The sequence below is a fragment of the Silene latifolia genome, chromosome X (assembly GCF_048544455.1).
Source record: "Silene latifolia isolate original U9 population chromosome X, ASM4854445v1, whole genome shotgun sequence".
NCBI lineage: Eukaryota > Viridiplantae > Streptophyta > Magnoliopsida > Caryophyllales > Caryophyllaceae > Silene > Silene latifolia.
This window is the reverse complement of record NC_133537.1, coordinates 89730960-89803048: the sequence shown is the minus strand read 5'-3', so window position 1 is coordinate 89803048 and position 72089 is coordinate 89730960. Positions and strand designations below refer to the sequence as shown.

The 72089-nt window shown below is 39.8% G+C and overlaps 1 protein-coding gene and 2 non-coding genes across 3 annotated transcripts; 2 read left to right on the top strand and 1 right to left on the bottom strand.

Moving 5' to 3' along the window:
• Positions 1-18842: 18842 nt before the first annotated feature.
• Positions 18843-18949, bottom strand: LOC141624782 (small nucleolar RNA R71). The gene has a single exon (XR_012534586.1). It is a non-coding gene; the product is annotated as a small nucleolar RNA R71 (small nucleolar RNA).
• An 11211-nt stretch (positions 18950-30160) lies between these two features.
• Positions 30161-30266, top strand: LOC141624784 (small nucleolar RNA R71). Its single transcript, XR_012534588.1, has one exon. It is a non-coding gene; the product is annotated as a small nucleolar RNA R71 (small nucleolar RNA).
• An 18097-nt stretch (positions 30267-48363) lies between these two features.
• On the top strand, positions 48364-51852 carry LOC141617815 (uncharacterized). Its single transcript, XM_074434956.1, has 2 exons — positions 48364-49520; positions 51405-51852. The coding sequence occupies exons 1-2, from the start codon at positions 48364-48366 to the stop codon at positions 51850-51852; spliced, it is 1605 nt and encodes a 534-aa protein (XP_074291057.1).
• Positions 51853-72089: the final 20237 nt, after the last annotated feature.

Below are 72089 nucleotides of genomic sequence, written 5' to 3'. Positions count from 1 at the left end.
TGACATGAACACCAAGAACTCATTACCCTTAGCATTCTATGTCTAGAATGACTCTCGTGGATGACAATGAACACGGATGTACACAGAGATCTAGAGTAAGGGATGAGGGTACGTATTAGGAGGCTCTTTAATCGAACACCTAATCCCGCCCGCCTCGATAGCGGCCTCTACTAATGATTAGCGAAGTTATTCATACTCGATATGTTGTCAATTATATGCATGCAATGCAACATCCATTAGATTAATCCTATCATATGAGAATTAACTAAGTCGGTTAACATGTAATTTAACACTCATTAGGTCGAAACGTGATTTAGAATTAATTACATGTGAAAACAAGTAATAAATCATACAATATGATAAATAGATAAATGCAATAATTAAAATTACAATAATTACAATTGATTAATTGATTTACGTCGAAAATACATCTAAAATGGATAATTTGAGAAAATAAAAGAGAAAACAAATTAACGAACAAATTATTAGTGATAGTACGAATAATAGTTAATTAATACGTAATTAATAAACTAGGTCAAGGCAGAAACGGGAGTTCAGAGATAGAACTCAACCCGGAACAGGCGCAGCAGAGTTCCATCCTTTGGAAGAGGCGCAGCAATTGCTGCATCTATTCCTGAGTTCAGTTCTGGCTGTGAAGCCGGAATTGCGAATTGTTAATGTTAATTGGTAATTTTAATGATTGATTATGGACATTTGACTCGGATAGAAGTGATTTAACATATTATTTACATATGATTGGGTAAAAAAACAATAAAACATGGATAAAATTAATTAAGACAAAAGTCGTGTCCTGCTGCGTCCTTTCCTGAGTGTGGCTTCGTCTGGGTAAAAACCCGATAAAAGTCGTGTTTTATTCATAATTTCGAAACATAATTCCGTCTAATACTCTCTCAAATTCCGACCATTTCTCGCAAAAAATTGATCAAAAGCTTGTATTTGCCATGACTAATCGAGGTATGTGTATTATCTTTGCATTAATCGTCCATATTTGATCAATTTGGATTGACAAATTAGGGTTTCTAACCCTAACAATGTCGAAAATTTGGGGCTTTTCCCCCAAATGATTTTGCCTTGCAAAATTGACTTGGTGGATGGATAATTGGCAATATAAGGATCATAACCATATGTTCATTTCGAATTTTCATTGAGTTTTGAGCATTCGAGTGAAATTGAGACGGTCTCACAGCTGAACCGTAAATTGCTTCGAAAATAGCCTTAGGATTGCACATTTGTGATGAAACTTGCTATTTAGAATCCTTGTACGGTGGGTAAACTTCCTACCATTTCGGAATTTTGATTTGTGACGGCTTTTTCAGGACACTTTTCTAGGGCATAATCATCGTTATAATGGAATGCTGTCGAAATTCCGACTCGAACCCATGACTAGGCTTCAATTTAGACTTGACCTTGTTAGTTATTTAGACCATATTAATACTCATCTTATGATATTAAAATAACAAATTAATTAATTTTGGTCTAAATCTACATGCATGCAAAAGAATGTATAAAAGAGATGGTCTAAAACCATCTTAAGACAAAAGTTCCTTACATTGCTATAAGGCAAATATGGGCACTACAAAGGTCTCCTACCTTTATAGTTCTTGAGCTTTTCTATTTTAGATGATCCTCCAAGAACACCAACTACCAATATAGGTAATCTCCTTTGGTGGCACCCAAGATTAACCCAAAAGATTACTAGAATTATTAACTAGGTAATAAAAGTAATAAACCTTGTATAAATGTAAATTTGATGTACTAATTAATATTATTACCTTGATAATATTATTAGTTAGTTTTTATATGTGGTTTTGGTGAAAAAATGATGAACAAAAAATGAAGAAAAGTTAGTCACTTTGTGAAGTGAATGATACGACCAAAGCAAGGATCAAGGACCAATCTTTTCTTCAATTTTTTTCCACTCATGTATTAGGTGAATTGTAGGGTATATATAGCCAATTATGGGGACAAAAAGAATGATAAAAAAATCACAAAGATGACACTTGTTGTGTACTCATAAAAATCGGTCCAAGTGGACAATTATGTGTCCAATTCGATTTTCGACATTTGCCCCACAAATGCTTATAAGTCTTATATTTAATTATCTTACATAATTAAATATTAATTTAATTATTTAACACTTAAATAATACAAATTAACTACTAATAACTACTTAACCATTAAGTAATCATAAGACCATTTTATCAACATACAATGTGTCAATATTAACCCATTTAGCTAATTTTACAACCTCTTGTAAAATTTAATAGCTAATTGATTCTACCTCAAAACATATACACATATCGTATAAAATTAATTAACTAACAATTAATTAATAAATTATAATCATTTATTATTTAAATATCTCATAATTAAATAATAAATCTCTTTATCCCGAGTTCGTAACCCGTCATCAAATAATACATTTATGTGACTAACTAAGAGTCAAATAATACAAGGAATTAATTATTTCGTATCTCATACAAACAATTAATTTATTCTATTTGGGTGTTATCCTATAGGTGTGACCTAAAGGGATCAGCTGATCACCGCCGTCATACGACAGTAATGTCAAACTCTAGTCAGCCAATCATTACCGATTAACGATGACCAGCTGACAAATAAATAAATAAATCCCTGATATTCCTTTTACGAGATTTAATATGTAAACGCACTCATTGTGGAGGACACTACTCCAACAATCTCCCACTTGTCCGACACAAGTGTGCGTTACCAATTCTCTTGTCCAATAATATCTCCCACTCAATGCAAGATGTCTTTCAGGTCGTTCTTGCACGTGATCATATCATAAAGTGGTTTCCTCGATCAGGAGAATGATTGTCTGACCGGATAATCTACTATAGATATCATCCGAGCGTGGCCACGCATTCACAATCATCTCTCCTCGAGTGGCCTTGAGATAAAATATGACTTATAAGGACAATCCTGTTGACCTATTTTCTTCATTCGATCTGAATCACAATGACCCAGAAAATGCTCATCGGCCTCCTTTTACGGTGCGACCTAGAACAAAAACCAAAGCCACCGGAAAACCGTACCAACTCAGACAAATAGTCACCAGTCTAAAGAATTGACTCGAAGGAATAAATAGAAGTCCTCGCCACGACCTAGCAACAAAAGGACTCTATAAACGGTCACTGTCCGACAAATTGTCTCACAATATGCCTATGTAATCGACCAGTCATCACTATGACCATATGACAGTCGAACCTGTCATCTATCGCCTTACAATCTAGTCACTCTGAGAGGTCACCTCATAAAGTAACTAGGGACAAAATACATTGTTAATCCAGTTCACTTAATAGGGTTCGACATTGTCTTTACAACCTATTTGGAGAAAACAAAGTATATAAATTCAGACATAAAACTGAATATATCGATAAATGCAACTTATCACATATGAAATAATAAATACAATATTTGATTATTACATATCAAATAATTTACAACAGTTCTGGCATTCGTCTCAACCCCATCGAAACTACATGACTATCATGTTTAGCTTGAGACAATGGCTTGGTTAAAGGATCAGCGATGTTGTCAGCTGTCCCAACCTTACAAACTGTAATTTCTTTCCTTTCGATTAAATCTCTAATTACATGAAATTTCCTAAGTACATGTCTAGACTTGTTACTAGACTTGGGCTCTTTTGCTTGAAAAATAGCCCCACTGTTATCACAATACAAAGTGATAGGATCCTCGGCGGTAGGAACTACCTTCAGTCCCTCTAAAAATTGCCTAATCCAAACAGCTTCCTTTGCGGCTTCGAGGCTGCAATGTACTGTACTCGACTTCCGTTGTAGAATCAATCAGCGATCACGAGACTCTTTGAAACTTCTCCGAAGAAACCGCTCCTCCGTTCAACAAAAAGACAAAACCAGCCTGGGATTTCAAATCATCCCTATCGGTTTGAAACGCATCCGTATAACCTCTTATACGTAATTCAGATTCTCCTACAAACACTAAGAATGAATCTTTAGTCATTCTCAAGTACTTGAGAATATTCTTGACGGCTATCCAGTGACTCTCACCGAAGTTTTCAAAACGACTCGTCATACTTAAAGCATACGAGACGTCGGGACGAGAACACATCATAGCATACATGATCGATCCAACAGCGGAAGCATAGGGAATCGAGTTCATGCGTTCAATATCCTTAGGCTCGAGAGGACACCGTGACTTACTCAAAGTGATCCCACTACCTATAGGTAGAAAACCTCTCTTGGAGTTTTTCATATTGAATCGGTCAAGAATCTTATCGATATATGCTTCTTGACTCAATGCTAATATCCTTTTGGGTCTATCTCTATAGATCCGGATACCCAAGATGCGCTGAGCTTCTCCCAAATCTTTCATTTGGAAGTGATTTCCCAACCACTTCTTAACAGAAGCAAGCATATCAACATCATTCCCAATGAGTAATATGTCGTCCACATAAAGAAGTAAGAAAACAACTTTACTCCCACTAAACTTCATGTATAAACATGGTTCCTCAACACTTCGAGAAAAACCATTCTGTTTAATAACATGATCAAAACGATGATTCCAACTCCTTGACGCTTGCTTAAGACCATAAATGGATCTCTTAAGTTTGCATACTTTGTTAGGATTATTAGGATCCACAAAACCCTCGGGTTGTGTCATGAACACTTCCTCTTCCAAAACCCGTTCGAAAGCGGTTTTGACATCCATTTGCCATATCTCATAATCATGAAATGCGTGAATCGCTAACATTATCCGAACAGATCTAAGCATAGCAACTGGTGCAAAAGTTTCATCATAGTGTAAATCATGAACCTGAGTGAAACCTTTTGCAACCAATCTAGCTTTTAGACATCTTTATGTCCATCCATGCCGATTTTAATCTTGAATATCCACTTACACTGAAGAGGTTGAACATCTTTAGGTAAGTCAACCAGGTCCCATACCTGATTATCGTACATGGAATCCATTTCGGATTGCATGGCTTCAAGCCATAGCTTAGAGTCAGAACTCATAATAGCTGCTTTATAGGTCTTGGGTTCATCACTTTCTAAAAGTAAAACCTCATAGTCACCATCTTCCTCAATAATACCAAGGTATCTATCAGGCTGGCGACTAACCCTTTCTGACCTCCTAGGTTCAGAAAGAACAATAACCGATTCAGACGTGGAAGGAACATCTTCCTGTATTGTCATATCAGTTTGTGGCTCTTGAACTTCGTCAAGTTCAAATTTTCTCCCACTCTGTCTTCTAGAAATAAACTCTTTTTCTAGAAAGACAGCTTCACGAGCCACAAACACTTTGTTCTCGTTACTATTGTAGAAGTAATATCCACAAGTTTCTTTAGGGTAGCCTACAAAAATACACTTTTCAGAACGAGGTGCAAGCTTATCGTCAGACTTGCTCTTGACATAAGCATCACAACCCCATACTTTCATGTATCGCAGATTCGGGACTTTCCCTTTCCATATCTCATATGGAGTTTTGTCGATTGCTTTAGTGGGACTTTTATTAAGTATTGTACAGAGATAAAATGGCAAAACCCGAGAATGACTTAGGTAACTCTGTTTGACTCATCATCGATCGAACCATATCTAATAAAGTTCGATTCCTCCTTTCAGCCACACCATTTAATTGTGGTGTGCCGGGAGGAGTTAACTCGAGATACAATACCGCAGTTTATAAGGTGATCTTTAAAGTCATTGCTTAAATATTCCCCACCACGATCCGATCGTAATGCTTTAATCTTCTTATTTAATTGGTTTTCTACTTCATTCTGAAACTCTTTGAACTTATCAAAAGCTTCACTTTTATACCTCATTAAGTAGATATACCCATATCTACTCATGTCATCGGTAAAAGTAATGAAATATTCATAATTACCTCTAGCGGATGGTTGTCATTGGGCCACACACATCGGTGTGTATTAAACCCAATAACTCACTAGCTCGAGATCCTTTTCCTAGAAAAGGTGAACGAGTCATCTTGCCAAGAAGACAAGATTCGCATGTACCAAATGATTCGAAATCAAAAGGTTTAATTATACCAGTCGACACTAGTCTTTTAATGCGTTTCTCGTTGATGTGTCCTAATCGACAATGCCATAAATAAGATAGATCAGGATCACCTGTTTTTGAGTCTTTTATTATCTAAATGATAAACATCGTTGCAAGTATCTAGAATATAAATACCATTGATTGAAATAGCTTGACTATATACAATCCCATTAAGGGAAAAAGTACAACACTTGCCTTTAATTACAAAGGAAAACCCTTCTGTGTCTAACACAGATACAGATATTATCTTTCTAGATAGCGTTGGTACAAAATAACAATTATTAAGATGCAACTCCAACCCCGAAGCTAAACTAAGTACATAAGTTCCTACAGAGACGACAGCTACTTTAGACCCGTTTCCCATTCGGAGATCGACATCACCCTTGTTTAGCTTTCTTATGCTTTTTAGGCCCTGCAAATGATTGCACAAGTGAGAACCACAACCAGTATCTAATACCCAAGTTGTATTTGAAGCATAATTTATGTCTATCATAAAAGATTCAGTTAAGAAATTACATGTCGGCTTCACAATGCCAGCTTTTATGTCATCCAGGTACTTTGTGCAATTACGTCTCCAATGTCCCTTGTTATTACAATAATTACAAGTATCTTTAAGAGGATTACCCTTTATGGATTTTTGCTTGGTAGAGCAATTCGCAATTGCTTTACCTTTGCCCTCCACCTGAACGGGCTTCTTACCTGCATTCCTCTTAAACTGCTTCCTCCCCTTCACGTTAATCGCAAGCACATCCTTCCTTGTACTCCCACTCAATCCCATGTCCTTCTCTGCTTGCACAAGCAGAGAATGGAGCTCATGTAAACTCTTTCTCATGTTTGTCATGTTGTAATTTACCATAATTGGGTAAATCCCTTGACGTTCGAGAGAGAGAGTGGAGTACTCGGTCCACCACAAGTTCGTCGGGGATTTTGCATCCCAACCCCTCTAAAGTTTCCACGTACTCAATCAATTTAAGTACGTGTGAACTTACAGGTTGACCATCTTTGAGGTTAGCCTCAAAGAAACGAACAAATGGTGTCATCTCAATTATTCTCGGGGCTTGAGAAAACATAGTTGAAAGCCTCGAGAATACTTCATGTGCATCACGAAACTTGACACATTGCCTTTGTAAAGCAGGATCCATTGAAAAAATCAAAACATTTTTAATAGCAGCGGATTCCTTTTGATAATTTGTAAAAGTCTCCCTTACATCGGCAGTAGCCCTAGTACTAGGCGAAGGGGGAGAGGGATCGACAAGGTAGCGTAATTTGCCATCACCTGCGGCAGCTAATCGAAGTTGTTCTTCCCAATCTTTAAAATTACTACCGTCGGCTTTTAATACATATTTGTCCATAAAAGAACGTAGCCATGAATCTCTAGCTATTGTGGCGGTTTCACTAGTAGAAGTCATCGTGATTACTACAAAGGAAATAAAGGAAAGATTAACATTTATCGTCTAGAAATATTTAACTTGTGAAACTATTTAACAAGTTCCCATTTATATAATGATCTCCCACTGAATTATATAAATGATTCCAAGATCCAATTTTATATGAACACGGGCACGGTGGACCGATTCAACCCATATTTATATAAATTTGGTGAGTCAACAACTTTGACTGATTCTACTACTAGAACTCTTGGTTGACGGATTTTCTTAAAATCTATCTTTTAGCCCCAGAATAAACATGGGCACGGTGGACCGATTCAACCCATATTTATCCCGTTGAGTCCAACCAATTTTCACGCGTAATAACCTTTATTACCCTACTTACCCAACGTAAAAAGAGTGTACCTCGGTGATCCGAACCTACCTTTAATGAAGAAGGGATTCATAGGTGCTATTATTTGGTAAGGCTTAATCTCAATTTTAAACAAATGTGAAGATCTTATCAATTTAATTGTCTATCACTTTTAAGTGAACAAAATTAGTGAATGCTAGACGATTAAATCGATAAGAACAAAAATAAAACATGTAGTGACGATTTGGCATGAATGCATAAAAGAATTAAAGCAAATAAGTCCTAATATGGCCACCTAGTTAATCTAATTAACTAAAATTATTACACTTCGGAAACCAACTCCTTGGTCCCTTGAGTCTTCATAAATTGGCCTCCTTCTTTAGGATTTCGGAACGCCTTTCCGAAAACACCGTCATCATGAAAACTCCGTCTTTAGAAGCTTGATCTAATTACTAATAATTAAATTACATAACAATACCCTATTATACAATTTGTAATAAAATTAAGATAAAACTATTAATTAATTACAAATTAGGCGATACGAAATCGCAATTAATTACAAAACAAGTCGATATTCCCTTACATTTCGGAAAATACCAACTTCTACCTATGGCCATATTAGGAAAAATTACATAATTATAATTCTAAAAACCATTCATCTAAATAAATAAAAAAATGCATTATGGAAAATGACATGCCAAATCGTCTAACTTACCAACAACGATCATTTGAGCTTGCATTGACGGAATTTTTACCAATAAAAATTCATAATCAATTCTTAAAACAATTTTAAGACTTACTCATCATACTAATCTGGTCTAATATCAAAATAATCATTCTCAACAATTATCTTGAATTTATATGGGAATTAAAACACAATTGTGACAAAAATGATATAATAATTCACAATTATCATATAATATTCCATTTAATATAAAATTTTATGGAAAAATAAATTTCAAAACTATGAACATTCTGGTCTTACACCAAAAATGCCATGTAAGTGAAAAATTTTGTTTTTAAAATTTATTTAAATCGATTTCACAATTTAATCGGTAAAGCGGTAATTTTTACGATTTAATTCTAAATCAAACCAAAAAAATTGAAATGACTTAAAATAAAATTTTATACATTTTAGAACATATTCCAGGAGCTAAAAATTCAGAAATTTCGAGCCCTAAAGTTAAATCAATATTTATTTACAAAATAACCATTATTTACCCATTTTTATCAAATAAAAATCAATAAACTACCTAAATTAATCACATTAATCTAAAGTATCTACTTATCTCATAAATAGAACATGCATGTGGTTATTTCTAAATAAATATGCATAAAATTAACATGCAACCCAATTTAATTAACTCTTAATTAATTTTAATGCATTTTTACTCAATTTTATGCCAATTTAAGTTATAAAAAGTGGAAAAATTTAACAAAAATCAAATTTTCGTCCCATATCATCCTAAGACCAGATTATTTACATGCAAGACTATATTATGTGATAAAACGAATTTTAGTAACATAATATCAATTTTATTAATTTATCTCATAAATTACTAAAATCGTCTTAAGACAACATGCATGTATTTAACAATGCTCTGATACAACTTGTTAGTTATTTAGACCATATTAATACTCATCTTATGATATTAAAATAACAAATTAATTAATTTTGGTCTAAATCTACATGCATGCAAAAGAATGTATAAAAGAGATGGTCTAAAACCATCTTAAGACAAAAGTTTCTTACATTGCTATAAGGCAAATATGGGCACTACAAAGGTCTCCTACCTTTATAGTTCTTGAGCTTTTCTATTTTAGATGATCCTCCAAGAACACCAACTACCAATATAGGTAATCTCCTTTGGTGGCACCCAAGATTAACCCAAAAGATTACTAGAATTATTAACTAGGTAATAAAAGTAATAACCTTGTATAAATGTAAATTTGATGTACTAATTAATATTATTACCTTGATAATATTATTAGTTAGTTTTTATATGTGGTTTTGGTGAAAAAATGATGAACAAAAAATGAAGAAAAGTTAGTCACTTTGTGAAGTGAATGATACGACCAAAGCAAGTATCAAGGACCAATTTTTTCTTCAATTTTTTTCCACTCATGTATTAGGTGAATTGTAGGGTATATATAGCCAATTATGGGGACAAAAATAATGATAAAAAAATCACAAAGAGGACACTTGTTGTGTACTCATAAAAATCGGTCCAAGTGGACAATTATGTGTCCAATTCGATTTTCGACATTTGCCCCACAAATGCTTATAAGTCTTATATTTAATTATCTTACATAATTAAATATTAATTTAATTATTTAACACTTAAATAATACAAATTAACTACTAATAACTACTTAACCATTAAGTAATCATAAGACCATTTTATCAACATACAATGTGTCAATATTAACCCATTTAGCTAATTTTACAACCTATTGTAAAATTTAATAGCTAATTGATTCTACCTCAAAACATATACACATATCGTATAAAATTAATTAATTAACAATTAATTAATAAATTATAATCATTTATTATTTAAATATCTCATAATTAAATAATAAATCTCTTTATCCCGAGTTCGTAACCCGTCATCAAATAATACATTTATGTGACTAACTAAGAGTCAAATAATACAAGGAATTAATTATTTCGTATCTCATACAAACAATTAATTTATTCTATTTGGGTGTTATCCTATAGGTGTGACCTAAAGGGATCAGCTGATCACCGCCCTCACACGACAGTAATGTCAAACTCTAGTCAGCCAATCATTACCGATTAACGATGACCAGCTGACAAATAAATAAATAAATCCCTGATATTCCTTTTACGAGATTTAATATGTAAACGCACTCATTGTGGAGGAAACTACTCCAACAGACCTGACCCATATTACCACATGAGCGGTTGGGTTTTTGGGAAAATGGCCATAGATGGCGAGAAAAGAGCGATTTCGGAGCTTTGAAAGCTCGCTCGAAAATCCCTTAACTAAGGCTTGTCGTCATTTGACGCAGCCTAAATTCACTTTAATTTTACAGGTGACGAGGCTTCTCCGTCAGGGAGGGGTCCCATGGTCGTGGACACGGCTCCTAACCCTTCTCGTACGCTTGAGGAGGCGTTAGAGCAAGCTTTTACTACTACAGTGGCAGCTGTTGAGGACGAGGTTGTCGAGGAGGAGGTTATCGAGGAGGAGGAGGTCCCGAGGCGGGCCAACGTCGGACGAGGTGGTCATCAGCTAAGGGGAGCACCCGAGTGGGCTGAGAATTAGGACAACAGACACCTCATCTGGGCTGCGGAGGGTCACTTGTCCTACAGGACGGTGAAGAGCTTGATAATTTGAACTCATCACTCTTTCATTTATCTTCTTTTATTCTTATTCGCTATTCCTTTTCTCTTTCATTCGAGCTAAAGATAGCTCTTGCTTCAAATCAAAATAGGAGGACGGGAACATCAGGTCTTTCTCGGGCTACACGACGATGATGGAGTTTTACGGGAGGTTATCACCGGAGGAGCAGACTATCATCGAGCGGGGAGCATTTGGTGCCTTGGTACGAGCTTGGAGGGACATCAAGGGAAGGAAGATTCGGGCTAACCTTAGCCTGGTTCGAGATTTCCTTGATCAGTTTTGGGACACGACCTCTACCTTTCACATGCCTTTTGGCGAGGTTGGGGTCACGTTGGAGGATTAAAGCATGATTTCTGGCTTGCCGTACGGGATTAAGGCTGTGGTGTGGCCGGAGACAGCCATGAGGGTGGACTCGGCTGAGGCTAGGAGCTTGATCGGTTGGAACCTGATGCCGAAGGCTGCTGCGGTTCCCGGGCTGGTGCCTTGTTCCTACGTCCGGGACTACTTTGCTAGGAAGAGACCGACGATGGTGGTGATCGATGGGAGGGCAATGGCTCCTCCTCCTTGCACCGCAGAGCAGAGTGCTCGTTTGTGGCTCTGGTGGTTCTTGTCTTCGATCTACCTCGGAGACAAGGGAGAGAGGCTATCGACGAAGCTTCTTCCCTTCCTTTCTGACCTGAGTGGCCTAGGCCATTAGGACGGGGTCACTGCTGGTTTTGTGGTCCTCATTCGCTATATGAGGGCCATAGTTCGTCCGGAGCTGATAGAGAAGGGGACTTCTCCTGCCACCGTTGGCCCTGGACTGTTGCTGAAGGTATGAACCTTCATCTCGTATTATAAAATATCATTTCCTTTTCTTATCGAATCACGAAAGATCGTTATTGATTATCTTGTCTTGCAGGCGTGGGTGTACTCTTACTTCCCGAGTCTCGCGCCCAAGAGGACGGAGCCAGTGGAGAGAGCCTATCCTATTGTGAGGGATTGGGTGATGTGTCGCACGAAGAGGCATTGTTCGTTTCACGACGTCTGTCGACGGGACGTGAATGCTCTGCAGTTGGAGGGCGTGAGTACCTTCGACTCACCCTTCTTTGTTTGCTTCTTCATTACTTTCTTTTAGAACTGATCGTAAGAATGACCTCATGTTTGCTTTTTATAGTGGGTGCCCAGGCCTTGGGCGGACTACACGGGCGTCCCTCCTTTTGTGGCTGAGGTCCTTCGACCCAGGAGCTCGAGCCGGCTGCTGCTGAGGACGTCGATGGGTCCCGTGTGGTACTTAGGCGAGCGTTTGACTCGTCAGTGCTCTCTTGATGTCTTGACGGTCACCATCGATCGTCCTCGGATGATGTTCAGGGAGCCTTCCGATGCTGAGAGGGAGGCAGACTTGGTAGACGTCGGTGGCGACGCCCTTCTTCTTCCTGGTGAGGACTAATCGACGTTCCTTTACCGGAGGTTGGCGTACTGGCCAGTTGTGTTAAGTGCTTTATTCTTCTTTCGATTGTCTTGAAAACATGATGAATGATCATCAATTAATGGAAACCATTTGAATTTTGCAGGAGGTTTAGGTGGCAGGGCATCGAGCCCTCAGTGTACCCCGAGACCCTCGAGTACACCGATGCGATGGGAATGACGATGATCTCTGAGCTTCGCGACTTTGACGCGGCGGTGAGAGATGCTGGCCTAGACGAGTGGCAGCATCTGATTCGGAGGGTATGTTCCCCAATTTGTTTAATTTTTTTATAAGAACACATTTAATTAAACTTATCCAATCATTGAGTATCTATGTTTATTAAAATGTAGGTTGTGCCATCCCGGTTCATGGCTTTCTGGAGGGTAACCAACCAGCTACGGGCTACTGCCATCGAGGCACTTGCTGGCGGTCGAGGACGTCAGGTATGAACCTTCCGTTTACTTCATTTTTTAATTTTATAACTTTCTTTATGTTTGAAATGATTGACATGAGCCAATTCTTGTCGTTTGCAGAGAGAGCGTGACTTGGAGCGAGAGCTAGCCCAGTCCCGAGAGGAGATACCTCGCCTGCTGAGGGAGCTAGAGGTCCGCGACGCCGAGATCGCTGCTCTCGAGGCGAGAGTTACCGAGTTGGGCAGCGACCAGCAGTAGTTTGTTGCTTTTTGTTGTTTTTGTTGTTTGCTGTACTTCACACACTTTTGTACATTTTGGGACCTTCATTTTTCACTTTATACACTTTGTTTCAGGCTCGAGCCCCCAGTTTGGTGTACATATTCCTTTTGGTTGTATATATGATGGCCTGAGTGCCTTTGCTGTTGGGTTGTATGTTTGTACCTGCAGGTTAGCTTTGAACAGGTTTGGTAGACAACGGTTTAAGCCGTCATACTGTCGACATTTACACAGAAATTGCACATAAAGCACATATTTGTACACATGGCCTAAATTAGCGCAAGACAAAAACTCGAGAAAATGCAAAAAATTTATCGAACATGACCGGACGGTAGGGAGAGTTACCCCCTAAAAAAAGATGAAAACAGAAACATATAAGTTTGAAATGAAACGGGAGTGAAATGATTCCCCAAAAAAGGAAAAAAAATTAAAAGAAATGGCTAAGTTTGAAAATGTGTGCTGAAATGACGAGAATGCCGATGTCGCCTCGAAATACGTGCCCGTAAGATTAGGAAACTCGAATAGGAAATTATGGTTTAAGGAATTAGGATATATCTAATGCGAAAAATCACAGAAATACAGCTGTGGAAGAAGTGCAGCAGGATCTGCGTCTCTTTGAAGAGGAGCAACAAGTGTTGCCCCCTTTCCTGAGTGTGTCCGTCCTGACAGATTTTAGGAAACAGCTTTTAGTATAAATATAGACGTCGATGGGGGGTTTTATTCACATAATTCTTCCGTCTTACTCCGTCTTATTACATAAAACTCTCTAATTAATCATACATCATGAATACTTTAGAAATCCGTCTCAAATAATGGACAAACGAGTTCTCAAATGTAGAGAAACATGATATGGGTCCCTACAACTTTGGATCAATTTTGACCTTGAAGCTAATCAAGGTTGTCAAACCATTCTTGGATGCTTGTCTTAAGTATTGGGACCCGAACTATCACGTATTTTCCTTTCCTGGAGGCGATATCTGCCCATTCCCTAAAGAAATTCCTGCAATTCGTGGTTGGGACCCGGAACATTTACCTGCTATACCCTCTACTTCTCAAGGGTATAAAAACAAATTTAGGGATTTGCTTGGATTGACAAGAGCTGAGGTTGACCGTCTTATGACCTCAAAAGGAGTCCGAATGTTGGGTTTCATTGATCGATTCATAAATAGGGCAGATCCTACTATCTCCTATGTTGCGAGGCGGAGGGCATTCGGGTTTTGCCTATTGCATATTTATGACCTTCAAGGGCATGTTGATGAGGATATGAGAGGTGACCCTCGCTATTTGAGCCAAGTTGAGCAGATGGAGCTGCGCAGGAGCCCAGGTTGCCTATGTTTAGGAGAGATCCTGTTGGGGTTAGATAACAGGAACGCCAACCGCGACCTTCCTTATTTGGGAAGTCCCATCATTTTGCAGGTAAAAGAACACAACTTTTCTTTCTCTTTTTTTTCGTTTTTTTTTTCGTTTTTTTTCGTTTCGTTGTTTTTTCGGATACTAATACCTGATTTTGGTAGGTTTGGCTTATAGAGCGCTTACGATTGATCGACCCCCCCAGTTAATGTTCCTGCTTATCATGCAATAAGGACTAGGCTTTACATGGTGGACTTTACTTGAGTCTGCAACTAGTTGGAGAACAAGCTGAAGAGCGAGGATGGTCCCTTGATTTTATGGATCGTACCATGGTGGCATCTCAAGTCTGTTACTGAAGTATCGTCCTTGGATCCTACCCGATCGGTGCGCATTCCTGGCTTGGAATTCATGATATGCATCTTCCCAGAGAGGCTGATGAGGCAGGTTGGATTGAAGCAGACGATTCCGAAGCTTGATACTGTTCCTCAGAGTGCCATGGCGCTTACTACTGAGAGCCGAAGAGAGTGGGCCATCAAATGGGCTTAAAGAAACATGTGGTTCCTGAACTCTTCTGTTAGTGCACTATGGGTATCAGATTCCTACTTGCAGTGGAGGAAAGATACTACTCCTGAGGAGCGTGAGAGACTAAGGAAACGCGAGCCTGTTAACTACAAGGTTCGTGATGTAGAGAAGGAGAAAGAGAAGCACTTGACCGAGGGAAAGGAAGAAGCCGGATTTCGAGTTGTTCATCCATCGAAGAAACTGAAGACTTCTCCTGCCGTGGAAAAGGTGGTAGATAAGAATGGCAAGGCTAGACCATGAGAGAGACCGTTGGTGATTAGATCTGAGATAGCGCAGGAGCGTCCGACTCGTGGTCGAGACAAGAAATATGATAAGAATGACAAAGGCAAAGGGAAAATGGAAGAATAGCCTAAGTCTTTGATATTATTTGTTATTATTATTATTATTATTTGCAATATGGTGGGGTTTTTAGAATCCTAGCATATTTATTTATTTTATTATGTAGTGTATTATTATTATTATGGAAAGAAATGAAAATAAAAAAGGTTAATTGGTTATGAAACCGTTGTGATATTTCTTTTATTATTCTTGTCGAATTCCAAATGCATATGCAAATGTCCTTCTATTTACATTTAAAAAATAATGGGTTGTATCCTGTGAAGGACTACCTACGTATTCATTTTAAAAATTAAATCAAACCCTTGCGCGTAGTTCAAGTAAATGTAAAAGAATAATTGTTCTAAGCAAGAGCTTATAATGAACTAGAAAATAAGCATGAGCTTTACTTACTCTTAAAGCACAATTCAGTTTATTTGATGATATGAGGATGACGATTTGTCAAAATGCAAAAGCAAGGTGACATTAGCTTATTTCAGCTGGCCAGGTGCCGTTTATATTTCGTGCCACAGGAGCGACACGTGAGGTTACGCGAGGCGCATTTTGTTCCTATTCTAGGCATAGTAACGTTTTAGTTGGTCGAGGTTTGTTGGGTTGGCAAATTCATTCCCATCTAAGTGTGTGATCCTAACTGCACCCCCCCGGGAGTATGGATTTGACCAGAAACGTTCCGGCCCAGTTGGGTTTAAACTTTCCTCGCGGATCGACAGGTAAAAGAGCTCTAACTGATTTGAGAACCAAGTCTCCTTCTTTGATGTTCCTTGGCTTAACCCTTTTGTTGAAGGCTCGTTTGATACGTGCCTGATACGTTTGCACATTATGCAACGCGCGCAATCTACGTTCATCTAGGAGGATGAGTTCTTCATACCTATCCCTCTTCCAATCGACTTCTAGGATTTGACTTTCGAGTAAAATACGCATGGTATTTCGAGCTAGACTGGTTGCACGGCTTCCATACCGTAGGTCAAATAGAAAGGGGTGGCCCCATTGGGCATCCTAATAGATATGAGATATCCCCATAAGGCAAATGGTATCTTGCTTGGCCAATCTCGATAGTTGTCAATCATTTTCTTGAGGATTGTGACAACGTTCTTGTTTGCTGCCTCTACTGCACCATTAGTTTGCGGTCTATATGGCGAGGAATGGTGATGCTTGATCTTGTACTTGGCTAGCAATTGCTCGGTCTCAGCTTGGAAATTGGATCCATTGTCGCTGATGATATCATGTGGGCAACCGTATCGACAAATGATATTGGTTTGTACATAATATATTAGATGTGTAATGATGAAGAAGATCCTTGCATCTCCGACAAAATCCCGAAGGATTATTGGAAGAAGAAAAGAAGAAAAGAAGAAATGACACGCTGGACTAGGATCTGAGCGTCTCACCTATCGAGACGCTCGTCCAGAAGCCCCAGAATCCAAGCATCCAAGCTGCCAGGCCGCTCGTCCACCGCCTACACAATCCGCTCGTCCCGACCTTTTGGACGCTCGGATTGTCCTCCTGTGCAACACGTCCTCTTCTTTCTCCATTCGAGATGCGCATATTTTTGAAAGACTAGCTAAAAGGAGACCCGCATCTTTTCTTGAGAGAAGCGATTCATCAAGGACTTAATCGTCATTTAAGCTCTTAGTAACCCTAATTTGTGCACCTAATCCCCATTATAAATACCCCATTAGTCTAATTATATTATCATGTTCTTCTTATCAATCTTTAGTATAGTCTATATAATTCTAATCTCTCTTTAATCTTGTAATCAACTTTTAATCAAGCATTAATACAAATCTCATTTCCTTAATTTCTCTATTGTTCATCTTTCATTTTGGGTAATTGAAGATTATTTGGGTTTATTGGGAAATTGACAACCTTCCATCAATCATCAAGTACTTCTATTATTCATTGCATTATTATTTTGGAATCATCATTAGGTATAATTCTCTTAATCCCTTTTTAATTATTGTTAATCATCTTCATTTATTCATCATGTTTTGCTTTGTTAATATGATTGACAACCTTGTTAACATGTTAAACTTGATAATGAGTGAGTAGTTTCCTTAACTAGGATTAATGGGGAATTAGGGGAAACCAACATGGGGGATGATTCATGCTTAATCTAATATGTTCACATAATTTATTTGCTTTCTTGTTGTGATCTCAACTCATGCACATATTATGTTTGATGAAATGCGAGCCTATGAATCCTTGCATTTTTTACCAATCACTTACCTTTTCAATAAGACTTGTAAGATATAAACCAACTCGAGTCTCATTAGACCATGCATATAGTTGAGTAGGGAGGATTAAGTCGACTTGTAGGTGTTGTACAATCTAATCGATTCGGCTCCGGGACCCAAACCTTCCTAGGATTGTAAGATATAAACCAACTCGATCCTATCACAACAATAATTGCTTGCTTATAATTTGAGAATATGTTTGTATGATCAATTCCAATGAATCCCCTATGACCCCATGACACCCTAGTGCTTTTAATCAATTGTTTACATCCCTTTTTAATCATCTTGCTTGTTTACTTTTATTGCTAATTAGTTTAGTGATCTTCTACTTCAAACCCCAAATTATGACACCCCTAGACACTGTTACTTGCAATCGAAAATCTTACTTCAATACCCATCCCTTGGGATCCGACCTTTACTTGCCTCTTTACTAGTAGTAGAGTTGTTTGTGAAGTTATAAATATTGTTTTGGTCTAGGTCTCATAACGACAAGTAACCGAAATCTAAGCTCAAAGCGGACCGACCAAAAATGGCGCCGTTACCGGGGACGGTGTTAACTTGATTTGATTTTCTTTGATTGTTATTAGTTGTGTCTTTCTTTGCCTTGGGGAAGTAAAACTCCTCAAGGTTTGTTCTAATTATTTTCGAGTTGTTTGATATTTTGCATGTCTAGAAGATCACAAGATAACTTAGGCATTGTGGGATGATTACACAACACTTAACCGGAAATTTCATTGCAAAATCCGCATTTATCCAATTAGTCGAATGAAGCCAATTTGGGGGGATGCCTAGTGAAGACCCTCATTCTCACATGGAGACTTTTTGTGACTATTGTGATGCGATTTCACAAACCGGAGTGACTCAAGACCAAATTCGATGGGTCTTATTTCCTTTTTCTCTAATTGGTATCGTGAAACAATGGTTGAAGAGCCTTGATAAGGCTACTCTTGGAATTGACTCTTGGAAGAAGTTGGCTCTAGCTTTCTACAAAAAGTTCCTACCCTCCGGAAAAGACTAACATGCTAAGAGCCCAAATCACGGGTTTTAAGCAAAGGGACGAAGAATCTTTGTATGAAGCTTGGGAGCGATTCAAAGGAACTTGTCGCTCATGTCCTCATAATGGACTTAGCGTGTGGTTCTTGGTACAACAATTTTGGAATGGTCTTTCTGAATACTCAAGAAACATTCTCAACATGGGATCAAATGGTATGTTCACCGAAGTTGACGATAATCAAACTTGGAACAAGATTTGTGTCCTGATGAATGCCCCAAGCCACATAGATATAGACAATGGAAAATTTGCTGCCAAAAGCTTTAATCCTTTGAGGAATAAGCTTATTGAGCTGGGATACTCGGTCAGCAAAGTTAAGCCACAAGGGGGGCCATGGGGATTCAAAGGGAGTCTACTCATTCGATTTGGAACATCACCGCACATGCGAGAATCGCATTTAAGCTTGACATGATGTTTCAACTCAGAGGCCATGGCAGGAACGACTTGAATGCTCTGAATAGATCAACACTCGAACCATACCTCTGGGTAGCCACAGAATCGGATGCTGAGCTTCTGAAGAATGCCGTGGACTATGTCCAAGTGTCGTATGCGACCATTATTGATAGGTAGCAGTCGGCCAGGTCAGAAAGCGTCGATGCCTATAACCAGGTTATGGCTGTTTTCCCAGCAATGTACCCCTAAAACCCCTACAAAATGTGTCCGTGTCTGTGGCTGAAACTTCTAAGCAACGTCGTGTGTTATTTGTTGAGTGTCAAACTGTGTGTGTCTGTATCCGCCTATCATAAGCAGTGTCGTGGGACTGTATAAAAAGGCAAGTTAAATAAAGATAATGTGTAACCCTGTGGTCTTGTAAGATTTCCAGTATGTTTGTATTAAATATGCAGTTCCTTCTACTAATCTGTTCAGTGGAGATAGTTATTTAAAAAATAAAAAAAATTAAAAGGAAGATATATATATTTAAAAAATAAAAATAAAAATAAAAGATAATAACTTACATTATAGACCATCTAAGGATCGGGGACGTTTCTTGGATGTCATAGTTTCTTCGTTAACCCAAATACCTTCACCATGGTCATCATGCATATAGATGCTTTCAGTGTCCTCATGATCAGTGTCAACATCGTCGAAATAAGATACAGTGGTAGAGTGATCCATTCCCTCAAAAACGACATCCTGATCATCATCACCATTATCGGATGGACTACTCCTTCTACTCCTTATAGACAGTACAACAGACCACTTCTTATCCATAGGATCGGTGACATAGAACACTTGTTCAGCTTGGGATGCCATTATGAAAGGATCATCCTTATTATTGACAACCTTACCCAGATTGACCAACGTAAATCCCATCTTATCCTTTCAGACACAATGGATGTTGTTATCAACCCAGTTACATCGAAACAAAGGCATTGTGAAATCAATGTAATCTAGTACCAATATTTCTTGAATAACACCATAATAAAGGCATTTTCCCCAAATAGGCTTTTTATCTTTTGAAGTAGCAATGTGCATTGCCTCAAATTCAGAACTCACACCACTATTTTCCATTGTGCTCAACTCATCTTGCTCGCGGGTGTAAAAAGTATATCCATTAGTGGCAAAACTGCTGTAAAAGGAGACCCTAGCATTTGGACCTAAACCAAGACGTAGTAACCTATGAGAGATGCCATCACCAGTTTGATTCATACACTCTAAGACAATATTCCTAAACAAATATGCAAACGTCTTCGTATGCTCGTTATCCACTTCTCGGTCTTGTTTGGGTGATCGTATTTGAGCTCATCTTTGTGTTGTTGAATATAAGGTTGCACCTCATCTTCGTTGGTTAGCACATACGTATGTGCTAAATGCAACATTTCACGTGTCACAATTTTTTTAACCCGGCCTCTAATAGCTTTTCCTGTCATCCAGTCACCATGACGATTCTTAGGAACGCTAATCAACTCCTCAGGGGAGAGATGAGCATAACAATATGAAAGAACTTCATCTAAAATAGCGTGTTCAGCAATACAACCTTCCGGACGATACCGATTAGATGTATAGTCCTTGTAGACTTTCATCAATCTTTCGAAAGGATACTGGTATCTAAAGTACACAGGCCCAAGGTACAAAATCTCCCTAACCAAGTGAATGGTCAGATGAATCATGATAGTGAAGAAAGAGGGTGGAAAATACATTTCCAACTGACAATGAGAGGTTACAACGAGTTCTTGCAATGAATCTGCGTCATCGGAATCGATGACTTTCTCGCATATGGACTGGAAGAAAAGACAGAATCTAGTTATAGCATATCTTAGCTTTTCAGGTAAAATGGAACGAATAGCCACAGGTAGTAATTGTTGCATCAAAGTGTGACAATTATGTGACTTTAACCCGGTGAGTTTTAGGTCTTGCATCGACACTAGGCTTTTGATGTTCGACGAATAACCATGTGGCACTTTAATTCCATTCAAGCATGCACATAACTCTTTTTTCTCATTCCGTGATAGGGTATAAGCTGCTGGCGGTAAAAATGTACGATTACCTCTCTTTTGTGGTGCCAACTCTAGCCTAATACCCATCATTTTCATAACTTCTCTAGCTGCGGCGTTATCCTTTGTTTTACCGGGAACATTCAGAAGGGTATTGATAATATTATCACATACATTTTTCTCCATGTGCATGAAATCGAGGCAATGCCTGACCTCCAGGTCAGGCCAATATGGAAGTTTATCAAAAAACATGGATCTTTTTTATCGGTCCGTTTCGTGTTCACAATTGAATAGATGTTGTCGTTGGGTCATGTCCGAATCAAAACACAATTTATAACTTCACAAACAACTCTGCAATTAGTAAAGAGGCAAGTAAAGGTCGGATCCCAAGAGACGGGAATTGAGATGAGATTTCTATTGAAACTAGTGGTGTCTTAGGGGTGTCACAATTTGGGTTGATGTAGAAGGTCACTAACTAAATAGCAATGAAAATAAATAAGCAAGATGAATTAAAAGGGTTGTAAACAATTGATAAGAAGCACTAGGGTATCATGGGGTCATAGGGGAATCATGGGAATTGATCATACAAACATGTTCTTAAATTATAAGCAAGCAATTATTGTTGTGATGGATTGAGTTGGGTTATATCTTACAATCCTAGGAAAGTTTGGGTCCCGGAGCCGAATCGATTAGATTGTACAACACCTATAAGTCGATTTAGTCTTCCCTACTCAACAACATGCATGGTCTAATGAGACTCGAGTTGGTTTATGTCTTACAAGTCACATTGAAAAGATAGGTGATGGGTAAAAAATGCAAGGATTCATAGGCTCACATTTCATCAAACATAACATGTGCATGAGTTAAGATCAAAACAAGCAAGCAAATAAACCATGAAAGCATATTAATTTAAGCATGAATCATTCTCATGTTGGTTTCCCCTAATTACCCATTAACCCTAGCTAGGTCACTACTCACTCATTATCATGTTGTCATGCTAGCAAGGTTGTCAATCATACCAACAAAAGGAAACATGATGAATAAATGAAAGTAATTAACAATAATTAAAAAGGGATTAAGAGAATTATACCTACTAATGATTCCAATAATAAAGCAAAGAATAAAAGAAGTACTTGATGCTTGATTGAGAGGTTGTCAATCTCCCAATAATAACAAAAATAATCTTCAATTACCCAAAATAAAGGATGAACAAAAGAGAGATTAAGGAAATAAAACTTGTATTAAAACTTGATTAATTGTTGATTACAATACTAAAGAGAGATTTGATTGATATTAACTACTCTAATAATTGATAAGAAGAACATGCTCTTCTAATTAGACTAATGGGGTATTTATAGTGGAAATTAGGTGGATACATTAGGGTTAACTAAGGGCTAAACTAGTAATTACACTTTTTAGATTGAGCAGGGAGAAGCCGGTATTTTTCGAAGGAAGGGCTTCTTTCTTTGAAACTTGAAGAAGACGAAATTGTGCTGGACTGAAATCCGGGCGTATTGGTGTCGGGACGGGCGGATTGTAGCAGGGGAAGACGGACGTCTTCGGGAGAAGACGGGCGTCTTCGGGAGAAGACGGCCGGATTCTGGTGGCTGCTTACTCGGGCGTCTTTGGCAGAAGACGCACGGATTGTGCTGTGGAGGACGGGCGGATTCAGGGCAATCCGCACGGATTGCTGCTCAGCTTTGGTCCTTCTTCTTTTCTTCCCTTTTCTTCATAATATCCTTGGGGATTTCCTTGGGGATGCAAGGATCCTTTCTCGTCATTGCCCAACTACTATAATATGTACAAAGGCCTTCTAATCTTGTCTCTCCTTGATGCTTGGTCATTGAATTCAATCAATTTAGTCTCGTTTTGCCATGAAAATGCAAGATTTGCACTCCTTTCCTACCAAGGGATCAAAATCTCAAAGAATATGCAAAACAAAGAACTAATGACAATAAATGACCCAAATATGCACTAAAAAGCATGGGAACAAGGCTAATTCGGGGGCTAAATATGCGCTAATTATGGTCACATCAAATATCCCTAAACCGAACCATTGCTCGTCCCGAGTAAAGAGGTGACAAAGACTAGGACCATTATTTAAACTAACCTAATAACATAGCCGATATGAGATAATTAGCGGGTCTCACTCCGCCCCTTCAACTCACAACAAGACAACCATGAGGTAGGATGCCTTCTTGCAAGGCAAGGTGGGTCATGCCAAAATGGCGACACATCCAAACATTTAAGCACACAAAATCAAATAATGGATGCATCTACAAAAGGAATAGCCACTTCCTCATCAAGTGGCGGAGACACTAAAAGAGAACAAATTTAAGAGCATATAATCCTTCACAAATACTAGTTTCAACAAATTACTAAGGCTAAGAGGATGGCACTAAATCACCTCCAAATGGTGTTAAACTAGACTACTTTCGTCCTCAATTTCCAAATGCTTTCGTCAAGAGCGATCGGATGGTGGTGGAATGATGATCCCTATGATGCTAGTAGCATATGACATGACAAGTTTCGAATTCTCTACAAAAGTAAAGGTCATGGATCGTCCCAAGCTCGACAAAGTGGTTTGACAAAAGGCTTTTTGGGAATGAAATGCTCAAATCTTTATAAACAAAGGGTGTATATGACTAGTATTCAAAATTGACCTCATTTAACTTTCACATTTCAAAAATGTAAGATGGGGTTTGTCCCTTCCGGGCTAGTGTCCTTTGCTTTCGCCAATCGCTTATTAGGCAACCGGTTAACCTCTAGACAATAGCTTTTCGGGGTGATAGTCACTCTGTCTCTGGGCGGTTGAATTCAGAACCGTGTGGGGGCCCAATTCAATGGATCCCTCTCTAAAGCACATCGAAGTGGTACGCCTCCATCAAAACAACTAAATTTCTCAACATTTCAACATTTCATAACATTTGAGGTTTCCTTAGCAATAAATTACTTCCACATGACAAAATTTTCGAAATGAGCACTTCAAACTTATTGATAGAAAAGTATTTTTGGGTTGCCTTACCACAAGGTCAATCAAGGTCACCTAGGCAAGTTAACCAAGTCCATATCGCATCACGGGGTTGGATAGGTGACTCACATGCAAACCCTTGACTAGGCTTTGGGTCATGGGTCAAAAGACACTAGTATGACACAATCTAGGGTGTTTTACAATCATTCTAGTAGGCAAAGTCTTAAGTTGAAAAAGTATTTGTAATGGCTTAGTTGCTCTTGTCAAAGTTCTCAATTAGGCACTTTTCAAAATATTTTATCTAAATGAAACTACATGCCATGATGCAACTATTATATACATCCTAATGCAAGTGATTCTATCAACTAATATGACATATAAACTAAATGCAAGTCCTAAGTTCACATTGTTATACCGCATCAATCAAAATAAAGCCACATAGTCATTAACATAGAGAGGAAAAAGGAGATTGGAAAGATCATACCATGCGGTCTTCATGATCCTCATGTCTCGGATGTGGCGTAGTCAATCAATGTGAACACGGATAGAACAAACACAATATATACAACAATATATACATAACTACACTACCAAAGAAATAAACATGTTTTTGGGTTTTTCAATTTTCAAATTTTTATGGTTTTTCGAAATTTTTCAATTTTTTTGGATTTTTGAATAAAAGTTAAGTTAGAATTCTCCATCCCCACACTAATATGGGCATTGTCCTCAATGGCCAAAATGATGGGAAATTATGCAAACATGATGCATGATTTCTACACTAAATGCAAGCTACACTAATCTACACTATATGATGCATGGTTTTTGTTTATGACGGAGAGGATAATTTAGATTACCTCCCGTTGTGTATGCATTAACTTCCCCAAACCGATCTAGACATTATTGCTAATGTCCTAAGGATGGGTGTAGTTCATGCACACACTATGCAATGCATGAAACTAATTTGTCATTTTGGATTTTGAAAGGTGGGAACAATAAAATGAGAACACCTCAATGGGGCCGAGGTTTTAGTCCTCAATGGTGCTAGGACTACTCCAACAATGATCAAGATTAATAAATAGAACAAAGAGAGAAATAGACAAACCTCAAGAGGGTAGGAGCCTCTAAAGCTTGCTAATCTTCCAACATATCATCATTATCATCACCTTCCTCACTAGAAGCGGTGTCATCGCCACTTTCTTCTTCACTTTCTTGTTCACCTTTCTCATCATCCTCATCTCCTTCTTCACTAGCTTCTTTCATAAATGTTATCATCAACCTCTTCATTACCGACAACCTCATTGTCACCCGGAACAACCCTAGATGCATTCGGAAAGAGGACTTCCCTATCCGCCCAACTAGGCAAAGGACATGAAGGGTCAAGTAGTCCTTGCCTAGCTAAGTGTAGGAGGGGCGGATATTGGGCTAAGTAAGCATTTTTCCGATCCTCGAAAGTTTGCTTGTGCATCTCTTGCATGAGCAGAGTCAAATAATCATTTCTTGCTTCAACACCTTCCGGCTTGAATCTTGGTACTCGAAAGGGTAGGGTGGTGTGACAATGGAAGAGGAGGGCATTTCAATTTCACCCTTTTGTCGTCGGATAATGTACTCGGCCTCTTTTGAAAGAGGAAGTAGATAGTTGGTCCGGTGGACACTCAATCGACAAATCTTTGAAGGCAAAGTGAAAGATCTAGCCTCACTAGTGAGCCATCCATACTTGGTGTCAAGAGGGTTATGGGTAACCCACTTGTACTTGTATATCATAGTATTAATATCAATGAGATTACCACCCTCTTTCGCCTCATACTTGTTATCTTTGTTGAAGTTTGGATCAAAGTATTTATCTAGGATAGTGACTAGGCCTCCATTCACAATAACGGTGGTGCCTTTCTTCCCACAATCAATATTTAACCATCTATCCACCAAAAGCCTTAGAGAGTTAAAAGGCTTGGTGAATTCCCTTCCAACGTTCAAAGCCGACTCAAGAAGAACAAAATCTAGTTTGGTGAAATGGTTGGTGTCTTTTCTTGCAATGATGGTGTTCCCTATGACCTTATGCCACACTCTAATGCCCGGATGGTGGACTAATAGAGCACGACTAGCATGAAAGTCTTCAAATTTCCTTCCGGAAATCGCCTCCCAAAGAGGGTCGGGGTCATACTTGCCAACATTCTTAAAATAACTCGGTGATTCACTAAGACCCAAAGCTTTACCCATTTCCTCAAAGGCGATGCGCCTACTAACATTAGCTAGACGAAACTCGATGGTCTCCATGGTCTCAACCTTGTTAACTTTCAAAGAACTCAAAAATTCTAAGGTAAGGGAGGGGTATGTTAATTCTTTTGATTCAAACAATTTCTCCAACCCCATGGCTTTGAAGAAAGCTCTAGTTTGCTCAAGGACACCCAACTTATCTAAGGTATCTTCACAAATAAACTTGGTGGATAGAAATGATTTCCTAGCAAACTTAGCAAAAGTGTCCCTATGGGATTTGGAAATGAAAATTACCTCCGGATAATTCAAAAGTTGAGCAATTTCCGGAGTAGAGGATGTTGTTGCTTCCATGGGAGGTTGTTGTTGTTGCACTTCCAAGTTTGGGTTAGCTACCACCATAGCCAATGCTTTCTTTGCTCGAAGACTCTTTTGTCTTGATGAGTGTACCTTTGCCTTTGGTGCCTTTGCCTTTGTTGCTTTTGTTGCTCTTGCTGCTCCCTTAGTCCTTGCCATTGATGAATAAACCAAGAAAAGAGTGAAAAATCTTCAATTTCTAGTGCACCCAAATCGATTTAAAGATGAAAGGCTTTGCCTTTATGAATTCAAAAATCGGCTCAAAAGTTGAAGATTTTGTGCTTGGTTTTTATTTTTGTTGAAAGAGGAGTGATTGATTTGTTGTTAAAAGGATGTTTTGATTTGATTTTGGTGAATGTTGTTGAGGAATCTTGTTTTTGTAATGGAGAGGATGAGGGTTTTGAGGGTTATGAGTAGTGTTATGAATGAAGGAATGAAGAAATGAATGTGTGAGGGGGTTTATAAAACCCGAAAAATTTGAAATGCAGGGGCAAGACGGGCGGTTTCTGCTCGGGACGCCCGGATTCTGCCTTTTCTGGGTTGGGAAAAACTCGCCTAAAGACGGGCGTCTTTCAGTGAAGACGCTCGGATTTGAAAACACGGGACGGGCGTCTTTCAGTGAAGACGGGCGGATTTCTTTACAGGGATTTTTCTTGTTTTCCTCAGCTTAGAAGACGGGCGTCTTCCTTTCAGGACGGGCGGATTTTTGAAGACGGGCGGATTTGAATGCAGGACGCCCGGATTCGCTTACAGTAAAAAATATTTCAAAAGTTCAGCTCAGAGGGATGTGCGTCTTCTACCCAATATGCCCGGGTTGCCTGAAGACGGGCGGATTCTCCTGAATCCGCTCGGATTCGACCCCTTTGTACCCGGATTCAGTTCCATCCGTGTACTTTGCATATCCCTTGTCATTTTTCCATTCTTCTTCATCTCTCGTGTTCTTCATTGTGGGGGCACTACTAAGGCATGGATAGCCTAGGCAATTGTCATCCCCACACTAAGCTAAAGCACTACACATTAATTGAAATTATTAGTCCCTCCCTCACTTCTCTCAAACATGATAATTATCTTGATCAAAGTATAAAAATCCAAAAATAACAAAAATGCAATACAAGAATTGAAATGCAAGTTAGGGAGTTAGAAATATTTACAAATGGTGGTTTAGGGAGGACTCCACCAAACTCTCATTCTTGATGAGATGTCAAGGGGGCATGTTCAAGGTGTTGTTGATGTTGCTCAACACCTTGAAAAAGTAATCAAATGCTTGTTCATTATCATGATAGAGGTTTTCAATAGACCTTGGCCCTTGTTGTCGGTTTTGATCGATGGCATTTCCAATGTAGTGATTAAAAATCCCTTCAAATTCGTCGTCCCAAACACCACAAACATCATTAAGTTGATCATTGAAAATCTCTTGATTTGGTGGAGACAACTTTCCCATTTCCTTTTCTTGGCCAATAAGGCCATCTTCTTCATTGCTTGACTTTGGTGAGCTTTGCAAGCTCTCTTTGTCACAATTCACTTGCTCTTTGAATGGAGCATCTTCAATTTTCTTCTTCCATTGGAGTTCCGACTTCTTCCTTTCATCCTTCCGACTATAATGATCGATCATAAAACACGGTTCATGTAAACGGGGAGCTCTCATAGTCTTGTCAAGATTAAAAGTTACACTCTCATCTCCCACTTCTAGAGTGAGCTCTCCATGTTTTACATCAATCACCGCACCCGCGGTGTGTAAGAAGGGTCTTCCTAGAATAATTGGAATGTTGGAATCTTCCTCCATATCAACAATGACAAAGTCCACCGGGATGAAAAACTTCCCAATTCGTACGGGAACATCTTCCCATATCCCTAATGGTGTCTTCGTCGATCTATCGGCCATTTGGAGTGTGATATTGGTGCATTTAAGCTCTCCCATCCCCAACCTTTTACTCACCGAGTACGGCATAACACTCACACTAGCCCCTAGATCACATAAGGGTTTGTTGATCGTGGTGTTGCTAATGGTACACGGTATTGAGAAGCTTCCCGGATCCTTGAGTTTTGGAGGTGAACTCCCTTGAAGTATTGCACTACTCACCTTAGTGAAGGCGATGTCTCAAGCTTCCGGATCGACTTCTTCTTTGTGAGGATGTCTTTCATGTATTTCGCATAGGCCGGCACGTGATTGATTAATTCCGTGAAAGGAATTGAGACTTCCAAATTCTTCACAATTTCCATAAACTTTCCAAGTTGGTCATCAAATTTGGGCTTGGCTTGACGACTTGGAAAAGGAAGTCTAATCACAATGGGATCCTTCGCCTTGGCCTTGTCTTCATTTTTCTTTGAAATTTCTTCTTTTGATGATTCTCCATCTTTGGAGTTTTGCACAATTTATTCCTTATCACTAGCTTCCACAACTTCATCCTCAACTTGCTTCTTCGGTGCTTCATACCTTGTACCACTTCTCAAGTGAATGGCACTAACCGTTTCATGTCTTGGGGGATTACTTTAAGGTGGTAATTGCCCCTTTTGTCTTTGTGAGCCTGAAGATGCTAGTTGAGTCAATTGGGTTTCCAACATCTTGGTGTGAGCTAGAATGTTGTTAATGGTGGTTTCCTTTGCTTGACTATCTTTTTGCATTTGAGTGAAAAACTCTTGTTGATTCTTTTGCATTTGGAGGGCCGCTTTTTGAACATCAAAACCTTGGTCATTTTGGTGATTGTATGGATTTTGATTTTGGTAACCTTGGTTTTGGTTGTAAAAGGGTCTTTGATTTTGGTTTCTCATGTGAGGTGGGGTGTATGTTGTTTGAGGGTTTTGAACATTTTGGCTTTTGTATGAGAGATTTGGATGGAATTTGGTGTTTTCATTGTAATAGTTGGAATAAGGGGTACCACTCTTGTATGCTTGGAAAGCATTCACTTGTTCATTTGTTCACCTACATTCACTTTGGTCATGTCCCAAAGTTCCACAATTCTCACATATCCCACTTGGGATTGATAAGGATGCCGTCATGGCATTAACATGATGCTTTGGTGATTTTGAGGCTTCTTCAAGTCTAGCCATAGCTTGTTCAAACTTCAAATTGATTGTGTCAATGTGAGCACTAAGATGAGCACCCAATTGAGTAACGGAGTCCACTTCATGCCTTCCTCCTCTAGTAGCCTTGCGAGGTCTACTATATTGTGAGTTATGGACCGCCATTTCCTCAATCTTGTTCCATGTTTGATTGTCATCAACTTCGGTGAACATTCCATTTGATCCCATTTGAGAATGTTCCTTGAATCTTCATATAGACCGTTCCAAAATTGTTGTACCAAGAACCACTCGCTAAGTCCATGGTGAGGACATGAGCGACAAATTCCCTTGAACCCCCCCAAGCTTCATACAAAGATTCTTCATCCCTTTGCTTAAAACCCGTAATTTGAGCTCTTAGCATGTTAGTCTTTTCCGGTGGGTAGAATTTTTTTTAGAAAGCTAGAGCCAACATCTTCCAAGAATCAATTCCGAGAGTGGCCTTATCAAGACCCTTCAACCATTGTTTCGCGGTGCCAATTAGAGAAAAAGGAAATAAGACCCATCGAATTTGGTCTTGAGTTACACCGGTTTGAGAAATTGCATCACAATAGTCACAAAAGGTTTCCATATGAGAATGAGGGTCTTCAGTAGGCATCCCCCCAAATTGGCTCCTTTCGACTAATTGGATAAAGGCGGATTTGGCAATAAAATTTCCGGTCAATGTTGTGGTGTGGGAGTACCATTTGGTAGGTTCTCCTCGGTGGGTACGGAATGTGATGAAAACTTAGGCATTGTGGGTTGATTTTGTGTGGTATTTTGTGTTGGGTTCTCCTCACCTTCTCTTGCAAAAGGGTTGATGAACTCAATAGTTGGTTGAATATCCACAACGTCACTAATACCTCTCAAATTCCTCCTAGCAAATCTTCTATTATTTGTTAAAGTTCTTTCAATTTCACGATCAAAAGGTAACAAATCACCTTGTGATCTTCTAGACATGCAAAATATCAAACAACTCGAAAACAATTAGAACAAACCTTGAGGAGTTTTACTTCCCCAAGGCAAAGAAAGACACAACTAATAACAATATAAGAAAATCTAAATCAAGTTAACACCGTCCCCGGCAACGGCGCCATTTTTGATCGGTCCGTTTCGTGTTCACAATTGAATAGATGTTGTCGTTGGGTCACATCCGAATCAAAACACAATTTATAACTTCACAAACAACTCTACAATTAGTAAAGAGGCAAGTAAAGGTCGGATCCCAAGGGACGGGAATTGAGATGAGATTTCTATTGAAACTAGTAGTGTCTTAGGGGTGTCACAATTTGGGTTGATGTAGAAGGTCACTAACTAAATAGCAATGAAAATAAATAAGCAAGATGAATTAAAAGGGTTGTAAACAATTGATAAGAAGCACTAGGGTATCATGGGGTCATAGGGGAATCATGGGAATTGATCATACAAACATGTTCTCAAATTATAAGCAAGCAATTATTGTTGTGATGGATTGAGTTGGGTTATATCTTACAATCCTAGGAAAGTTTGGGTCCCGGAGCTGTACAACACCTACAAGTCGACTTAGTCTTCCCTACTCAACAACATGCATGGTCTAATGAGACTCGAGTTGGTTTATGTCTTACAAGTCTCATTGAAAAGATAGGTGATGGATAAAAAATGCAAGGATTCATAGGCTCATATTTCATCAAACATAACATGTGCATGAGTTAAGATCAAAACAAGCAAGCAAATAAACCATGAAAGCATATTAATTTAAGCATGAATCATTCCCATGTTGGTTTCCCCTAATTACCCATTAATCCTAGCTAGGTCACTACTCACTCATTATCATGTTGATCATGCTAGCAAGGTTGTCAATCATACTAACAAAAGGAAACATGATGAATAAATGAAAGTAATTAACAATAATTAAAAAGGGATTAAGAGAATTATACCTACTAATGATTCCAATAATAAAGCAAAGAATAAAAGAAGTACTTGATGCTTGATTGAGAGGTTGTCAATCCCCCAATAATAACCCAAATAATTTTCAATTACCCAAAATAAAGGATGAACAAAAGAGAGATTAAGGAAATAAAACTTGTATTAAAACTTTATTAATTGTTGATTACAATACTAAAGAGAGATTTGATTGATATTAACTACTCTAATAATTGATAAGAAGAACATACTCTTCTAATTAGACTAATGGGGTATTTATAGTGGAAATTAGGTGGATGCATTAGGGTTAACTAAGGGCTAAACTAGTAATTACACTTTTTAGATTGAGCAGGGAGAAGCCGGTATTTTTCGAAGGAAGGGCTTCTTTCTTTGAAACTTGAAGAAGACGAAATTGTGCTGGACTGAAATCCGGGCGTATTGGTGTCGGGACGGGCGGATTGTAGCAGGGGAAGACGGGCGTCTTCGGGAGAAGACGGCCGGATTCTGGTGGCTGCTTACCCGGGCGTCTTTGGCAGAAGACGCACGGATTGTGCTGTGGAGGACGGGCGGATTCAGGGCAATCCGCACGGATTGCTGCTCAGCTTTGTTCCTTCTTTTTTTCTTCCCTTTTATTCATAAAATCATTGGGGATTTCCTTGGGGATGCAAGGATCCTTTCTCATCATTGCCCAACTACTAAAATATGTACAAAGGCCTTCTAATCTTGTCTCTCCTTGATGCTTGGTCATTGAATTCAATCAATTTAGTCTCGTTTTGCCATGAAAATGCAAGATTTGCACTCCTTTCCTACCAAGGGATCAAAATCTCAAAGAATATGCAAAACAATGAACTAAAGACAATAAATGACCCAAATATGCACTAAAAAGCATGGGAACAAGGCTAATTCAGGGGCTAAATATGCGCTAATTATGGTCACATCACTTTTCTTATACCCACGAGTAGACAATTTAGAGCCACTCTTCTTTCTATAAACTATCTCAATATGCTTTACTTTCTGATAAACTTCATGCCCACTCAAAATTCTAGGAGGTTGACAAAGTTCTTGTCTTCCATTGAATGCTTTCTGCATCTTGCGATAACAATGGTCATGATACAAGAACCTCCTATTTCCCATATACATATACTTACGAGAAGACTTCAAGTATACAGACTCGATATCCTCCCCAAACAATGGACAAGCCTCTTTCCCATGAACTGTGTGCCCAGAAAGGTCGTCATAATCCGGATAGTCAGATATTGTACACAATAACATCGCTCTCAAATTGAAAGTTTCGTTCTTATATGCATCAAATACTTCTATCCCACAACATTCTCAAATCATCTAGAAGATGTTCCAAATAGACATCTATATCATTTCAACGTTGTTTAGGGCCAGAAATTAACAACGACAACATCAAACACTTTCTTTTCATGCACACATATGGAGGTAAGTTATAAATACCCAACACTACTGGCCTAGTACTATGTTGGCTACTCATGTTTCCGTGTGGGTTCATTCTATTAGTGGACAGCTCTAGACGTAAGTTTCTAGGTTCATTGCCGAACTCAAGATACTTAGCGTCAAACGATTTCCATTGCATACCATCTGCCGGGTGTCTTAGCTTTCCATCATTTATTCTTCCTGTTTCATGCCAAGTTAACATTTTTGAATCACCGGGATTTGCATAAATCCTTATGAATCTTGGTATCACTGGAAACTACCACAACACCTTAGCACATCTTTCACAAGGACATGCAATACTAGTAGAACCTTTCAAATTGTTCGAAACGACTTCATAAAATTCAGATAAACCATCCTTATAGTTGCGGTCACTCATATTTTCATCAATCATCCAAGTTCGAGTCATTTTTCTACATTCGTAATATATAGGCAACTAATTCAGAAAATCCAATAATAGGCAAACAAATAAACGAAATTCAGGAAAGCAATTAAGCTAAATTATCAACAAATTAGATAATAACCCAAAAAATTCACAAATTCAAAAATAATCGACATTCATAGGCCAGGAAATTGAACATACAATCCTATATCTATAAGCGTTGCTAAGAAACATATATACCTGATTGATAAACACGATGAGGGAGAGAAGACGGTGACAACAGTGACGGAGATGAAGACAGAGAGACGATCAGGGAGGAATGGAGGATGATATTTGTGTATAGTAGCAGTATTAGCTTGTGTTTGTGTTTTGTAGCGTATAGCAGAATAAAGCAATCCGTTGTTCTTAAGATTTCCATAACATTAATAACAACGGTTATTCAGTATACAACCGTTGTTACAACCTAATAACAACGGGTTCTAAAAAACCGTTGTAATTACTTTTCACTAATTTTGCGCCAAATTATTAACAACGGTTAAAATGTATTACAGATTCAACCGTTATTATTAGTTTTTATATTAACAACGGTTTTAAAAGTATGACCCGTTGTTAAAACCAATAACAACGGTTAACAACACAGAACCGTTGTAATTAAGTTTGGTAAAATTTGCGCCATCCATTCTACAACGTCTTATGGTGATTTTCGTGAATAAGCGTTGTTAAAGGGCCGTTGTAGTTGCCTGTATTTGTAGTAGTGCTAGTTTGTTATCTAGGTTCATCGTAGAATCCCTTTGATAAAAGCTCGTTCGAAATTGGGTGCTAATGAAAGGTTTCTATTGCAAGACATGGGATAGGTAAAGAGAATGGACACGGAGTTTCGAGTCCTCCGCTTACTCGGTATGGAACGTCACTCTAGTGTACTCATATTGAATTGGAACATGTTGTATGTTTTAAATCAATTCTCAAATCAATTCTCGTTGTCAACGGGAAATGGTACAGAGGAGAATATATGATAGCTAGAAATTATGCTTTTATTTAGATAAATAAGAGGTTAGCACAGACTCGATGGATACATGTGACTCATAGGGCCAGCCCCCAGTTGTCATTTAGGAATAAAGGGACAGACACTAGGATAGATATGAGAATGTCTAAGACTCGGACTCAGACGCTAACTTGATCTCAGATACGAACTCCTAATCATAATCTTCCTCCTTGAAGGTCTCCTCTGCAACATCCAGCAGCTTGAATGTCTGGTCTTGAGCATTTAACCACTTGAGCACTTCACTCTCGTTGTTTGGGACTATATGAGGACAACAATCCATGAGGCTCTCATCTCCTTGCAGAATGAGATGTTCATGGGGGTTATTTTCATCACTTGGTTGGCATAGGGATGAAGTTATCAGTTCATGGTTGTCGACCATGTTTTGAATAACATGTTTCAGTTTGAAGCATATTTCAGTGTCGTAACCTTTTCCTTGATGATATTGGCAATAGGCATTGTCGTCTTAGAAACTGGTTTTCCTGCATTCAAGCGGGTCCGGAGTGGGCCCGATTGGTTGTAGCTTCCCTTCAGTCATGAGCTTTTGAAGATTTGCGGCATAGGTTGTGTTGAGTCTAGAAAATGTCCTTTGAGAACGTTCAACCTTGTTGTTTGACTTGAGACATCTAGGAGGATTGTCTTGACTGTGAGGTGCAACTATGATTTTACCAGCTTCAATCATATCTTGAATGGCATGCTTGAGTTTGAAACAGGTTTCGGTATCATGGCCCTTGCCTTGATGGTATTGGCAATAGGCATTACCATCTCAGGTTCGGGCTCATTTGTGTTCGGGTTTGTCCGGAGTCGGACCAATGGGTTGGAGCATTCGTTCTGAAGTAAGTTGTTTGTTATTTTGAGAGGGATTTCGGTGAGGCCATTTCATGTTCTTTGTTGGTGGGTTCATGGGTGTCTGAACCATTAGATGATTCCTCATTTTCAAAAGCGGTTGGTTGGTTAACCAAGGGTTTGTTTCTTTGATGGCCAGGTTCATTTTCGGTACTACCAAACCTCTTCTCCAAATCAGCTACCCGGGTGTTCAAATCATCGATAGCCACTTGCAGCTTTCAGAATATGTTGTTGATGGAGATAGAGAGCATCATTATAGTGCTTTGTATGCCATCTTCATCAATTGCATGAATTTTTTCATCGTCAGGAGAGATGAGATCAGAGCAGTCCAGGGAAGATTCTAGACTGTGTCCAATAGGGTTTTCTAGAGGGTTGTTTTTGTTGTTTGTTGAGGGAGGTAATGGTAACTCGCCCTTTTCGATCATATCAAGGATGGCACCTTTCAGGGGGAGACACGTTTCAGTATCATATCCGCGACCTTGGTGATATTGACAAAACAGTTTTCCATCCCATCTACATACTCGCTTGTTCGGTAGAGGGTCCGGAGTTGGACCAATCGGTTTGAGCTTTCCTTTAGAGATTAGCCTTTCCAAGGCTTTAGCATAAGGCATACCCAGATTAGGGAAGGACCCATGAGGTCGCCTGGTTTTGGTTTTGTCGATGACAAGTAGCCGGCTTTCAAGGACCTTAGCCCTTTGCTCAAAATCAGAAGAGGGAAAATTCCCGGTTATCATTTTGTCCTCCACTTGGGAGAGACAAGTGCTCAAGTTTTCCACGGTAGCTAGGAGTCGAAGGACCATGTTGTTGGTTTCGGCAGAAGTCATGGCGGATGCAAATTGATAAGCTTCTTAAGTTACTGGTTGGCGATTAATGGCACCCAAGGGATTCCTATTTGACATAACGATAGGCTTTATAACTTGTCTTGGCAAGGGATTGTACAAACAAAGGCAAGTGCGACACATATGTATAAAAGGCGGTTATATCGTGAAGACGCGACGGTGTGACTAGGTTATGAGTTCATTAAAGATCGTGAATGACCTCTTATGTTTGAACTCTTGGTGCATGACTTTGACCTTAGACTCTAGTCTCAACTTTGGCATAGTGATGCCTAGATAGACGACTTCTGACTTAGTTTGGACGTGCGTTGCTGGCACGACGCCGTTGGACAAGACATGTACACAAACTTGACCTTTGACCCGTAATGTACGGGAAAGACGGATTTAGTACCCGAGAGGTTTTGACTGTGCTATTGCCATAGAAGATGTCTCGACAATTAGGCGACACGACCTAGACCAGAAGATAGGTACTAACTTCGGCAGAGACCCGACGTTATCTAGACGACTTGACTTGAAATCGACTGGACTCTAATCGACTGGAGGCTGAATCGGAAAGGTGGACTGAAATTTTTGAAAATAGAAATTTTCAAAAAGGTTCATTTGTCATTCTATGGACGGCTTCCGAAGAGTATGGATCTTCAAAAGGTCGGCCAGTTGAAAGGGTTGTCTTATGTTTGTTTTCAAAAGACGGTTTGAGTTGAAATTGCGGCGGCTCTGAAAACAAAGTGTTGTTTCCGAAGACGGGTTTTGAAATTCCGAATCACGGATTTGAAAATCGTATTTGGGATCGTCATCACGATGGCCATGAAAACGGTTAAATTTGTTTTCAAAGGACTTAAAATTGGGTTGAAAATTCGAAAACGGTTATATTTGTTTTCAAAGATTTGATTTTGATTTGAAATTTGAAAACGGTTAAATTTGTTTTCAAAAAAACTGATTCTGGATTTGAAAATTGAAAACGGATAGATTTGTATTCAAAGATTTGATCTTGAATTTCAAATTTGAAAACGGTTAAATTTGTTTTCAAATGATTTGGAATTGGATTTGAAATTTGAAAGCGGTTAAATTGACCTTCAAATGATTTGATTTTGAATTGGAATTTGAAAGCAGTTAAATTGACCTTCAAATGATTTGATTTTTGATTGAAATTTGAATGCGGTTAAATTGGCTTTCAAATGATTTGATTTCAATTGGAATTTGAAAACGGTTAGATTCGTTTTCAAATGATTTGATTTTTGATTGGAATTTGAAAACGACTAAATTGGCTTTCAAATGATTTGATTTTTGATTGGAATTTGAAAGCGGTTAAATTGGCTTTCAAATGACTTGGTTTTGAATTGGAATTTGAAAACGGTTAAATTCATTTTCAAGATTTGAAATTGGAAATCATGAGGATTGAAATCGTCACTACGACGGGTTAGAAAACTGTTTAACTTTTGAAAGACGGTATGCAAATCGAAAAGTGTGAGAATTGAAATCGTTAATACGACGGCTTACAAAAGCCAAGTTTGATTTCGAAAACGAGATTTAAATTTGGAAAGTTGCACGGGTTGAAGTCGTCATTACGACGGTTTGAAAAACGTTTTTTTTTTAAAACCGATTTCGAATTTTGAAAATCCGAGGGTAGAATTCGTCATTATGACGGTGTAAAAGGGCATTTTGAGAATGCAACGGTCGGCGAGGGACCGAGGTATGAAATGGCCATCACGATGATGTAAAGGATGTTTTGAAATGGTTTGTGAAAACCGAAGTTTGAAATCGTCATTACAACGGCATGAAAAGGTATAATTGAAAATGGTTATAAAAACCGGGTTTGAAAATCGTCATTATGATGGCCTAGAAAGGTGTGCAACGGTCGGTGGAAGATCGAGGATTGAAACGGCCATTATAACGGCATGAAAAGGTGCTTTGAAACGGTTATGAAAAACCGGGCTTTGAAATCGTCATTACGACGGCATAAAAAGGTGTGTTAAAATGGTTGTAAAAAACCGGGTTTGAAAATCGTCATTACGACGGCCTAGAAGGGCGTGTTGTTTGAAATACAACGGTGGGCGAAAGACTGAGGTTTAAAATGACCATTATAACGGCGCAAAAGGGAGTTTTTTGAAAGTTTGAAAATGACACGAAAGGATTTATGATCACATAGCACATAAGCACTCATAGTTCATTATATTATGCATAATGCTGACACGGGTTTTGGCTTAAAAGGGTGGGTTACACACCAAGCAGGCAAACCCCGATTTTCGAGAGAGATACCAATCCAAACAAAATGTGTAAGGAGGGTGCCCTAGCCCCGTGCTCGAAGGTGATGAAAGCTCTTTGACAAAATAGAACTGTGTAACGTCAACGGTATGCTTGACTCAATCGGGATTCAAAACGCGGGGATGAGAAAACTCACGCCGACGAGACGAGCCAATTGGTCGAAATGGGTTTGGTTGTGGGCCCGGACAAGGAACCCGACTTATGACCGTACTATCAATTAATGCACTTTAACCACGATCTCGTTCGAGTTTCACCTCTAAGGATCACAAAGACACAAGTGTCCTAGTTTTCCCCAGCGGAGTCGCCAATTTGTGGACATGGGCCACAGGCCAGTCTGTGGATTTGGGCCACCTACCGATCTGCGGTTATGGGCCACCTGCACGCCAAGCCAATCTGTGGACATGCAGCGGTCTAGAAAGCCACGCTTGGTGGCGTAAAAATGCTTTCGACCGGATCGCTTTAGATCGGTCGGTTTCGTCTCGGTAAAGGTCTCGAAATGATTAGAGATGTTCGGAGTCGCCACCAAGCATTTGTGGGATGGTTGGAACCCGTTCGAATCCACTTTATACCTAGGTCAACCGAGGTAAAAAGCGGTGTTTGACATAGGTACTAAAGATAAGGACTCGTCCCCCTTTTAGCATTCTATGCCTAAAATGACTCTCGTACGCCCTGGATAAGGCCATCCACTATCCAAAGGTTCTGAGTAAGGGGTGAGGGTACGTATTGGGAAGCCCTTTAATTGGACACCCAATCCCGCCCGCGTTAGCGGCCTCTCCTGATCGATCGTGGTTGTTTAAGTGCAAAAGATGATAAAACGGTGTAAATGCATGAATGCGCATCCAAGAGCTTAACCTAACATGTGAGCATTTTCTAAGTCGGTTTGTTTATCCACATAGCATGAAATTGATGTCGAAGTTAGATTTAGATTGATTTGCATGTGAAGACGGAAATTAAACATCCATTTACCAAATTCAGGTTATGATGCTTAACCCGATCCATTTGTTTGAAAAAGTGTGTTTAAAGGATAAAGTGTAAAATGCAAACTCGTCAATCTGATCCGTCATGTATGCGGATAAACCGTAATCAGGATCATCCTAGATAAGTACCAAAAAAAGTTAGAATAGTGCCAGGCAGCCCTGTTAAGGCGCGAGCCTATTGGCGAGGTAAGGGGCTCTGTCCAGGTTTTTAGATAAGAAAGCAGATGGCCTCTTGGGGCGCGAGCAATGAGCCGACCCAATGGGGTGTCTCCTGTTTCTTGAAAAGGTTATTTAAAACCGTATTTATGATGAAAGATTTGCAAATGTTGTTTGCATGAATCGGATTAATTACTATTGTGTTAGTAACATTCGTTGTCGGATTTGCAAGTTTGAAAAGCATAGTTTACAAATAAAAATGTAAAATATTTGATTTGAACTAACTATGTTAAGTTCATTTTTTTGTAATTAGTCGAGTTTGTCATCGTACTCGGACTAAACCGACATGGTATAAGGATCCAAGGATGATTAAAAAATATGACTAATATGTTTACAAATGCAAACAAATGAGAAAATGGTAAAGTAAAATAAAAGGGGGTTAAAATACCCTTTAATTTGTAATTAACCAATAATATCATCGAGTCACGGAATAAACCGTCATGGTATAAGGAACCAAGAATGATTTTTGTAATGGTCAAAATATGTTTATCATAAAAATGAATTAAAATGGTAAATGTAAGAAAAGAATTTCCTTTAAAATGTAATTAACCAATTAATATCATCGAGTCACGAATTAAACCGTCATGGTACATGGAACCAAGGGTGATTATAATTTATGGCTAAAGAGTTTGTCATAAAAATGATTTGAATTATTCGAAATGGTAAAAACCGATTGCAAATAGGAAATGAAATAAAGAGGAAAGACGAGAAAAAAAACATTTGAGTCTGACCTGGACACCCACAAGAGGCGCGAGTCTCCCTGCATAGCAAGGAGCTTCTGTCTCAAGCTAAAACTCGGTTTGGCTCGTCTAACCTATATTTGAATTGTGTTATGCATTATTCATGCTTATAAAGTTATGAAAACAGTAAAGACATGAAATAGATCAGTTATTTACACCCTCAAACTTACGTGTATTGATGTTTGCGAAGTAGACGACTTTAGAGACGGTTTTCTCGTTGTGACTAATCGCGATCAAAGAAGTTTAAAAAGGTGCCTTAAAAAAGGATTTTGTTTTGAAAATATGTTGAAAATATGTTAATTAAATCATGTTGATTGATGAATTGAGTTGGTCAAATGGGCCGGCGAATGCATTGCGACGATACCAAACAAAATGTGTAAGGCTTGTGTTTACGATCGGTAGGTCGTAAACACGTGTCGATTTTGTGACTTAGGAAGTCAGGTCTAGAAGTTTAAGGGAGAAGGAGGGGGCGAACTCTCGCGTAGGGTTTATGGTGTGTGAAGGGTGGTATTTATAGAGAAATGGGGGTGGTAGCCAGTCGGTTAAGTTTGCTTGCTGGCCAAGGGCATGCCTAAAGAGGCGTGAGCTACCTTGTGACTGAAGGGGGTGTATTGTCCCTTTCAGAAATTTGGATTTTGCATTTGTTCTAACCAATGTTTTGTTGGTTGTGATTTGTGGTCTTTGATGTTTGCTTAGCCATGTAAGCTTCCTCTTGGGTGATATTTGGGGTAGGTATTTTGTGTCTTTGACTCGGGTTTGACCCGTGTGGGTCGGGATTTGAATTTCGAGTCGGTTTTTGGCTCGGTGTCGATTTTGACTCTAATTAGGGTCATTTTAATGGAAATGACATGATAAAGACATTCATGGCATTATTTTCGACATTGGAGATTTGGTTTGACTCGGGTTGACTCAGGTTGACTCGAGTTGCGGGTTTCTGAGTCAGTTTTGGGTCCGAAGATGGTTTTGACTCTAATTAGGGTCATTTTAATGGAAATGACATGATAAAGGCATTCATAGCATTAGTTTTGACATCCAAGATTTGGGTTGACTCGAGTTGCGGGTTTCTGAGTCGGTTTTATGTCCGAAGACAGTTTTAACTCTAAATAGTGTTATTTTAATGCAAATAAAGTTAGAAAACGTTTGAAATAATTTCTCATATCCGAGTAGTGCATTAAACCGTCTCATATATAGTCAATCCACGCACACATAACAAAATCACGTTCTAGTCCGATCATCATCGGGTGGTTTTTGGAAGGTGCAAATACTGGGTATCTACAGAGCCCCCACTTTGACTGAGGCTTGGACAGGGTAAAAGTCAAGTATGATCTCCAGGTCAATCGAAGATTACAACCTAAAGACCATTGCGACGTCGAGGCGACTCAAAAAGGTTTGAGCCAAGGACCTGCCGTCGGGAAGGGCGACGTCGAGGCGACTCGGGGATTCGAGTCAAGGACATGCCGTCAGGAACAGTTTAGAGTCTGTCGACTTCCGGTTTAGGGCATTGCAAGTCCTTTAAAATACGTATAAAGGCTCGCCAGATTCAACCTCAAGTTTTGCCGGAGTTCGCTTGAGACCGACACAAGCAGATTTCCCCCATCAGTTTCTACCGACGTTCTGCTGTCCTTCAATATTATATTTTATTTCCTCTCAAAGAAAGAAGTCTCAGGTATGATCTCTTCTTATGGCTGGCGAACTTCCTTACGTAGTCTAATGGACTTTAAACGACCCTCTCTGATAGTCGACAGACTCCAAAAATGTTCCCGACGACAGGTCCTTGGCTTATACCCCTTGCGCCGCCTCGCGTCACCATAGTCATCAGGTTGTAATCTTCGATTGACCTGATGGCTGTACTTTGACTTTCGCCTTGTCCAAGCCTCAGTCAAAGTGGGGGCTGAAGAGCCTTGATTTTGGAACGATCTATATTGATGCCTCTTTTGCTGACGACGTTTCCCAGGAGTTTTCCGGAGGTGACACCGAATGCACACTTCTGAGGATTCATTCTCATGTTGTATTTCCGAACGCGAGAGAAGAATTACCGAAGGGCGCTGATATGGCTATCCCGCTCTTTTGATTTTATGATCATGTCATCGCCATATACCTCTACTTCCTTGTGCATCATATCATGTAGGACAGTGGTGTCGGTTCTATGGAATTTACTCCGGCGTTAATTAGACCGAAGGGCGTGATGGTGTAGCAATATGTACCCCACTGTGTAGTGAATGCAGTTTTGTGCATGTGTTCCTCAACCATTTTTATCTGGTTGTACCCATCATACCCAGCCATAAATGATAATAGGGTGTGCTCGGCGGTGTTATCTACCAAAATGTCAACATGTGGCAGAGGGAAGTCGTCTTTTGGACTTGCTTTGTTTAGGTCCCTAAAGTCGACGCAAATCCGAATTCTCCCGTTTTTCTTGGTTACGGGAACTATGTTGGCCACCCAGTCAGAGTATTCGGACACTTTGATGAATCCGGCATCGAACTGTTTGTCTACCTCTTCCTTCATTTTTAAGGCCCATTCAGGGCGCATACGGCGCAACTTTTGTTTCACGGGCTTAGCTCCGGGTTTGATAGGTATCATGTGCTCTGCAATCTCTCCGTCGTTCCCAGGCATGTCTTTGTAGGACCATGCGAATACGTCCTTGTATTCGTGTAGGAGGTTGATGAACTGTTGTCTTTCCGAGAAGTCAAGGGTGATCCCTATCTTAAGTTCTTGATGTGTGTTATCGGTCCGTGCGTTAATAGGTTCGGTCTCCTAAATGGTAGGGGTCTTATCTTCTCGGTTGTCGAGTTATTTGGCTAGGTGAGGTGGGTAGTCACTCAAGTCAAATTCCTCATATTCGTTCAGAATTGCATTGTAGTTAAATTGAGGCGAGTCATAAGCAAACTTAGCGTTCATTAAGTCGACATGAGCGAAAAGCTCGGATAAGACAAACGTCTCGTAGGCAGTCAGAGGCGACACAGTAGAGGAGGTGGCCCCTTGAACAAGATCCAGGTTGCTACCTTCTACGGGAGTGGGGATGACCCTAGTTGACTCAGCCTCTGAGACAGCCACAACTTTGTGATAAAGCAGTGGAAATGGGACTTTGACTAGGACATCAGGAGTGCTAGGAGCTAAGACAGACTCAGACTCTGACTTGGACTCAGACTCTTCTTCACTTTCCTCTTTGAACATAGGGCCTTCTCCAGTTGTAATCTTGAGAATGCGGCCTCGGCGATCAGTCCACTTAACAGTTTTCCTCTAGCCTTGTGTAGCTTTCTCTAGGTCAGTAATAGATATTAAGGCAGTGGGATCAAACTGGTTATCCTTTAAAGCGATGTTGATGATGTCCTCATAGTCGAGGTGCTTGATATTGTCTTCTCCGAAGAGGAGGCTGACGGCTTGTCCGTCGAGGCATGGGGTCGACTCAGATTTGGTCGACGCAGCTTTGGTGTTGTCGGGGATAAAGTAGTAGTCTTGAAAGACCTCTACGCTCAGGTGTTTGACCTTAGCTACGTAGTCATATATTGGCTCAAGAAGGCCGTTGTAGGGCCCGGATCCTCCCTCGGGGACGAAGTATCCATTGAGAGTCAAATGGTAAGGACGGAGGATGACTCCATGTTTTTTCCGATTCCGTATTAGGAGAAGAATCTCCATGATGTCTTCATCGGTAGGCTCATAGCCTAGGCCGAAGGGGATGTTGGGGACCTTGGCCTGTTTCAAGGGAGGCAAGGTGCTTTTTAGCGGATTGAGAGGTAGGCCCGGGAAATAACCCTGGCGCATCACAATGCGTTTGACTGTGAGGTTCCAGAATGGGTCACAATAAAAGGATGCTGATTCGTCGATTAGGGCATTCACCGTTTGGAATCTCCACATTTCGTTATCGTCCTCCTCAATGACCAGAGAGGTTATTCCCTTGTTTATGATAGCCTTGATCGGGGATGCGAGAATTGTGATTGTTTTCCCATTGAAAGGGACCCTGATTTTCTGATGAAGGGTTGAGGTGACGGCCTTAGCGGCGTGAATCCAGGGGCGTCCCAGAAGCATGTTGAAAGAGGCGTCAATGTCGACCACCTAAAAGCTAGCTTGTCTTTCCAAGGGTTCAGTTGCAATGGTCAAGGTGATAAGACCCACAACCTTACTACGGGTGCCGTCATAGGCGCATACCCCTTGATTAGTCGGGACCAAGTCAGCTTCCTTCATACCCAGTTTATGAGCCATCTTGAGGGGAATGACATTGACTGCTGATCCATCATCCACTAAAACCATAGGCACATTATTCTTGAGGCATTGCACAGTGATGTACATGGCCAGGTTATGGTTGGCTCCGAATGGAGGGATATCTTCGTCAGAGTAGAGGACCGGTTGCTTAGATCGGGGACATCCCTTGTCATGTGTGCTACCACTTCTTCAGGGGAGGAGGTAGAGGGAACCGTTAACTTTCCAAAGGCCTGTAGCAAAGCCTGTCGATGTTCGAAGGATGTAGCAATCAGTTGCCAAATTAAAATTTCGGCCTTCGCCTTTTGCAGTTGCTTAAGTATTGAGTTTTCGGGAACCTTGGGTTGAATGTCCACGTCCGGGACAATTTGGTCATTCGTCATTGGAATGGTTGTTGTATTGTTCGGGTTTTGATAGGAGCATCCAGACCAGGTATGATGACTGACCTCTTTTGCTTGTTTGCCCTTTCCTGGAACAATGTAGACCTCCTATGCGTCGTCTCTCCAGATACCGTTGATTTCGGGATCTCAAGGGTACCTTGAAGGGCTGATCCTCGGTGAGTAGTTTTTGTAGGGGAAGTTCTTATAGGGGTAGTTTTTGTGGGGTTGATTATTGTGGGGTTGATTATTGTGAGGTGCGTGCCAGAATGGTCGCGGGAGCAATCCTTTCTGGTTTGGGGAGTTTCGGGTGCTTGGAGCACCCTCCCTTGGGCGTGGTGTTGGTGGGTCGAAAATAAACCGGTGGTAGGCGTCCTCAAGTCGGGTAATCCTTTCTGAGAGATTGGCTATGACTTCTTCAACCTGTTATAACATGGTGAGCATGGTTGCAGCACTGAATATGAATATCCCTTCTGGGGTGTCCTTTTCCAAGGCATTCACCTCGTCATCAATAGGCAGGATGAGGTGTGAACAATCTAAGGTTGGCTCGTCATCAGAGATGGCATGGATTCCCAAGGAGTTTGTCTTGTTGTTTGGTTTGGTGGGTGGAGGTAAAACTAGTTCCCCTTTCTCGATCATATCTTGAATGGCATGCTTCATTTTAAAGGAGGCCTCCGTGTCATGACCTTTACCCAGGTGGTATTGTCAGTAGGCATTGGGGTTCCAGAAACGGGTTTTCTTGGCCTCAGACGGGTCCGGAGTAGGCCCAATTGGCCTCAGTTTTCTTAATGGTTGGTTCGAGGAGGTTGACCTCATCGATTTTGTTTGTCTGACCATAGGGGCGAGATCTGCTTGATGTAGATCCCTGGTAGCCTCTACCGGTGGTTTTGGCTAGGACACCCTTGCGGAGGTCCTCTTCAATGCGGGTTCCGAGGATTTGTAAGTCCTGGAAAGTTTTGATGTTTTGATATCTCAGCAGGTTGGGATAAACTGGACGGAGGTTGTTGAAAACTTCTCCACCAGAGTTGATTCACTCGGCTTACTGACCAATTGAGTGCTTACCCTTCTCCAACGGGTTAGGAATACTGTGAACCCTTCCTTATCATTCTGAGTCAGGACCTCAAGGGTGCGGGTGTTGGCTTGGATTTCGACGTTGTAGGCGTACTGTTTAGCAAATTTGATGGTGACTTCGTCCCAAGTAGTAATTCTATTTGGGTCGAGGGAATAGTACCATTGGCGGGGAATTGGTTCTAGGGATGATGGAAAGATCCTGGTGAAAAGTTGTTGCTTGACCCCCTTGATAGACATGTAATCCTTGAAGGCTCGAATGTGGTTGAGCGGGTCCTCCACTCCCTTAAACTTGGGTACATCAGTTAGGGTAAAGTTGTCGGGTAGTTGATCCCCAACGGGTTCGAATCTTCGATTGTTCTCAAGGTGGATGTTTTTACCACGGGCTAGGAGTTGTTCTTCCAAGAGCTTGAGCCTTTTTTCAGTTTCAGTCAAATGCAGAGTATTGTGTTCTCCGGTTTCCTTTATTTCCAAGGTTTCGATACGGGTCTCGACACGGTCTAGGGTGACTTTAAGAGCGGTGAGTAGACTGGCTAGCTGAGCAGTCGTGAGATCTCTATTGTCATCGTTGTTGTTGGACGAAGCTGAAGAAGGAGCCATGGCTCCGAGGCAGAAAACGGCTCACGTTACAACCCAATCCGACACGGTTTAACGACTAAACGCAGACAACACAAAAGACGGGAAGACAATTCAGACTTGACAAGACGAGGGCAATCGCGTGTGGTGCCTCAGTGCTGACTCGATTTATAATGTGAAGCTGTTGACCGGATTTTGACTCGCGTCCAACGTAGTGACGTGACGTCGTCGGACGAGTGTTGAGGTGAGATGACTCATAAGTAAAGACCCATAAGTACGCTTGCTTCGACTCGATAGACACGAGGCGGAATTGAAAAGGTGGATTGAATTTTTCGAGAATAGAGATTTTCAAAAAGATTCGTTTATCGGTTTATGGACGGCTTCCGAAGAGTAGGGATCTTCAAAGGGTCGGTTAGTTGAAAAGGTTGTCCTAAGTTTGTTTTCAAAAGACGGTTCGAGTTCGAGTTGCGGCGGCTCTGAAAACAATGTGCTGTTTCCAAAGACGGTTTATGAAATTCAAAATTGTACGTTTAGAAAATCGAGATTTGAAAAGGTTGTGGTCCCGGGGACGGTGTATGTCCTCGGAATTTGAAAAAGTCTCGAAAAAAGGGGTATGTGCAATTTTCGGGTTTTGAAAGAGCCTTCGTGTCGGCGCGAGACGGGTTGAAATCCGTGTCTTGACGCGGCGATTATAACGGCGTAAAAAGGTGTTTTTTAAAATGGTTTGTAAAAACCAAGTTTGAAAATCGTCATTACGACGGACTAGAAAGGTGTGCTTTTGATGTGAATACGAATCACCTTGATGAAATAATTCTCGAAACAAGAAACCAAGACAACCCGAGTCACCAAGCATGGATCGATTCGAATAAGAGTCGAGAAACGTGCATGATCACCCGCCAATGGGATGGGTAAAACCGTGTGGAGCAAGGGATGGACCTCGAAAATGGTCAAGACCAAATGCATGGAATAAGCTCACCTATTTTTTGTCATAGCCTAGTTTTTACAAAGGTCTTACCTAGGTTTTGGTTTAGTCTTGCCTAGTTCTTCCACATAGCCTAGAATTCACAACAAGGCATTAAAGACTAGCCTTGGGCATCAAGGATTTCGGCCTATATAAGACTTGTAGTCCTCATTTGTTTATCATCCAATTTGAAGTAAAAACTTGAGAGTATTCTCTAAAACTTGTCTTGTCTTCTTGTGTTGTTACACGAGTATTTTGGCTTAAGAGGTCGAAATGCGATTTCGCACCTTGCTTGAACGAGGGACGTGATCCTAAGTTTAAGTCGGATTGTTTGACGAGTCTCAAACAATTCACCCATTGGCGTAGCTATAGGTCTATCTACGACAAATATCCCTTCCTTTTCATTCAAATCTCGCTACGAATATACGGATTGATCGGGTTGCACCTAGTGCATTCGGATCCTTCGTCTATTTGCTAGTACAAGTTAAGACTTCCGCTTGCGATTCACATCAATTGTGGTATCAGAGCTTTGGCTCTTGATTTCCATTAATCAAGACGATCCAGAGGTCTTGATTTCTTCACACAAAAAAAAAAAGGTTAATGTTCACGTCCAGTACTGTTCATCAAAAAAAAAAAAAAAAAGATATGGATCCCGATAATCCTAATCTCCTTCAAAGTCTTATAGAAGCACTACAAAATCTTTCGGAACTTAGCCCACGTGGAACACCACGTCGAGGTGAACAAAGTCGAGAAGAATTCAAAGTAAGTGAACTACCCGAGTTTGTGGGAGGCACGGATCCCGAGGATTACCTCGAATGGGGGAGGAAAATTGAACGGATGTTTGAGTTCAAGGACCTGGATGACGAGAAGTGTTTCAAGTACGCCATTCTACGACTAAGTCGTGGAGCCTCCCTATGGTATGAAGGCTTTAAGGTAAAACGTGCTCGGGCAGGAAAGGAAAAGATATCCTCTTGGGAATCTCTCAAAAGGAAGCTACGCAAGAGATACGTCCCAGCCACGTATAGGCTCACGACGTATCGCAAGATTGCTGAGTTGACTCAAGAGAGGAGCAGTATCTCAGATTACATAAATGAGTTTGAAAATCTTACTTTGATGGGAGGATTAGTGGAAAGTGAAGACTTAAAGATGGCTCGATTCCTTTGTGGACTAAATCGTAACATAGCCAATTCAGTTGAATTACAATCTTACGCTGACTTCGATTCCTTGTGTAATCTATGTCTCAAGGTCGAAGCTCAAGGGAAGGCCAAGCTCACCCCAACTCATGGTGAGGGTAGTCGAAGCTGGAGGAGCGAAGGACAATCAAGGGGAAGTCCGAGTAGTCGTACGGTTGAGACTACACCTAAGACGATTTCCACCCCTGAGTCCGCTCCCAAGATACCCGTTCCTAAGGAGACAAGTTTATCTAGAGTACGGTGTTTCAAATGCCAAGGATTTGGGCATTTTCAGAATGCGTGCCCAAATAAGAAAAACATTGCACTAAGGGAAGCTATTGCCGTTCGAGACGAGTTGTATGATGAAGAACGATTGGGTGATGTGTTCAACTTCGAAGAAAGAGAAGAGGAGGGGAACGATAGAGATGTCGAAACTTATGATGCTCCTAACTATGATTGTGCTTTAGTTCTTCGTGCTTTACAGACTCAATCCACACCAATTGAGGCAGAACAAAGGAACCAGATTTTTCACACCAAATGTCAAGTGAAGGACAAGTGGTGTAGCCTAATCATCGATGGAGGGAGTTGTACCAATGTTGCTTCTACAAAGATGGTGGAAAAGTTGGGATTGTATACCATACCTCATCCCAAACCATATGCGTTACATTAGCTTGATGACGGGAACAAGGTGAAGGTCACCAAACAAGTCAAAGTGGCGTTAACAATGGGCTCCTATGACGACAATATCTTGTGTGACGTAGTGCCAATGGATGCATGACACATACTCTTGGGGCTTCCGTGGCAATTCGATCGCAATGTCATACACCGTGGCCGAAGCAACGAATATGAATTGGTCGACAAGGGTAAGAAGCTTATCCTAAGACCGATGGCACCTAGTGTTGTCCGTTATTTGGGCACCCCACAAATGAAAACCGCAAGCATGACCATGTTTGCAAGTGAGCAAGAAGTTGGTGAAGTCTTAAAGTAAGGTGGTTGTGTCTATCTTATGGTGGTCGACGAGGCTGATACCCGTCGTTGTGAGTACCAAAAATAACATTTATAATTTCCTATTAAGACTAACCTAGGCTAGTGGTAACAGGGTCGAACCACAAGGAGGCGAATGTAATTAATAGCTATTTAAATTCGGTCTATGGTAACAATAAGGTAGGGGTTTGAATTGATTTGGTCTATAGCTAGGAGTAATAAAAACAGTAAACTAAATAAATGGATTAAAATAGATAAGGAAGGGGTACTAGGATGGTCGGTTCGTTATAGCTTCGGCGGCAGCATACTAAACAGGTCCAAATCGAACACATGTGAGGCGGGAAAACAAGAGGTCCTCTCGTTCCACTCTTAACAGATAGCATATTTCGATCTCGCTATAAGTCCCTAATATCACTAATACTGACTCTCGTCCTGAAAAGTAACTAATAATCTAAACTTTACCTATGTTTCGATCTCAGCACAGTTTAGTCATTTTAATTGGTGATCTAACAACTTTCCCTATCTTTCGATCTAATGGGTCAGTCATAAATTAAGCATCTAACTGGTCGCATGCATTCGATTCGTTAAATACAACATTAAAATCAATTAAAACGAAAGGTAACCTCACGTGGTCACCGATCGACCGGGTATGGCGGTCGATCGATCGACACGCGATTTTCATCAAATTAATACTACGACGCCTACGCCATAATTCCCCTACATCCTAGCACAATTAATTTAGCTACTCATGCTGAGGGTGATAACAACAATAAAACTAGGGCATAAAAGTACTGAATTCATAATTAAAGCGGTAAGATAAATAATTAACATGCAACGATAAAACGGTTTCGGGAACCTAACTAGCAATTCTATACTAATAACGAATTAAGAGTGAATTCAAATAAGGCAGAAGAATACCGAGATTGCAGAGGAATGATTAAGAATAAGAACGAAATTCTAATGCTAAAACAATATTCCGAACCCTAATAAAAACTGAATGTTACTGTGTAAAACTTAGATAAAAATCGGATCCCTAAAACTAGTGTTCTAAGTTACGTTATATAGCAAACATACGTAACACTTATTATCAAAACCTAAACATCATGGGCTTGCGCTTCCTCGGTCTTTTAATTCTCGTCTGGGATAGCATCTTGGTCGATCGACTAAGCATGGCGGTCGATCGACTGCTCTTCAGTGCACAGTAGCTTCTGGAACCCGCAGGTTGGTCGATCGACTATTGGTAGTGGTCGATCGACTGCTTGAGCTGCTACTTGACTTCTATAATCTCATGGTTTTGTCTTTTGAGCTTTGAAATGCGCACCAAGCTCGTTCCTTAAGTGAATACTTCACGTCAATTGCAATACAGGATAGTCGGGGACGGATTTAGCTCGATTTCCGCTGGATTCTTCACATTTCTGCAATAAAGTACAAAAACACGAAAGTAGACGGAAATGGGGGAAATGGTAGATTAAACTACACAAATGAGCTCTGAAATGCGTGTGAAATGAGGTGCAAAACATCATATAAAAGACACGCATCAGAGGCACCAAAAGTTGGGATCAAGGATCCCCAGCTACCGGCTCTCTTAAAGGAATTCGAGGACGTTTTCCCTGAAGATTTACCACCGGGATTGCCGCCTATTCGCGGAATCGAACATCAAATCAATCTCATTCCTGGAGCTGTATTACCTAACAAAGCAGCCTATCGATGCAACCTAACAGAGACCAAGGAGTTGCAGCGCCAAATCGAGGAGCTAATGGTACGAGGCTATGTTCGTGAAAGCATGAGTCCAAGTGTCGTTCCTACTCTTCTTGTCCCGAAAAAGGATGGGAGTTGGCGGATGTGCATCGATAGTCGAGCCGTGAACAACATAACTATCAAGTACCGTTTCCCGATTCCAAGACTTGATGACATGCTTGATGAGTTTCATGGCTCCGAGATCTTTTCTAAGATCGACCTGAGGAGTGGCTATCATTAGATACGAATGCGGGAAGGTGACGAATGGAAAACTGCATTCAAGACCAAACATGGGTTGTACGAATGGACTGTCATGCCATTCGGGTTAACCAACGCTCCGAGTACTTTCATGCGGCTCATGAACGAGGTAGTCCAACCATTCTTGGGAAAATTTGTGGTTGTTTATTTAGATGGTATCTTGGTTTACAGTCAAGGCAAAGAAGATCACTTCAAACACCTTCGCAAAGTGTTCGAAACTCTCCGAGGACCAAAGCTATATGGAAAGAAGGAGAAATGTTCATTCTTGGTCGAGAGTGTCATATTTCTCGGCTATGTGGTTTCTAAAGATGGAGTTTCAGTGGACCAAGCAAATATCGAGGCCATTAAGTCATGGCCTACGCCTAAGTCCGTCACAGAGTTTCGGTCTTTCCAAGGACTTGCTTCGTTCTATCGAAGATTCATAAATGATTTCAGCACCATCACAAGTCCCATCACCGAGTGTTTAAAAAAGGGAACATTTGTGTGGACCGAGGCTGCTCAAAAGGCTTTCGAGATGATTATCCAACGGCTTTGTGAAGCACCGATACTAGCACTTCCCGATTTTACTCAACCCTTCGAGGTAGAGTGTGATGCGAGCGGTGTTAGAATTGGAGCTGTGTTGGTCCAAGGAAAGCGACCCATTGCTTATTTTTCCGAGAAGCTAAGTGGAGCTCGGCTCAAGTATTGCACATATGATAAGGAGTTCTATGCCATAGTGAGAGCACTCAACCATTGGAGCCACTATCTTCGCCCAAATCACTTCATTCTACATTCGGACCATGAATCCTTAAAATACATTAATGGACCGCAGAAGTTGAGCTTAAGACATGCCAAATGGGTTAAATTTCTTCAATCCTTTCATTTCTCTTCGAAATATAAGGATGGCAAAAGCAATGTGGTGGTCGACGCTCTTTCCCGACGCTACTCTTTACTGAACGTGCTTGATGTTCGCCTACTTGGATTCGAGACCTTGAATGATTACTACGAAACTGATCCCGACTTTGGTGAAATGTTTAGGATATGCCAAATAGGACTTCGAGGCGAGTTCATAACTCAAGATGGATTTCTTTTCAAAGGAAATCAGTTGTGTGTACCCAAGCATCAAGTCCGGGAGTTATTGGTACGAGAAGCTCATGGGGGAGGACTTGGTGGACATTTTGGTGTCACTAAGACTATGGAGGTCCTTAAAGGGCATGTCTATTGGCCTTGAATGCTGAAGGACGTGTAAGATGTGATTCGTAAGTGTGTCACTTGTCACGTTGCAAAGAGTACCTTCAAGCCAGGGGAGTACACGCCCTTACCTATCCCTAACCGACCATGGGAAGACGTGTCCATGGACTTTTTTGTTGCTCTACCACGAACCCAAAGGGGTAAGGACGCGATCATGGTCGTAGTGGATCGATTTTCCAAGATGGCCCATTTTATTGCATGTCACAAGACAGATGACGCTAACAACGTGGCCGACTTGTACTTTCGAGAAATACTCCGCCTTCATGGAGTCCCAAGGACGATAGTCTCCGATCGTGACTCAAGGTTCTTGAGCTATTTTTGGAACACTATGTGGAAGAAGGTGGGTACCAAACTGTTATTTAGTACCTCTCACCATCCTCAAACCGATGGTCAAACGGAAGTGACAAACCGCACTCTTGAGGTATTACTACGTGGCCTCGTGAACAAGACTCAGAAGGATTGGGATCTAAAACTCGCTCATACCAAGTTTGCCTACAACAGGTCTCCATCATACACACCGAAGCACTCTCCTTTTGAGATCGTGTATGGCATAAATCCCTACCTACCACTCGATCTCATTCCCTTACCCGAGGGCGAGCTAGTCCACAAAAGCGCGGAAGAAAAGGTAAAATCCATGATTAAACTACATGAGCAAGTTCGCTCCAGAATTGAGTCCGTCAATGAGGTATACAAACAAAGAGCCAACAAAACCCGCCCACCAAGAGTTTTCAAGGAAGGAGATTTGGTTTGGGTGCATCTAAGGAAAGAACGATTCCCGGGCAAACGAAAGAACAAACTCATGCCACGCGCAGAAGGTCCTTACAAGGTGATTTCGAAGTATGGAGACAATGCCTACAAGTTCGAACTCCCAGGAGACTACGGTGTCCACGCCACTTTCAATATGGGTGACCTCTCTCCTTACATCGAGGATAATGGGATTGCAGAATTGAGGACAATTCCTTTCAAAGGGGGAGGAATTGATGTGAATACGAATCACCTTGATGAAATAATTCTCGAAACAAGCAACCAAGACAACCCGAGTCACCAAGCATGGATCGGTTCGAATAAGAGTCGAGAAAAGTGCATGATCACCCGCCAATGGGACGGGTAAAACCGTGTGGAGCAAGGGATGGACCTCGAAAATGGGCAAGACCAAATGCATGGAATAAGCTCACCTAGTTTTTGTCATAGCCTAGTTTTTACAAAGGTCTTACCTAGTTTTTGGTTTAGTCTTGCCTAGTTCTTCCACATAGCCTAGAATTCACAACAAGGCATTAAAGACTAGCCTTGGGCATCAAGGATTTCGGCCTATATAAGGCTTGTAGTCCTCATTTATTTATCATCCAATTTGAAGTAAAAACTTAAGAGTATTCTCTAAAACTTGTCTTGTCTTATTGTGTTGTTACACGAGTAGTTTGGCTTAACAGGTCGAAACGCGATTTCGCACCTTGCTTGAACGAGGGACGTGATCCTAAGTTTAAGTCGGATTGTTTGACGAGTCTCAAACAATTCACCCATTGGCGTAGCTATAGGTCTAGCAACGACAAATATCCCTTCCTTTTCATTCAAATCTCGCTACGAATATACGGATTGATCGGGTTGCAGCTAGTGCATTTGGATCCTTCGTCTATTTGATAGTACAAGTTAAGACTTCCGCTTGCGATTCACATCAGCTTTTTGAGATGGTTATAGAACACCGGGTTTGAAAATCGTCATTACGACGGCCTAAAAAGGGGTGCTTTTGAAATGGTTGTAGAAAACTGGGTTTGAAAATCGTCATTACGACAGCCTAGAGAGGCGTGCTTTTGAAATGGTTGTAGAAAACCGGGTTTGAAAATCGTCATTACGACGGCCTAAAAAGGGCGTGCTTTTTGAAATGCAACGGTCGGCGAAAGACCGAGATTTGAAATGGCCATTATAATGGTGCAAAAAGAAGTTTTTTGAAAGTTTGAAACGACACGGAAGGACTTATGATCACATAACACATAAGCACTCGCAGTTTCATTATATTATGCATAATACTGACACGGGTTTTGGCTTAAAAGGGTGGGTTACACACCAAGCGATCAAACCCCAATTTTCGAGAGAGATACCAATCCAAATAAAATGTGTAAGGACGGTATCCTAGCCTCGTGCACGAAGGAAATGAAAGATCTTTGATGAAACAAAAATGTGTAACGTCAACGGTAACCTTGCCTCAATCGGTATTCAAAACGCGAGGATGAGAAAAGTCACGCCGACGAGACAATTGGTTGAAAAAGGTTAGGTTGTGGGCCCGGACAAGGAACCCGACTTATGACCGTAATGTAAATTAATGCATTTCAACCAAGACCTCGTTCGAGTCTCACCATCTTGTTGGGGTTGGTGTCCTTAACAGTTAGTGCAAGGACTTATAAACCTCTAAAAGGATCAAAGGGCATACTTTTGGTATTATTATCAGTTGATCCACGTTTATCAATAACGGTTGGCTTGCTAGATAAGTTTGACGTTATTGTCATACAGATGGCGGTGATCAACTGGTCCCTAAAAGTCACACCTATAGGATACGTTCGAGAGATGTGACGGTATGAAAATACTGTCATGTAGATGCCAAAATTGACTAACCAGTTAGTCCGAGTTATTTGACTAGTAATTAGTCAAATATGTGATGTTGAGATATTATATTTAATACGGATTAAATATCATGGGCTAAGGCGAATTAACCAGTTAATTCGTAAAATTAAATATAAACGATTTATATTTAATTAAATGTATATTGAATATAATTATACAATACTGCTTTGTCGGACACGAATTAATAATTCAGCTAACCCGTATTATTAGCTGATGCCTTAATTTCCGATAACCGATAACAGTTTATAATATAAACCCGTCATATACATTTTAGCATTTGGCGAACTGGACCTCGAGCTAAAATTAAGAGGAAGTGGAAGCCCACTTCCCCATGCATGCACTCGGTCCGGCCGAACCAAACAAAAGGAGAGACTCCCTCTCCTTTTGACCTAGACAATTTCATTTACAGAAAAACTAGGGTTTTGAAGAGTATTCTTCTCTGAAAAACCTGAGATCTCTCATCTCGGAAAAACACACATCAGTTCTCCCTATATTGCAAGGCAATCGGAGAACATCTTCTAGCACAAGGGCATATCTCGGACAAGGTCTTGGGTGCAACGATTAGGAGGAAATCTGCTTTGATTTCTGTTCTTTACGCCGCAATTTAAAGGACCCGAGGTTATTTCTATACATTAATCATTTCATTGTGTTTATCGTTTTATGACTATAAATTGCATGTTCAAATTTACGTTATAGTCCTGCAATTAAAGGGTAGTATACGGATATTGACCCTCAAGTGGTATCAGAGCCAGGTTACGTAAATTTTTATATGTGTTTTTCATCAAACGATTGTTGAAACGATGATTTTTGGTTAAAAATTTTGTCCCGGCAGCCATTTTTTTTACTCGGCAGAAATTTTTTTTCTTTGCTGCGGTTTTTGGTTGCTTTGGGAACCGTGTCTTGTTTACACGATTGCTCTTGTTGTTGTTTTGTCTCGAAAACCAAACCGTGCCATGTTTTACACGGCTGTTTTGTTTCAAATTTCATGTTGTTTTTACATGTTGTTATTTTATACGGAGATTATAGCAACATGTCAAGTTTTTGTCAATTGTTAAAATTGTTTTGATGCGTTTTTGATCAAAATTACAATTGATTTTGTCTCGAAAATCTGTTTTCACGAGGGTTTGGTGTTTTTCAGAAACTTTTGAATTCGATCGACCATGTTTTTAATCGATCGAGTAGTTTTCTGTCTTGTTTTTACTCGATCGAGTCCCTGTTGTACTCGATCGACCTTGTTTCAAAAACCTTTTGCTCGATCGAGTCCCCTGTTGTACTCGATCGACCCTTTCTAAACCCTCTTTGCTCGATCGAGTTGTCCTCGTACTCGATCGAGTAGTTTTGCTGATGGAAGTCCTCGATCGACCACCAATGTTGTCGATCGAGTACCTGTTAGCATACCTCTCGATCGACTTGCGATCCGATCGATCGAGCCCTCTGTCCCCTCGATCGAGCACTTATGTCCCTGGATCGAGGGATTTAAATCTTTAACAGACTTTGAAAATTTGTTTCTTTTGATTTAAATTTTCTTTTGGCTTCAATATGTACTTTATACGGATATAGTATACTCGCTATGATTGTGAAACGGTTCACACACGTACCATTAAGTTATTTTAAAGTGTGTTTAAAGTAACGGATTATAATAGATTAAAATTGAATGATAGAAGCGGTTTTATCACACGAATTTTAATCATTAAAAGGTGGTTTGGATAAATTTAACATAATTACGGAATTATGTCACGAATGAATTTGTTTTTAGTTGATGCATTTTTATTTATCGTTAATTTATGAATGCCGTGAATGCCTTTTAATTACGTATTTATTTTTACAAACGGTTGTAACTTAGTGTGGCCTTAGTAGAACGTGTTACCGTAATGATGGAACACGGTCTTGGTTGTATTTTGAGATCTTGTATCTCCGTTTTGGATTTTTCACTTGTAATTACAGTTTTAATTAGAATGTAAATAGGTTTATATTTTGTAATTTTAAATTGTAATTTTTGAGAAGACCAAAGATGGAGACCAGATGCTCACTCCCGCTACTTGGATCAAGATGGAACATCAAGACAAGCTTTTCGGGTCCAACGGTGGATTCCAAAGTTGTATTATGTTCTTTTACTAGGATAGGCCACACTAGGAAATTTTTATTTACGTATTGCATTCTTTTATTTATTTTTCGCAACGATAATATGCATCATATTCCGCCTAAAAACCAAACCACCTAATTATTGCATGAAAACTGACACATATAGAGGTCACGAGTTAGTTTTCATTGACATTCGTATGTCACACGATCATGCTAAGCCATCACCTAAATTGATTCATTCACGCAGACGCTAGTTTTTCGTTCACTTAAAATGAATTATAATTAAGTTGATGGGATCTTCCTCGTATAAACCAAAATTGAGAACGGTCTTTATAGGTCAAACTCCAAGGACTCCCTTCTTCGTCGGTAGGCATACTATGACCCCTTCTACGTCGGGTAAGTTGGAACTGATTGACCTATTTTATCTCAACACCATGGTCACTCGTACGATCCTGTGACTATGGTGGACTATAGATAGGATTTACAGAAATCTATCGACCAAGAGTTCTTCCGGAAGAATTAGCTAAACAGTTGGCTTATCAATTTACAGAAATTGAGTCTTGGGATCACTTGTATCTTTCTTGAGGGAGATCAATTATGCAAGTGCAAGAGTCTACATGTTTAAAATGAATTTTAAAATAGACTTAAATCACCTCGATGAGTTGCTTATTTCGTTTTGTTTTTCTTTCTTTTTCAGTGTAGATCACGTTTTTAAACTGCTTAACAACAAATGGCTGGTTCAAGTGATAACCCAATGCCAAGTGCCACATTGGACCGTGAGTCCTGGCCGGATCTTCATGAATCGGATGAATCGGTCTACTCGGCTGAAGAATGATGGATCAAACTTCGCGGACTGGGAGGCGGCATTACGGAATGCTGCCGCTGCTGACGGGAAGCTCAAATATCTATTAGAGCCCATCCCGGCAAACCCAGGTCCCACGGCTAGAGCTGCTGAAATCACCAAGTTTAATGATTTCTGTATGGAAGCGGGTGCGATTAAAAACGTACTCATTTTTGCAATGGAACCCAATTTGCAGAAACGCTTCATAGCCCATGGTGCAAACAAGATTTTCACCACGCTCACTAAGGAATTCTCGAAAGCACCGAGAATCGTGACTTATGAGCATACCACTCGCTTCTTTGATGCGAGACTCCAGAAGGGCCAACCGGTTAGCCCACACATTCTCAGCATGATTGAGAATGTCGAGAAACCGAGACCTTTAATCTGTAACATCAGCGAGAATATTGTTATCGACCGTATTCTTCATTCACTCCACGATGGTTATTCGCAATTTAGAGCGAATTACTATATGAATGATTTGAATAAAACTCCCCATGAATCGCACTCCTTCTCGTACAGACCGAGAAGGACATGAAGTTCAGTGGGAGCTCAAAACAGGATGTTCTCGTTGTGTCAAACAAAGGGAAAGGTAAGGGCAAAGCTCCGGCAAACCTAACGAGGGCAAGGCGAAGTTCAAGAAGTCGGGTTCAGGTAAGAGTGGTCCTGGTGAGGCGAGCAACTCATCAGGCATGACAAAGAGCAAGAGTGAAAACATGGAATGCCATCATTGCCACAAGACTGGGCATTGGAGACGCACATGTCCTGTTTATCATGAGGACTTAAAGGCAGGTCGTGTTAAACCTGTTGGTATGTCTTCTCTCTCTTCTACTTTTATTCATATGATTGAGATTAACCACGCAAGTTACGGAACTTGGGTACTTGATACTGGTTGTGGTTCTCATCTGTGTAATCATGTGCAGGGGCTCCGAAACATCGAACCCCTCGTAAAGGGTGAGGTGGACCTGCGTGTTGGGAATGGAGCAAGAGTGGCTGCCATCTCCAAGGGGACATATGTGATCCAGCTTCCTAGCGGATTTGAGTTGTCTTTATATGATTGCTATTATGTTCCTAGTCTTTCCAAAAACATTATTTCGGTTTCTGCGCTTGATAAACTTGGTTTTTCATTTGTAATAGAAAACAATGCTTGCATTTTCTCATTACACGATATGATTTACTGACAAGGCGAGTCTCCATGAACGGAATTTATGTTTTAGATCAGACCACGGAAATATTACACGTAATGAATAAAAAGTTAAAGGTGGGTGACAAAGATCAAACGTATCTATGGCACTGCCGTATGGGACACATTAATGAGAAACGCGTAAAACAGCTCATCAAACATGGAGCTATCTCGGCCTTTGATTTTCAATCATTTGGCACGTGTGAATCATGTCTCATCGGTAAGATGACTCGGATTTCCTTCAAAGGTGTTGGAATGCGCGGCTGCGACCTATTAGGACTCATACACACGGATGTATGTGGTCCTATGTCAATCACCGCACGAGAAGGCTATAGGTATTTCATCACTTTCACGGACGATTTAAGTAGATATGGCTATGTCTACTTGATGAAGCACAAAAGTGAATCCTTTGAGAAATTCAAGGCATACCAGAATAGGGTACAGAACCTATTGGGTAGAAAGATAAAAACACTGCGTTCGGATCGTGGTGGCGAGTATCTTTCTCACGAGTTTGATCAACACCTAAAGGACTGTGGGATTGCCCTACAGTTAACTCCACCTGGAACACCTCAATTGAATGGTGTGTCCGAACGGAGAAATCGAACACTACTTGATATGGTTCGATCCATGATGAGTCACACGGTTTTACCTGATTCATTATGGGGTTATGCTCTATTGTCAGCCGCTCTAATACTTAACCGAAGTCCGTCTAAAGCTGTTGACAAGACTCCATATGAACTATGGAAGGGAACGGTCCCCAACTTGTCCTTTATACGGGTTTGGGGCTGCGAGGCTTATGTCAAGTGGAGACCTGAAGATAAGCTCGGCCCGCGATCGGTCAAGACATACTTTATAGGTTATCCTAAAGGATCACGTGGTCATTACTTCTATTCGCCAACCGAACAACGTGTTTTTGTTGCGGCGAGTGCGACATTCTTAGAGAAGGAATTTCTCGAGAATGCAAAGAGTGATAGAACCTTCGACCTGTCGGAGATTCCAGAACCAAACACCGAGCAACCATTGGAGGAACCTATTCCTTCAATCCCGGCTGCGGTAAATATTCCTGAGGAACCTAGGAGGTCGGGAAGAGTCTCTATTCCTCCGGACAGATACATTGGTATGGTCGAGGAACATGATATAGACGACGTTCTACTCTTAACGAGTAGTGAACCCGCAACCTATAAAGGTGCCGTGACCAGTTCTGACTCGAAACTATGGCTTGAGGCCATGAAATCCGAGATGGACTCTATGTATGAGAACAACGTGTGGGATCTTGTCGACTTACCTGCTAAGGTTCGTCCCCTTCAATGCAAATGGCTTTACAAGATAAAGCATTCTGTGGAAGGTCAACAAGATATCTACAAAGCATGACTAGTTGCTAAAGGTTTCACCCAAGTGCCAGGTTTGCACTACGATGAGATTTTTGCACCCGTAGTCATGCTGCGTTCCATTCGGATTATCTTAGCGATTGCCGCTTTTCATGATTATGAAATTTGGCAAATGGACGTGAAAACCGCCTTCTTAAACGGCTTTTTGGAGGAAGAGTTGTACATGGTACAACCCGAAGGTTTCATCGATCCAGTACATCCTAAGAAAGTATGCAAACTTAAGCGTTCCATTTATGGACTTAAGCAAGCATCAAGGAGTTGGAATCATCGCTTCGACCAAGTGATAAAAGAAAATGGATTTACTCGATCTGTCGAGGAACCATGTCTATATATCAAGTCGAGTGGGAGCAAGATTGTCTTCTTAATATTGTATGTTGACGACATACTCCTGATTGGGAATGACATACCTCTCTTAACTTCGGTAAAAGTATGGTTGAAAAACCATTTCCAGATGAAAGATCTGGGAGAGGCACAAAGAATTCTAGGCATCCGTATCTATCGAGATAGAGCACGACGGATGTTATCTCTCAGCCAGGAGTCTTACATAGACAAAGTCCTAGAGAGATTCAGCATGACTAACTCCAAGAAGGGGTTCCTTCCTATGGCTCCGGGGTGCATTTGAGCCGATCTCGGGCACCGAGAGACACCGGAAGAGAAAGAGCGCATGACACGGATACCTTATGCTTCGGCCATAGGATCAATCATGTATGCCATGATATGCACACGTCCGGACGTGGCATATGCATTGAGTATGACAAGTCGATTCCAACAGCAACCAGGTGAACCACATTGGTTGGCTGTCAAGAACATTCTTAAGTACCTCCGGAGGACTAAAGATTGGGCATTGACTTATGGAGGCGAACAAACGCTATGCGCAACCGGTTACGCAGATGCTAGCTTCCAAACGGATCGAGATGACTCGAAATCTCGATGCTGATTCGTTTTTACTCTTAATGGCGCTGCGATCACTGGAAGAGTTCGAAACAAACTGTTACAAAAGAGATTCTACGACTGAGTCCGAGTACTATGCCGCGTCTGAAGCAACAAAGGAAGCGATATGGATGCGTCAATTCTTACATGGGCTATCTGTAGTGCCTAGTTCGAATGACCCGATCACCATCTATTGCGACAATAGTGGTGCCATCTTCCAAGCTAAGGAGCCAAAGTCTAGTAACAAGTCTAGACACGTACAACGGAAAGCTCATCTAATCCGGGATTACGTGGAGCAAAAGGAAGTAGTGATAGAAAAGATTGCTACTGATGATAACATAGCAGATCCTCTCACTAAACCATTACGACAAGATAAGCATGAAGGGCATGTTAATTCCATGGGAATTAAACGTGTTCCTAAGTTGTAGTAATCTTTTATGGATCAGATTCATTCTCTTTTGTACTCTATACGACATCATCGTTTTGATAATTTATATACATATTTTGTTTTTCATGTGGAATTGTACGACAATTTTGAACACCACAAAGTGAACTGAACAAACATCATATCTTTTTAGTCCTTAATTGCCCACATGAGCTGATAACTCTGGCAATTATTTTGTGACGTTGGTTGATGGTGGGTTCAACGAGCCATAAGTCAACAGGTTGACTGACCAATCACATAGGCGATTTATACGGATATTTCGTAGGACACAATTGTGACATCGACGTGGAGTCCTAAATGTTTTATAACATTCGTTGCCCGGTCGTGGATAGGACTTCCATGGTGATCCTTAGAGTCGAATCTCTTGACTATCGACTGTCTCTTGAGACTACGGCAGATTTTGGGTGACTTTGGTTTCTTTCTCACGGTCATCCGTAACAGGGGGCCAAGTAGATTTTTTCTGGGTCATTTCATGTTGTGCTTAGATCGGAAGGAGTCGAGTTGAAGGAAATATTCAGCCTTTATCAGGTACTCGATATTTCTCAGGGCCACTCGAGGAGTCAGAATCGAAATGCATGGCCATGCTCGGATACGGATTCGTTTTATCAGTTAAGTTACTCTCTAGTCGGGGAAACCACTCTAGATACAGATCGATTGTAAAATACGACCTTTGTGGATCCAGATCTGCAAATTGTTTTACATTGAGTGGGAGAAATTTTAAATGAATATGAGAATCGGTTATCGCACATACACTTGTACGGACAAGTGGGAGTTTGTTGGAGCTTGTGTCCTCCAGTTAGTGCGGATAACGTCATTGCACATGCACTTGTACGGACAAGTGGGAGCTTGTTGGGGTTAGTGTCCTTAACAGTTAGTGCAAGGACTTATAAACCTCTAAAAGGATCAAAGGGCATACTTTTGGTATTATTATCAGTTGATCCACGTTTATCAATAACGGTTGGCTTGCTAGATAAGTTTGACGTTATTGTCATACAGATGGCGGTGATCAACTGGTCCCTAAAAGTCACACCTATAGGATACGTTCGAGAGATGTGACGGTATGAAAATACTGTCATGTAGATGCCAAAATTGACTAACCAGTTAGTCCGAGTTATTTGACTAGTAATTAGTCAAATATGTGATGTTGAGATATTATATTTAATACGGATTAAATATCATGGGCTAAGGCGAATTAACCAGTTAATTCGTAAAATTAAATATAAACGATTTATATTTAATTAAATGTATATTGAATATAATTATACAATACTGTTTTTGTCGGACACGAATTAATAATTCAGCTAACCCGTATTATTAGCTGATGCCTTAATTTCCGATAACCGATAACAGTTTATAATATAAACCCGTCATATACATTTTAGCATTTGGCGAACTGGACCTCGAGCTAAAATTAAGAGGAAGTGGAAGCCCACTTCCCCATGCATGCACTCGGTCCGGCCGAACCAAACAAAAGGAGAGACTCCCTCTCCTTTTGACCTAGACAATTTCATTTACAGAAAAACTAGGGTTTTGAAGAGTATTCTTCTCTGAAAAACCTGAGATCTCTCATCTCGGAAAAACACACATCAGTTCTCCCTATATTGCAAGGCAATCGGAGAACATCTTCTAGCACAAGGGCATATCTCGGACAAGGTCTTGGGTGCAACGATTAGGAGGAAATCTGCTTTGATTTACTCTCTTTACGCCGCAATTTAAAGGACCCGAGGTTATTTCTATACATTAATCATTTCATTGTGTTTATCGTTTTATGACTATAAATTGCATGTTCAAATTTACGTTATAGTCCTGCAATTAAAGGGTAGTATACGGATATTGACCCTCACATCTAGGGATCACAAAGACACAAGTGTCCTAGTTTTCCCCAGCGGACTCGCCAATCTGTGGACATGCCAACTACACGCCAAGCTAATCTGTGGACGTATAGCGGTCTTTTAAAAGCCACGCTCGGTGGCGTAAAAATGTTTTCGACCGGATCGCTTTAGATCGGTCGGTTTCATCTCGGCAAAGGTCTCGAAACGATGCAAGAGATGTTCGGATTCGCCACCAAGCATTTGTGGGATGCTTGGAACCCGTTCGAATCCACTTTATACCTAGGTCAACCAAGGCAAAAAGCGGTGTTTGACATAGGTACTAAAGATAAGGAGTCGTCCCTCTTTAGCATCCAGTCTCTAGAATGACTCTCATACGCCCTGGATACGGTCGTCCACTATCCAAATTTCTGAGTAAGATAAGGTATGTATTGGGAAGCCCTTTAATCGGATACCGGATCATCTAGTCAAGTAATCGACTGCGGGAAATGGCCTGAATCATCAAGCCTATTTCAAGAGGTTGCTTGTTCTCGGTGCGTGGAGACTCGCCAGCCATTGATGGTCGAGTGATCGACTGCGGGAAATGGCATGAATCATCGGGCCTATTTTAAGCTGTTATTTGTCCAAACTACCCATTGGGGAGCTGTGGAGGTAGGCCACCTACCGATCTGTGGACATGGGCCACCTACCAGCCTATAGACATGGGCCACATGCACGCCAAGCCAATCTGTGGACATGCGCAGTCTGAAATCCACGTTTAGAGGCGTAGAAATGCTTTCGACCGGATCGCTTTAGATCTGTTGGTTTCGTCTCGATGAAGGTCTCGAATTGAAGCAGAGATGTTTGGAGTCGCCACCAAGCAATTATGGGATGCTTGGGAACCGTTCGAATCCACATTATACCTAGGTCAATAAATGCAAAAAGCAGTGATTGACATAGGTACTAAAGATAAGGACTCGTCCCCCTTTAGCATCTTATCGCTAGAATGAGTCTCGTACACCCTGGATAAGGCCATCCACTATCCAACGGTTCTGAGTAAGAGGTGAGGGATGGAATTGGGAACCTCTTTAATTGAACACCAAATCCCGCCCGTGTTAGCAGCCTCTACTGATCGATCGTGGTTGTTTAAGTGCAAGAGTTGATAAAACGGTTTAAATGCATGAATGCACATCCTAAAGTCTTAACCTAACATGCGAAGATTCGCTAAATCGGTTTGTTTATCCAAATATAAAGTAATTGACGTCAAGTTGGATTTAGATTAATTTGCATGTGAAAACAGAAAATAAACATCCATTTACCAAATTCGGATTATGGTGCATAACACGATCCATTTATTTGGAAAAGAAGTGTGTTTAAATGACAAAGTTTAAAAACGTAAACTTGTCAATCTGATCCGTTATCTATTCGGGTTAATCGTAATCGGGATCGTCCTATACAAGTGCTAAAAATGAGGCTGAACAGCATCCAGCGGCCCCATTGGGGCGCGGGCCATTAGGCGATGCATAGGGCTCTGTCTAGGTTTGAAATGTAGAAACCAGAAGCTGCCTTGGGGCGCGAGCCATAGGGCGACCCAAGGGGCGTCTCCTGGTTGTTTAAAAGGTTATGAAAAACCGTTTTAAAAGGTCCTTAAAAAACGCCTTTGTTGAAAAGGTCATCAAGACCGCTTTTGTATTTAATGATTTGCAAGTTTGAAAAGTATAGTTTACAAATAAAAGTGTAAAAGGTGTATGCTTAACCGTTTAGTCACCGTACTCGAATTAAATCGACTTGGCATATATATTAGAAAAGGATGACATAAGATATGGTCAAGACAAAGATAAAAGCGAAAGGAAAATATTTGATTTGAACTAATTATGTTAAGTTCATTTATTTGTAATTAGTCGATATTTATCATTGTACTCGGATTAAACCGACATGGTATAAAGAACCAAGGATGATTATGAATTATGACTAATATGTTTGCAAGTGTAAATAAATGAGAAAAAATGATGAATAAAAGAAAAGGGTGTTAAAATACCCATTAACTTATAATTAACCATTAATATCATCGAGTCACGGAATAAACCGTCATGGTACAAAGAACCAAGGATGATTTCGGTAATGGTTAAAATATTTGTCATAAAAATGAATTAAAACGGTAAAAGCCGTAAAAGAAAATAAAGAAAAATAAAAGGAAAATGTTGCAGAAAGATGAACACAAACACGGCTGGATTAAGGCCTGAGAGGGCATAGGGGCGCGAGCTCCCCTGCTACGCAAGTAGCCCATGTCTCAGGCCAAAATCCGATTTTGGCTCATTTATCCTATTTTCGGATCGTGTTATGCATTACTCATATTTGTTATATCATGAAAACAGTAACGACATGAAATAAGTTAGTTGTTTACACCCTTAAATTTATATGTTATGATGTTTGCGAGGTAGACGACTTTAGAGACGGTTTTCTCGTTATGCGACTACTCGGTATCAAAAAGAAGTTTAAAAAAGTGCCTTAAAAAAGGATTTTGTTTTGAAAATGTATTGTTGAAAAACATGTTGATTAATGTTGAGTTGGTCGAATGGGTCAGTCGAATGCTCGACGTGTTGGAGTAGTGTCCTCCACAATGAGTGCGTTTACATAATAAATCTCGTAAAAGGAATATCAGGGATTTATTTATTTATTTGTCAGCTGGTCATCGTTAATCGATAATGATTGGCTGACTAGAGTTTGACATTACTGTCGTGTGACGGCGGTGATCAGCTGATCCCTTTAGGTCACACCTATAGGATGACGCCCAAATAGAATTAATTAATTATTTGTATGAGATACGAGATAATTAATTCCTTGTATTATTTGACTTTTAATTAGTCACGTAAAAGTATTATTTGATGACGGGTTACGAACTCGGGACAAGGAGATTTATTATTTAATTAAGTGATATTTTAATAATAAATGATTAGAATTTATTAATTAATTGTTAATTAATTAATTTTATACGATATGTGTATATTGTTTGAGGTGGAATTTATTAGCTATTTATATTTTACAAGAGGTTGTAAAATTAGCTAAATGGGTTAATATTGACACATTGTATGTTGATAATATGGTCTTATGATTACTTAATAGTTAAGTAGTCATTGGTAGTTAATTTATATTATTTAAGAGTTAAATAATTAAATTAATATTTAATTATGTAAGATAATTAAATATAAGACTTATAAGCATTTGTGGGGCAAATGTCGAAAACCGAAATGGACCATATGTAGTCCACATGTTTTGGTTTTTATGAGGACATACAAGTGTCCTTTGTAGTGGATTTTCCACTAAAGAATGTTCCCTTATTTTTGCTATAAATACCCACTAATTCACACCACTTCGAAGGTTGAAAAATTGAAGGAAATTTTGGTCTTTGTTGCTCCCATTTTGGCCGGTTTCTATACCCTTCTTTAGACCAACTTTTGCTTCTAATTTTTCTTCATCTTTTTATATAAAAACACACATATATACCAACTAATAATATTATCATAGTAATAATATTTATTAGTACATCAAATACATTACTAACAAGGATTACTACTATTTTTACCTAGTTAGTAATATAGTAGTTTTGGGTTGATTCTTGGGTGTATCCTTAGGAGACCATCTTTTTGGTGGTTAGGTGTTCTTGGAGGATCATCTAAAGTTGAATAGCTCAAGAACTATAAAGGTAGGAGACCTTTGTAGTGCCCATATTTGCCTTATAGCAATGTAAGGAACTTTTGTCTTAAGATGGTTTTAGACCATCTCTTTTATACATTCTTTTGCATGCATGTAGATTTAGACCACTTTTAATTAACTTGTAATTTTAATATCATAAGATGAGTATTAATATGGTCTAAATAACTAACAAGTGGTATCAGAGCATTGTTAAATACATGCATGTTATCTTAAGACGATTTTAGTAATTTATGAGATAAATTAATAAAATTGATATTATGTTACTAAAATTCGTTTTATCACATAATATAGTCTTGCATGTAAATAATCTGGTCTTAGGATGATATGGGACGAAAATTTGATTTTAGTTAAATTTTTCCACTTTTTATAACTTAAATTGGCATAAAATTGAGTAAAAATGCATTAAAATTAATTAAGAGTTAATTAAATTGGGTTGCATGTTAATTTTATGCATGTTTATTTAGAAATAACCACATGCATGTTCTATTTATGAGATAAATAGATACTATAAATTAATGTGATTAATTTAGGTTGTTTATTAATTTTTATTTGATAAAAATGGGTAAATAATGGTTATTTTGTAAATAAATATTGATTTAATTTTAGGGCTCGAAATTTCTGAATTTTTAACTCCTGGAAATTGTTCCAAAATGTACAAAATTTTATTTTAAGTCATTTCAATTTTTATGGTTTGATTTAGAATTAAATCGTAAAAATTGTCGCATTACCGATTAAATTGTGAAATCGTTTTAAATAAATTTTAAAAACAAAAATTTTCACTTGCATGGAATTTTTGGTGTAAGACCAGAATGTTCATGGTTTTGAAATTTATTTTTCCATAAAATTTTATATTAAATGGAATTTTATATGATAATTGTGAATTATTATATCTTTTTTGTCACAATTGTGTTTTAATTCCCATATAAATTCAAGATAATTGTTGAGAATAATTATTTTGATATTAGACCAGATTCGTATGATGAGTAAGTCTTAAAATTGTTTTAAGAATTGATTATGAATTTTTATTGGTAAAAATTCCGTCAAGGCAAGCTCAAATGATCGTTGTTGGTAAGTTAGACGATTTGGCATGTCATTTTCCATAATGCATTTTATTATTCATTTAGATGAATGGTTTTTAGAATTATAATTATGTAATTTTTCCTAATATGGCCATAGGTAGAAGTTGGTATTTCCCGTAATGTAAGCGAATATCGACTTGTTTTGTAATTAATTGCGATTTCGTATCGCCTAATTTGTAATTAATTAATAGTTTTATTTTAATTTTATTACAAATTGTATAATAGGGTATTGTTATGTAATTTAATTATTAGTAATTAGTTGAAGCATCTAAAGACGGAGTTTTCATGAAGACGGTGTTTTTCGGAAAGGCGTTCCGAAATCCTAAAAGAAGGAGGCCATTTATGAAGACTCAAGGGACCAAGGAGTTGGTTTCCGAAGTGTAATATTTTTAGTTAATTAGATTAACTAGGTGGCCATATTACGACTTGTTTGTTTTAATTCTTTTATGCATTCATGCCAAATCGTCACTACATGTTTTATTTTTGTTGTTATCGATTTAATCGTCTAGCATTCACTAATTTTGTTCACTTAAAAGTGATAGACAATTAAATTGATAAGATCTCTCACATTTGTTTAAAATTGAGATTAAGCCTTACCAAATAATAGCACCTATGAATCCCTTCTTCATTAGAGGTAGGTTCGGATCACCGAGGTACACTCTTTTTACGTTGGGTAAGTAGGGTAATAAAGGTTATTACGCGTGAAAATTGGTTGGACTCAACGGGATAAATATGGGTTGAATCGGTCCACCGTGCCCATATTTATTCTGGGGCTAAAAGATAGATTTTAAGAAAATCCGTCAACCAAGAGTTCTAGTAGTAGAATCAGTCAAAGTTGTTGACTCACCAAATTTATATAAATATGGGTTGAATCGGTCCACCGTGCCCGTGTTTATATAAAATTGGATCTTGGAATCATTTATATAATTAAGTGGGAGATCATTATATAAATGGGAACTTGTTAAATAGTTTCACAAGTTAAATATTTCTAGACGATAAATGTTAATCTTTCCTTTATTTCCTTTGTAGTAATCACGATGGCTTCTACTAGTGAAACCGCCACCATAGCTAGAGATTCATGGCTACGTTCTTTTATGGACAAATATGTTTTAAAAGCCGACGGTAGTAATTTTAAAGATTGGGAAGAACAACTTCGATTAGCTGCGCCGCAGTGATGGCAAATTACGCTACCTTGTCGATCCCTCTCCCCCTTCGCCTAGTACTAGGGCCACCGCCGATGTAAGGGAGGCTTTTACAAATTATCAAAATGAATCCGCTGCTGTTAAAAATGTTTTGATTTTTTCAATGGATCCTGCTTTACAAAGGCAATGTGTCAAGTTTCGTGATGCACATGAAGTATTCTCGAGGCTTTCAACTATGTTTTCTCAAGCCCCGAGAATAATTCAAATGACACCATTGTTCGTTTCTTTGAGGCTAACCTCAAAGATGGTAAACCTGTAAGTTCACACGTACTTAAAATGATTGAGTACGTGGAAACTTTAGAGGGGTTGGGATGCAAGATCCCCGACGAACTTGTGGTGGACCGAGTGCTCCACTCTCTCTCTCACGTCAAGGGATTTACCCAATTTAGGGTAAATTACAATATGACGAACATGAGAAAGAGTTACATGAGCTCCATTCTCTGCTTGTGCAAGCAGAGAAGGACATGGGATTGAGTGGGAGTACAAGGAAAGATGTGCTTGCGATTAATGTGAAGGGGAAGAAGCAGTTTAAGAGGAATGCAGGTAAGAAGCCCGTTCAGGTGGAGGGCAAAGGTAAAGCAATTGCGAATTGCTCTACCAAACCAAAATCCATTAAGGGTAATCCTCTTAAAGATACTTGTAATTATTGTAATAACAAGGACATTGGAGACGTAATTGTACAAAGTACCTGGATGACATAAAAGTCGGCATTGTGAAGCCGACATGTAATTTCTCAACTGAATCTTTTATGATAGACATAAATTATGCTTCAAATACAACTTGGGTATTAGATACTGGTTGTGGTTCTCACTTGTGCAATCATTTACAGGGCCTAAAAAGCATAAAAAGGCTAAACAAGGGTGATGTTGATCTCCAAATGGGAAACGGCTCTAAAGTAGCTGCCGTCTCAGTAGGAACTTATGTACTTAGTTTAGCTTCGGGGTTGGAGTTGCATCTTAATAATTGTTATTTTGTACCAACATTATCTAGAAATATAATATCCGTATCTGTGTTAGACACAGAAGGGTTTTCTTTTGTAATTAAAGACAAGTGTTGTACTTTTTCCCTTAATGGGATTGTATATAGTCAAGCTATTTCAATCAATGGTATTTATATTCTAAATACTTGCAACGATGTTTATCATTTAGATAATAAAAGACTCAAAACAGGTGATCCTGATCTATCTTATTTATGGCATTGTCGATTAGGACACATCAAAGAGAAGCGCATTAAAAGACTAGTGTCGACTGGTGTAATTAAACCTTTTGATTTCGAATCATTTGGTACATGCGAATCTTGTCTTCTTGGCAAGATGACTCGTTCACCTTTTCTAGGAAAAGGATCTCGAGCTAGTGAGTTATTGGGTTTAATACACACTGATGTGTGTGGTCCAATGACAGTCACTGCTAGAGGTAATTATGACTATTTCATTACTTTTACCGACGACATGAGTAGATATGGTATATCTACTTAATGAGGTATAAAAGTGAAGCTTTTGATAAGTTCAAAGAGTTTCAGAATGAAGTAGAAAACCAATTAAATAAGAAGATTAAAGCATTACGATCAGATCGTGGTGGGGAATATTTAAGCAATGACTTTAAAGATCACCTTATAAATCGCGGTATTGTATCTCGCTTAACTTAACTCCTCGGCACACCACAATTAAATGGTGTGGCTGAAAGGAGGAATCGAACTTTATTATGTATGG

What these genes read in the sequence shown, in the direction of transcription:
- LOC141617815 (XM_074434956.1), top strand. Translation starts at nt 48,364, where the DNA reads ATGGATCCCGATAATCCTAATCTCCTTCAAAGTCTTATAGAAGCACTA. An exon ending in ATGGTGGAAAAGTTGGGATT is followed by an intron (nt 49,521 to 51,404) that starts GTATACCATACC and finishes ATCATATAAAAG; the next exon opens with ACACGCATCAGAGGCACCAA.